At 47.4% G+C, this 71,146-nt stretch overlaps 3 protein-coding genes and 1 long non-coding RNA gene across 9 annotated transcripts in view; 2 read left to right on the forward strand and 2 right to left on the reverse strand.

The window, feature by feature from the left end:
* Positions 1-19,384: 19,384 nt before the first annotated feature.
* On the reverse strand, positions 19,385-23,349 carry LOC111857847 (serine/threonine-protein kinase pim-3-like). 2 transcript variants are annotated; one of them, XM_023839060.2, is made up of 7 exons: positions 23,210-23,349; positions 22,500-22,546; positions 22,228-22,337; positions 22,081-22,131; positions 21,610-21,973; positions 20,748-20,924; positions 19,385-20,654 (listed from the first exon to the last, which is right to left on the reverse strand). In XM_023839060.2, exons 2-7 carry the CDS (start codon positions 22,534-22,536, stop codon positions 20,470-20,472), a joined length of 924 nt encoding a protein of 307 aa, XP_023694828.2. In that variant the 5' UTR covers positions 22,537-22,546; positions 23,210-23,349; the 3' UTR covers positions 19,385-20,469. The 2 variants fall into 2 exon arrangements, with proteins under 2 accessions (XP_023694828.2, XP_072566063.1); XM_072709962.1 differs by having other exon boundaries at positions 22,500-23,275.
* A 4,072-nt stretch (positions 23,350-27,421) lies between these two features.
* On the forward strand, positions 27,422-47,718 carry kbtbd13b (kelch repeat and BTB domain containing 13b). Of its 3 annotated transcripts, none has more exons than XR_002841329.2 (2): positions 27,422-27,547; positions 35,448-35,866. XR_002841329.2 is itself a non-coding variant. In XM_023837845.2 (2 exons), the coding sequence occupies exon 2, from the start codon at positions 45,993-45,995 to the stop codon at positions 47,445-47,447; it is 1,455 nt and encodes a 484-aa protein (XP_023693613.2). In that variant the 5' UTR covers positions 32,534-32,812; positions 44,853-45,992; the 3' UTR covers positions 47,448-47,718. The 3 variants fall into 3 exon arrangements, 1 of the variants encoding a protein (XP_023693613.2); XR_002841328.2 differs by lacking the exon at positions 27,422-27,547 and adding an exon at positions 32,534-32,812; XM_023837845.2 differs by lacking the exons at positions 27,422-27,547; positions 35,448-35,866 and adding exons at positions 32,534-32,812; positions 44,853-47,718.
* A 22,611-nt stretch (positions 47,719-70,329) lies between these two features.
* The window catches only part of LOC140588233 (uncharacterized), a 7,194-nt gene continuing 6,377 nt past the window's right edge, over positions 70,330-71,146 (forward strand). The window contains exons 1-2 of the long non-coding RNA XR_011989580.1: positions 70,330-70,465; positions 70,604-70,762. This is a non-coding gene — a long non-coding RNA (uncharacterized lncRNA). The remainder of the gene's footprint in view (positions 70,466-70,603; positions 70,763-71,146) is intronic.
* il17rel (interleukin 17 receptor E-like) overlaps positions 70,756-71,146 on the reverse strand; it is an 8,507-nt gene continuing 8,116 nt past the window's right edge. For 2 of the 3 annotated variants that reach the window (XR_002841438.2, XR_002841436.2), the window contains exons 16-17: positions 71,051-71,146; positions 70,756-70,952 (exon numbers count right to left, since the gene is read on the reverse strand). The exon at positions 71,051-71,146 is cut by the window's right edge. Coding sequence is in view for 1 of the 3 variants with exons in the window: in XM_023838940.2 (XP_023694708.2) it covers positions 71,089-71,108 (20 nt within the window). In the remaining 2 variants the exon portion in view is untranslated. The remainder of the gene's footprint in view (positions 70,953-71,050) is intronic. The other variant, XM_023838940.2, reaches the window with a different exon arrangement.

The following is a 71,146-nucleotide window of genomic DNA, read 5'->3' on the forward strand; positions in this document are numbered from 1 at the left end:
TTGCACACTTCCCGCAGAGTGTCACCTCACCTGAAAATCTTACGGAGGCTCGACAAATCAGGGCTGAGGAACCGGACTGGGAACAAGCACAGAATAGCCCTCTAGCTCAAAGTTCAGTAGCATTTCAGCATGGTGAGGACTTGATCAAACTGTGGAAAACAGCTGGATAGTTTTGTTTTTGTTTTGTTTCTCGTAAGAAGTGACTCTTACACAATTCTCAAAAAAGAGATGTCTATTAATTGTGTCACGGCACTGGATAAGGAAGCGGTTTGACTGGCCTGGTCGGTGACTTCATTGTTCCCGTTTGACCAGCCACAGATGGACGCAGACAGAAGCAAGGCGCCTGCGCAGGAATGCAGGTTAAACCTGTCTGCGCATTGCTTGGGGCTTTGTGGGATACCCTTCTCACTAGGTGTAGTTGTTTCCAAGCTAACTGGCCTTCCCTTGCACATAATAACAGCATCTCACAAATGACTCATCCGCAATTAATCACCGGGAGTGTGGCTGTTTCCGTGTCAACATAAATACTGTAGCTAGCAAGCTGAAACATACTGCAGGGGCCTCCGTGGTTCAGCCTTGGGTCAGCAGAGTTTTGCCCATGTGACCCCAACCAGTAAAAGCGGTTTGAGGATGGATGGATGGATGGATGGATGGATGGATGCATGGATATGCTCGGTGAGTTTCCAAGAAAGCAGTGTGTTCCTGCTTGTCCTGTGACTGCAGGTTCCCGGCCTTTCATTTTCCAATGTGGAGAATGATTATTCTGAGACATACGCAGGCATGAAAGCATACAGTCAGAGGAGAACCCAAAACAGCACCTCCTGCTGCTCTAAGTTAGGAAACGCACTCCTCTCCTGGCGTTTACTCATTTCTCACAGGGCATTGTAATTAGATTTGGAAATTACTAGGCTTACAACACACATATACGAAAAGGAGAATTATTGTACAGGCTTTGAAAAAAATACATTTGCTGTTCATGAACTTACTGAAAGTGTGACTAATTACGGGATTTCCATTTTAGATATGCGGTAGATCTAGTACTGACTGGTATCTGGTTGGTGAATTAAGGTGACTGTAGTACTTTCAGTTTCCTTCTGTCACCTGATACTTGTAGCATATATACACTGGCTTCTTTACGCCTCCTCCTGCAAACATCCCACAGCCCCCAGCCCGACGCGACTCAGAAGCCGTTGCAGCTGTCTGATGCCAAAAATTTTTTTTATTTCATTTCTCACCGCTAGTCTTGTTGAACCCGTTTCCACCATGGAAAGATCTGCAGGAAGATATAGAATGCATTCACTTTATCCAGATGACACCCATCTCAGATATGCAAAGAACATGCAATGGAATGGCACATTTCTCCCTTGGGGATGATGGCTTGGGAAATCCCTTAAACTGATGGCAAACTTAAAGTTTTCTTTATTATTGGGGTTCCTCCTGGATCCCCTCAGACCCACATTTCAAAATTTTATCAAAGACAAAAGGCTAGATGCATGTATAAGAATATGAAGCAAATCAGGGAAATCAAGGTATTCCCCAACTTTCTTGTTGTTTACAGACATGGCCATAAGGTGGTGCTCTACTCACATTAAATCAGAAGTGCCTTTGACTTAGTGAAGTCTGAGATTTCGAGTAAATGTGACGAGAGGGTGGCACTGGGAAATGCCTTCTTTCTGAGTCCTGCAAACTGGGGTTATGGGCTCACCGAGGCCAAAGCCCCTGCTTATGCAATCTCATGTTTTCATGCCTTAATCATGCACTGACCCTAGGAGTGGCCTGGTTTGACAGCTTGAAACAATGTAAAGAGCAAAGCTCATGTCCTGCTGTCACATGTCAGTCACATGGACCTCGTGTGCACATTACGGATGTTTTCATGAGTCCTGTCGGTTGTCCCCGCCCCCCGGCTTCTGCCCCCAAATCCAGACGGAAGACTCTAAAGGCCTGAGAGATACAGTACTGGTAGGCTGAGCCCTGAGTTTTCCTGTCTATCCGGGACTCATGAGTAAAAGTGGCGTCTTCCAATCCACCATGCAACAGGGGCCCCCAAAACAGACGCAATTATTAAGCCAGCTCCTGTCTTATTACTTATTGAGGAATAAGGGCCTTGCTCAAGGGCCCAACGGTCAAGCCACTCTGTTGACTGGGATATGAACCGGCAACCTTCTGATTACAGTCACAGTGTCCTAAACCTCCAAGCCACATATGGGCCATTTCTGAAACAGCACATGCTACATTACAGTATAACAGACACTTTTATTCAAAGTGAGATACATATTTGAGAAGGCAGGGTCTGACGGTTTCAGACAATAGGGGTCTAAGGGCCTTGCGCAGGGGCCAGTTGGCGAAATCACTCCACACGTCCAGGAATTTGAACTGGTGACCCGCCAATCACAGGTCCACAGACTCATCCTGCTGAGCCACACACTGAGGCCCCCAAATGCTTGTGAGACTGGGACCAGGGGGACTACTAGGAGAACGATCCGCTGGGTGTTTGTGAGAATAGCAACAGGGCCGCAAAAAAAATGCACCCTCAGCTAACGAATTTTGTACGAACGACTTTTTTCAAGCAGCATGATAAAAGAGGAATGTTAATCACAGAGGAAGCAGATGTGGTTTCATTTGCTAGGGACTATGGAGATTTCTAAGCAAACCTGTTATCAAATTATAGATTGATTAGACATTGATTGCAGTGGTTTTAAGAATCAGTAAAGGCATTACTTTGTGTGTCGACGTATTAGCAAAATCAATTAGAAATGACAGAGCCGGTTTTGGTGTGATATTCTGTGCGTTGTGTAATCACAGAGCTGGTCCTGGGTGTTTAGTCAGCAGGCATGTTTTAGGTGGGGGGTGGGTGGGTAACAGGGAGAGCTTGGACCTGATCTGAGTGAAATCTAGGCAATACTAACCTCCACGTTTCCCACCTCTGAGGTCACTCTGCTGCCTTCCAGCTCACACGTGTCAGGCTGAGTGGCGCCCCCTTGTGTTTCACCCTGGTGGCCTGTGATGTGGTGATGTGGTCTCCCTCCTCCACCACCTCCAATGCGACTGCCCCCGTTCTCACTTCCAGAAGAGCATCCCTGGTTCCCAGTCTGAGTGGAAAATCCAGGCCTGACGGGTCACCCAAGAGAGACCAGATGGTTTTTTTATCTGTTTTCACCTGGAGTCTAGAAGCGTTTCTGGCAGTGCATGGGAATTCTGCACATGGGGAAGATTCCAAACAGGGTCCTGCCCCGGCCGTCCTGAACCTGTCTGGAAAAAATACCAGTATTACTGTGAGGGTTAGAGAACGGCACTGTATCCCTGCTAAGGTGCATGCTAAGCTCATCATTAAGTCTAATGAAGTCCACACTTTCCGAACTCTGTCCTTAGCTGTTGTTTTATTTCAGAATTCATATAAATCAAGTTTGGCTCCGAAAAGCTTTACAGATGGGGGGCCACATGAACCGTCAGGTGGGGACAGAAATGCGTTGTGGTTAAAAATTGCAGTACAGTTGACTGAAACTCATTTCAGTTACTCAGGTCAGAGACCACTGTTGGCTTTTAACTGTATTAATTTGACCAACTTTTAGCCCTGTGTAGCCTGTAGTCAGTCAGTAAGTTAGGGACAGTGCATGACAAGTCGTGCATTTTAGGTTTGCAGAGACACAAACCCGCACTGCATTTAAAAGCATATAGCGCATTAGCTCCCTTAAACCGTGGTCAGCACACATTTATACCTAAAGACATTATTTTCATGCTTAAAAGCTGAAAACACATTTATTAGTAGAACTACTCTCTTCTGCCTATGTTTAAACATTTTCTGTTAATTTTAAATAGTAGTCTACATCTTAAATTTTAAGTAGCATTAGTTAGAATTAAAAATTATAATCGTGCATTGATTTACTGCTGTGATTCACCTGGGTGTCACTGCGTATGCAGATATAGAACATTAATCAACACACTGATCAATCAGATTTGAGAAATCAACAGTGCCGTGGCATAGTCATGTATTAATCATATAGTTCCTTCACTGTATAAATTACAGTATGGCAGTTCTAGCCATCCAATGCCTTTGTAGTTCTATGAAAACAATAGGGCAATTAGCTGGAAGCACCTGTATATTATATGTGTGTATACAGATGTGTGATATTACAGATGTTTATGCTGGAGTTGGGCCCGTCTGCCTGTGCTTCCGGTACAGAGTGTTCTCCAGAAGAACAGTGGACCAGGCAGTGGAGGCCTAAGGAGACATCTCTCACAGATCAGCTGGTGTCCAGTTCCCCGATGAACGTCACAATAACGTCCTGGGGCTGCCACCAGCATCTCACACGTCACACGGAAATGAGAAGAACACAGGTTTGTGTTTGCTCTGTGGTTTCACAACACAGGTTTCACAACACCTAAGTGGCATCATTAACCTCTCGTCTGCCTGTGATCTGCTAGCTTCTCCAGATGCTACCTGAGGGTTCAGCCCTGGCCTTAGGTGGATCGGTTCTGAATCTATGGTCCGCAGCTGCGGCCCTCTCTGCTACTTCGGGATTTTCTACTGGGTCTGAAGGGGCTCAGCAACTGGAGAGACGAGAAACACTACTGCCCCTGAGAATTAACATTTTTTTTCTTCTAGAAAAATCTGTTTACAATAAATATCCTTAGGGCAGGAAAGCGATTTAGAAGAAGATTGGAAGCTGGTAAACTTTTATTTAAGAAAAGCAAATGTGAAGCAGAATTGCAATCTGGGCAGTTTAATTTCCTGGCTAATATTTATCCATATGGTTTTGTTTTATACGGCAGAAAAACCTGAGTAGGAGCTACACAATATTGCTCCAAGGTTTGTATTTGTCGTTTTAAAGCAGTTCTGGGAAATAAAACTCGCGTCCACATTAAACCGGCCATCTGGTAAACGCTGACATCGAGGAAGAGGGCGGTGGGTTTTCTCGGTCCATAAAAACACCCTCTACCCCGACCGACGGGGTCTTCCAGCACATCTGGCTGAGTCTCAGACATGCGCTGTGCGAGTCACCTGCGCTGACTGCGCGCTCCCGGCTTTCCTGGTCTGACCGGGCGCGTTCACGAGTTCACGATTCTGGCGTCTGTGAGTTCAGACGCGCTCCCCATTAAACCGTGCTGGGTCAGCGGGCTTCCAGCGGAGTCAGCAGTTCCGTCCAGGCTGGACTGGACTCCAGAGTGTTTGCTGGGTCCTGTTACTAACCCCCGATTTCAACGGGACCAGCAGTGAGGGGGGAGGGGGGAGGGGGGGCTCCAATAAAATAACTGGGACAGATTCTGTTCAGATATCCCTACACCTGCATGAAAGCAAAACATTTTAAAAACGTTTCATGTTTAAATTCGCATTCATGTTCAGTTACGCCACTCACAAAGCACACCGCTGTCATCGGCTCGTATAAAACTCAGCGCATGTAAACCGGCAAACTCGATTTATGCGATTAAAGAGACTTGGATTCTTGTTTGCATTTCCAGATCATCCGTGCCTGAACCTACATCACATTTATATGCATTTATTACAGATTAACACTGAAAAACTGGACTGTCCCTCCATGTAAGTATTTTTATTGCTCTCTTCTCCAGTTTGTTTAAACGATCCGCCTCGGGTCGAGCGGTGCTTTGCTCCGACTGACACCAGCAGAGCTGTAGGTACGAATGAAGCCTCCGCGGTGGATTTCTGCGGCCTTTTTCTCTGGTGGTGAAAAAAAACTGATATCATAGGCGAGGGTGAAATTTCGGAAAGTGTCTGAAGGCTGATGAGACCCGATGTTAATAATTTGCCTCTCTGGACGTGTCAGACATTTATTGGGACTGACCTATAATTCCTTTCCGTGTCCCTGCAGTCAATCGTCCGAAACCGACCCATCGCGTTTTCCTGCGGCTCCGCTAGGGGGCGCAGACGCCGCCATTGCTGGAAAACACGTTAAGTGACCTGAACATCTGGATCGCTGAAGAATTCAGGACTGCAGCTGCAGACGACCACTAGCGTGTGTCAGACTTAAATCGCCGCATTTTGTCACTGGAAAAACATTTTAATTCACGATGAGCTGAAGCTGACCACATAAAGTGCAGGGCCTCACGCGGGCCTCAGCATGACCGGACGCGACGAGCGACGGTGACTAAAACCACTCACTCTGTCATCGCAGATTCGGGACGAATGCCCAGAAAATGGGATTAAACTCATCTTTGTCCAGTATAAACAGTCTTTGCTAAAACACAACATAGTGACCCAATTCGCTGCGACAATATTAGTAAAAAAAAAAAAAGAGAACAGAAATGAAAAGAAATTCGATTCAATTTAAACGACAAAATCACACGCAAAGCAGGTTACCTTTGTGGCGAGAGGGACTCGGGGAGAATGTCATGCTGATTGGTCATTCTGGTTGTTTAGCGTAGTCTTCTTTGTGCACGGCTGTCATTGTTCAAAACGTGCTTTACGACTCTAAGATCTCTGGAGAGGCGGCCATGCCCGTTACGCCGGGCGCACCTCCAGAAAACACGTCAAAAACAGTGCATTATGGGTGTTTGATATAAATTGCCACCTGCCTATATATTTGATGTGTGATTAATTATATCACGGGACCTCTTCGAACACTGAGGCCTGTAAGCAACACCAGGATTATCGAATAAAATTAGACAATTTGAATATTGGATATCAGATATTTTCGTCATGAATATATCAGCCTCTAGTCTGTTTGTCCCCTTTTTCTGATGAAATTGACAGCTGTGTCCTGTTCCCATACAGGAAATCAATGTCCAAACCATCAGTGGACCTCCTCACAGCGAGAGCAGTGCCCGCCCACGGACCCACGCTGCAAGCACTCTCTGCCCACACACGAGCCCAAAGTGGCGCTGGCAGAGAGGAGGCCGCATATTGGCTGCCATCAAAGCGGATGTTACGTAAAGGACCATGCCATTCACCCCAGGCCGGCTCAGCGGGAGCTAAAACTGGTGATAGAAAAGTGACAAATATTTTATTCAAGTCGGTCCTGATTGCCTTTGCCATAATTTTTGCTAGCATCTCCATAGATGCCGGTCTTCGTTCCCACGGTAATCCGAACACACTGAGGCTTGTTTCCCAGAATTCATTGCAACGTTGACCGCATTCCCCAAGCAAGTCTGCTGTGAGACAAACCTCCACTTTGCAGAGGGAAGTTTATGAGGAGCAGGAGTATGAAAGCTTCGGCTTGCCCCCTCAGCCCCCACTGCCCTGACCGCCTGCACCACCTCCCCCAGCAGATTCACGGACACAGGTCACATGGGTCTCCACGGCCAGTGTCATTAAAACATCTGAGCTAACCAATCATTGGGGCTCATCTGGGGCTTCAGCACTCAATGCCCTGTACAGGGCCAGTGCTGACCGAGGGCTTGGACACATCTGCCCAAGCCTGCCTATGATCCCTGACCTGCTCCCATGTGGGTTGGATCTCAGCTGAAGCGTGGGAGCATATTTTGGGTGGATGCGTTTTCTGTGTCATATTCCATCTGTACACCCAATGACGACCATATTAGCATTAAAAGATAGAAAAAAAGATATCCGTGAGAGTAAGGCCCAGGAGAAATGACTCGTACCAGAATTCCTACGTTCTGGGCTGATAGACATCTTCTCCATGACTCTGAGACACAGTGATGCTCTCACGATTCCATGGCAACCAGAGTAACGAAATAGACCCTAAAGATGCCTGTCACATGATGTGTGGGGCCCCTTAAAATCAGCCCAAGCCGTTCCCAGCTCTTTGTGCCACATAAGCTGTGTTTCATTGTGAACTCAGAACCAGCTGCGTGGTTCCTCACTATTCCAGCTCGCCCTGCCAAATCCAGCCCATAATTCTCCACCACCAGCCGAAAATGTCAAACGGGGCATGTGAAAGACTGCGAGGGATCGGCCCTCCAGACATCTGATGGTGCACAGTCAGGATAAACCCACTGGGAGACAGCTGTGTCAGCTGGAATTTTACACAGCACCCGGGGGAGGGGGGGGAGGCAGGAAGGGGTCATGTGACCAGCCAACGAGCCAGGCCACGGATGAGGCAGAGTGATGCGTAAACCAGGACATGGGAAGTAAATGTGGGGGAGGAGGGCAGGGAACAGCAAAGAGGAAGAGCAGTCGGGCACAAAACGAGGGAAATCCAGGACGATGGATTAAAAAAAGGGTGGAAAAGTCTGGAATGGGTGGCCAGTCAGCCGCAAACCCAAGCAAAGGCACCACAAGAGATGGAAAGTACAAATAGAGCAGGGAAATATGTACTGAGGGACCCAAGAGGAACAAAGTTGGGTACACAGGTGACAGATGAACACTGCAAGATATGTGACATTGTCATTTATCCCAGGGAGTGCGTTTGGAGAAATTTCCAGGTCAGCTGGCATAGAGAAAGTCAAGCTGCAGAATGGCAGGTCAGCATGTGTAAGTCAGGCGCTGTCCTTCGGGGACCCAGGAATCTCCGCACCCAGCCAGAAAAGAGGAGCTCTCCCCGCACCCCCAGCCGCTGGAACCGCGGGAGCGGTCTTGGCGGCACGGTCGTTCCAGCGCTTCAGCCTGCCGTCACCTGGGTGGCCTGGCACTGTGGCCGGATCATGGGGACGCCGGCGGGGGGCTCGCATGACCCGCATGGCCGCAGAACTGTGCCTGTAAATGGGCCAGTCTGGCGGAGGGGCTCCTGCACTATGGGGGGGCGGGGGGCACGAAGGGATTTGACTTCATCCTGGTGTTCATGAAACCAATCTTGGCAGCAGTGACATGCACAGTGTTTTTGAGGGGCAGGCGTTTGGGGGTGGGGGAGTGGCCAAACAGTGATATTTTCCAGCTGGGGTTAGTAGGTGGGGGGATGATCAAAAAAAGCCACTTGGAACATCGACGGGGGATACTTTCATTTGTTCAGGTGAAAGGGACAGGTGCTCAGGCACTCGGCTCCCCCTGAGGACCGGGCTACGAAACACTGATGTACTGCAGTGCTGTATCTGCAGTGTGTGTGGCTCAGTGGGTTAGGTCTTTATGCCTGGGATCAGAAGGTGGCTGGTTCAAATCCTATCCTAGGCAGAGTAGTCACCTGTCCATCAGGCTCTTGAGCAAAGTCCTTTACCCGCCAAAATGCTCCAGGAGTGTTGAATAAATGGCTGACCTTCCGCCTTCATAGGTGTTTATGTGTCCGTGGAGGTTATATGGGATACGTATAAGCAAAAGAATTACAGTGTCTCTGTACTTGCATAAGTAAGGGATCATTTCTTTTTGAAAAGCCATTCTGCATGTACATACAGCCATAACACTAAAACCCCCTGCCTAATGTTGTGTAGGCCTTCCTCGTGCCGCCACATTACTCTGACGCGTGGACTCCATGAGACCTCAGAATGTACGTGTCCTGTGGTATCTGGCACCGAGACGTTACCAGCAGATCCTGTAGGCTGTGAGGTGAACCTCCACAGCTTGTTTGTCCAGCACATCCCACAGATGTTCAGTCTGATTGAGATCTGGGGAATTTGGAGGCCAAGTCAACACCTTGAACTCTTTTTGATGTTCCTCAGACCATCCCTGAACAATTTCTGCAGTGTGGCAGGGTGCATTATCAGGCTGAAAGAGGCCACTGACATTTGAGAATGCCGATGCCATGAAGGGGTGTACTTGGTCTGCAACTATGTTTGGGTAGGTGGTAAGTGTCAAAGTAACTTCTCCATAAATGGCAGGACCCAAGGTCTCCCAGCAGAACATGGCCCAGAGCATCACACTGCCTCTGCAGGCTTGACATCTTCTTATAGTGCATCCTGGTGCCATCACTTCCCCATTTAAATGACGCACACACACCAGCCAGCCACATGGTGTAAGGAGAACGTGACTCATCAGACCAGGCCACCTTCTTCCATTGCTCCATGGCCCAGTTCTGATGCTCTCGTGCCGATGGTAGGCGCTTTGGGCTGAGGACGGGGATCAGCAAGCAGCAGCAGGGTGACCATGACCCGGTCCGCAGAGTCCTCCTACAGGAAGCACCACATAGAAACAGGAAGCTGGGCAGTGGCCCAGGCAAGGTCACCCCCTCCCCCGAACCCCCACCCCGGGTTACGCAGCCGCTGTTACAGGAAGTGAAACATTAGGAAATGCCCCTACCAGAAATTGGACCAGAAAATGAACGTTCTGTTCAGCAAACAAAACGTCACTTTCTTGGTATTCCTAGCTGCCCCCCGTCCCATCTGCAGCTGATCTGCCCTGCCCCCCCTGCCCTCCCCTCCATGTTCATTGGCTCTGAGAGATGTCAATCATAGAACAGGGATTCCCAAACACAAATATAATATTAGTACTTCCTCGACAGCATGAATATGCATGAATCATGGCCATCATTATAATAATCATAATCATATAATATAAGAAAATATGGTGTTTTTTATTTTGTGCTCTTAGTAGAAAGAAGTCAGTAATATTTTGTCTCCTTGGACAGCCCCCCCCCCCCCCCCCCATTTTACTGTTGCCCCCACCTCCCCTATGCCCCCCCCCCCCAAAAAAATGATCTGGAACCACAGCTGATCTGCTGTGATACTCGAGCTCAGTTTGAATCTGTGACTTGCCATTTTAAAGGTATATTGTTTGTAACCGTATGGGGAGCAACGCTTCCCGTGTATCTCTGTGAGGTCAGTCGCCTCCCGGGATGCTGCAGTGCGGTTCAGTGACTTAAGTCTCCCTGCCTGCAACCAAAAGGTTGCTGGTTTGAATCCTTTCCTTGGCAAATTAGTCACATTTTTGTTGGGCCCTTGAACGAGGCTCCCAACCCCCTGCAAAGCGCTCCAGGTCTCAAGTCACATGACCAAGCCTGAGCTCAGACCGCATGCATCCCTCGCATATGTGTATGTGTTTCAGTGAGAGTATACGGGATATGTGGGAATGAAAGAATACCAATGAACATATAAAACATGATGTCATTTTGAAGAGTCACACCGCAGTCAACGATCAGCAAAATTTGGTCAGTACGGCCGCAGTACCAGGCTCGAGGAGCAGCACGAGGTCAGAATTACAGCAGCCAGCCTTGGTGTGTCAGATACTGCTTCCATTTATCATGATACGGTAATAAAGACTCTTTTAAAAACAGGAAAGACATGCTGAGAAGCAAAGGATCCCAGCCAGGCTAATCTAATCCCACTAGTCAGAGCGACCTGACCGCTCGCACGGGAATGGAGAACACAAAGTCATCTCGTAGCTCTCGTTTCCGTGGTAGCACACTGCAAATGTAACAACCTCTCTGTCACAGCACAATTTCTCACAGCAGGTGCAGTGCGGCACACGTGCAGGGAAAAATTAATCAAGGATCTCTCCTAGGGTGTCCAAGATGTTTGCTTTACTGCATGTGCATTTTTTTAGGTTTACTGTACAAATACATACATTCACACGCTCATTTTTGTGGTGCCGTGGACAAGTATGTTGATGATTTCATTAGTACACACTGCAGTGACACCTCCACCATTTTGAGCAGGATGTTGTGAAATGTCGACATGCAGAGATGCTGAAGTATGTCTCAAGAACGTGAGAAAGATGACAGAAAGACTCTGACGTGCCCGATTATGCCCCCAGCCCCTCTCCCACAGGTATCCTCACTTACTCGCCTCAGCAAATCATAATAGTCCCCATATCGCACTTTGTCACTTAACGTCTATCCAAAATAATTTGTAAACTTTACAAATGAATCAAATCGCCGGATATTTTATTTATGTATTTAGAATGTGTAGCAGTTGTCAGGGGTGAATCAGAATGGCAGCCCCTGGGCTTCGGTCAGGCCACCAAGGTCATATAAGGGAATTTTCTCTCTTTTTTAATAAATAGGGAGAGTATTACACTAGGATTGCATGAATTGAGAAGGAAACGAAACTGATGGCGCTTTGAGAACATGGTGTGTGGATATAAGACAATAACACTGCTCATGTTCGAGGGGCGGCCTGTCCTTGTTGAAACCCAACCCCAGAACACGGACAGGGCCTGACGACACATTTCGTCATTTTGAGGACAAGCTCACCATCTAGATGGGTGGAGAGGGTTGTCTGGTTAGGGCCTTGCAAACAGTATTTGTTTGTATTGTGAACACACCCACACTGCCTGCCAAGAGGGGCACTACAACATAATAACAGTTTACCTGTTTCAGCCTGTAATACAAGAAGGGGGAACTAGAACTTTCGAAAACAATGTCCTTGCCAGTTCATTACACAAGTAGCGGGGGGGCCCAGCGGCCCGGCCCTGAGGAACACGCGTGACACGTGAGGAACACAAACACGCAAGCGGGTGCCGACACACAGGAAAGCCCAGGCCCCTTTTCTCAGAACCTCTCGTGTGCGGCAACCTGCTTTGCCCAATATGCTTCTTCCTGACTTCAGCCCCCCCCCCCCCCCCCCACTCCATGAACCGGGCGACAGGAAGCCGCCGAGGCAGCAATCAAAAGGCGGCGAGGTCACGTGATCGCTGTCCGTCTGCGGATCTGCCTGGCCCCACTCCACACAGCAACTCCTCAGTCACCCGGGCTCAAATTTAAGAGCCTCACTGATTTGAAAGTGTGAATGAGATCACTCAGGTTGTATCATCAGAAAGGTGAAATGGGTTCTGACTGAATTAGCACAACAGTGGATGAGTCAGTTGGACGTGGATGAATGGGTTTTTCAAACAGTTGGCTGGGCCAGCAGCTTCAAAGAGCCTTTCTCCCAGCGCTGGAAGACACTCGGCCTGGATTTGCTGGCTTTCCTGGCCCCTCAGAGAGACTCCCAGCAGCCCACAGTGCGTTGCAGGGAGACTGCTGTTACGCGGCCTCCAGGAGCTCAAAGGAAGCATGTGACCAGCATTCTGCAAATAGCACACAGGTGTCTATGTGATGTGATGAAGCCTGACGTCTGTGGTGTAGGTGTCACAATATTCCACTTTGTGCTGGATTCCAATGAGCGGTGAAGGTCGCAGAGAGAGGAAGACGGGGACCTGCTGTCTGGGGTGCAAATGTCAGCTGACCTACTTTCTCCAATGATCTTCTGCTTCTGTCTATTGAAATAAACAACTTCAATTCCTTTCATTCCATTCCAATGCAGTCCATCGAATGCATCAAAAACTATAAGTAAAAAAACTGAACAAAATGCAGATCTTGCAAACTACCCAAAAATAAAATATGATAAACAGGCTGCCAAACTTCCTAACTTCCATTTACCCCATAAATACTGGCAAATGCTCATTAGCACAAACTTGTTTGTTTCTATTATTTGCTCATTCTGTTTACTTGCACTCTTTGCATTGTGTTGTTGTCATTGTGTATTGTTGTGTACATTTTTTTAATTCTATTTCCATTTTAATTCTTTAATTTGTTTGTTTTATTCTTTATTCTTTACTTATTCTCATTATTTATTGTTCTGTGTTTGTTCTCAGCTGTTCTTTGCTCTGGCTGTATGCTGTTCCATAGAAACGCAATTTTTTTCACGTGTGAAAAGACAATAAAGTAACTTGAATTGAACCGTCTCTCAACTAGCAGGTCGCAACATAAGAGGGGCGTCTTAGTCCCACTCTCTGCTCTCAGCTCTGTGCTCTGTTGGGGCTGTACGCAAACCCAAACCCTGACCTGCCGTTTAGCTGCGTGTCTAACACAGCATTCTGGAAGATACCTGTGTTTTCCGCTAAAAGCTTACTCAGTGCTCCGCCTTATGTCAAGCCCGTACCTGCACTGGTTGTTGACTCACTAAGAACAGCACAAGGTAAACAGCATGGGCTAACAGACAAACACACCAGAACATACTGCTCAGAATGGTTATAATGTTATTCAGCATGAATTATGAGTCAGCACAATGCTTCTTGTATTCTGCTTGCTGTTTCCTGAATCGTCTGACAGTTTCGTTAGTTCCCCGTCACTGTCTGGAGACCCGGAGCTGACGTTCTGGGTCAGGGTCACCTGGACAGCTCGATCCGGTCTCCATGACCTTCAGCATGTCAGCTGTAGCCAGGGTCCATGCCAGCTTCTGCATTCTGATTACTAGCAGCTAATGTTAGCATATCTTTAGCCATTCCGTTTCTCACGTTTTGTTTATGCTGAGGGGTTCCAAAGAAAATTACTACGTTAACCGCCTTTGAGAGGTCATAAATTGCATATACACATCTGTTCCTCAGCTGTTTCTCATAAAAAGACACCTCAGGCCTCAGGAATGTTAGTAATGGAGGAATGTAAGTAACAGAGGATGGGTGTTTTCTGAGTACAAATGAAAACCTATGCGGGGAGCGATACAATGGCAGGATAAGAGTAGAAACTGGCTCGAGGTGTGCGGCGGGAAGCACAATGGACTGAGGAACAAATGCTGCAGCCTAGGGACAAGAGTCCACCAAAACTCATCACCACCGCAGAGTCCTAGGGACAGGAGCGTCCACCAAAACTCATCACCACCGCGGAGTCCTAGGGACAGGAGAGTCCACCAAAACTCATCATCACCTCGGAGTCCTAGGGACAGGAGAGTCCACCAAAACTCATCACCACCGCGGAGTCCTAGGGACAGGAGTCCACCAAAACTCATCACCACCTCGGAGTCCTAGGGACAGGAGAGTCCACCAAAACTCATCACCACCGCGGAGTCCTAGGGACAGGAGAGTCCACCAAAACTCATCACCACCGCGGAGTCCTAGGGACAGGAGAGTCCACCAAAACTCATCACCACCGCGGAGTCCTAGGGACAGGAGAGTCCACCAAAACTCATCACCACCGCGGAGTCCTAGGGACAGGAGAGTCCACCAAAACTCATCACCACCGCAGAGTCCTAGGGACAGGAGAGTCCACCAAAACTCATCACCACCGCGGAGTCCTAGGGACAGGAGTGTCCGCCAAAACTCATCACCACCGCGGAGTACTAGGGACAGGAGAGTCCACCAAAACCCATCACCACCGCGGAGTACTAGGGACAGGAGAGTCCACCAAAACTCATAACCACCGTGGAGTCCTAGGGACAGGAGAGTCCACCAAAACTCATCACCACCGCGGAGTACTAGGGACAGGAGAGTCCACCAAAACTCATCACCACCGCGGAGTCCTAGGGACAGGAGAGTCCACCAAAACTCATCACCACCGCGGAGTCCTATAGGGACAGGAGAGTCCACCAAAACTCATCACCACCTCGGAGTCCTAGGGACAGGAGAGTCCACCAAAACTCATCACCTCTGTGTAGTCTCACTTTCACTGGGTTTCAAGTGTGTTTTTGAAGAGCTGTTCACAAACTGTTAAAGTGAACTGGTTTTGGGTGGAACTTCCACTGAGGGTGATGAGATGTCTAAGATTCACAGAGGACCATGGTACCTTGTGGCCAACACTGCTCTGCTCATCTCTCCTTTATGTAGGGCCCTCTCTCATCGCTATTCCTTCTCCCACGAGTCAGAACAAAGGATCCCTTCATGGTTTTCCTGGAAAGCAGGTGGCCCTGTCCTGCCCCACCCAGGAGGAGGGGCTCACAACACACAGGTGTGCCACTGATGGAACAAACTGTGAAAACATGTGCCATTCTTTTAATGCAACGCAATTTTACCTGACACTAATAAATTATGCCACGCTCTGGAATTTGTTTAGTGATTTGCCATAGGCTGGGACATGTAATATCCTGAAGATTACATTTTGGCGTTCAGCCTAAAATAATAATTGATATTCATTTGAAACTGGGCGAGACTTTAAAGAGAATGCATTGATTGAAGATGTAGCCACAAAAAGTGGTACCTGGCAAAAAAGTACCATTTACCAATGGTACAGAAAGAGTCTTCATTAGATGCAGCAACAATTGGTGATGACATCAAATTAACAGTTTCTACACCCATAAGATGTAAGTTATCCATGCTTTTTGATGATGGTGCATTTCCACACTGCGTCTGGTCATGGTCCAGCACCCGCTCTTTGCACAATGTCTGCTCACAACACACTACCTGGTCTCAGTACAGAGTCAGCACCCCGCCTGCTGACTGCACACTACCTGGTCGCAGTACAGAGACAGCACCCCGCCTGCTGACTGCACACTGCCTGGTCTCAGTACAGAGACAGCACCCCGCCTGCTGACTGCACACTGCCTGGTCTCAGTACAGAGACAGCACCCCGCCTGCTGACTGCACACTGCCTGGTCTCAGTACAGAGACAGCACCCCGCCTGCTGACTGCACACTGCCTGGTCTCAGTACAGAGACAGCACCCCGCCTGCTGACTGCACACTGCCTGGTCTCAGTACAGAGACAGCACCCCGCCTGCTGACTGCACACTACCTGGTCGCAGTACAGAGACAGCACCCCGCCTGCTGACTGCACACTGCCTGGTCTCAGTACAGAGACAGCACCCCGCCTGCTGACTGCACACTGCCTGGTCTCAGTACAGAGACAGCACCCCGCCTGCTGACTGCACACTGCCTGTTTGCTGCGCAGCGTCTGCGCACAGTACCTGCAGTATTGCACCATCACACTCCTGGTTCTGTGCCTTCTCACAGCCCCAAATGACATTTTTGTCTTCAAGCCTCCAAGGTCATATCGATCCTCTTTGTGAATATTTTCCCGCTTTGTTTTTTAAGTATTATTTATTATTTATATACAAATTGCTCCCAGGTGAGCCAGGGGATTCTGTAGAGCGCTGACAACATAGGCCTATCATAATACACTTAAACTGGATATACCGGAGGATTATGTAATATTATAAAATATGTCGCATTTCCTATGTTTTGATGAAGATGTCGCACCTACCAACTGCGGTGTGCCCCATGTATCAGCCGTGCATGCTTTAACCCGTAAATGTGTGGTTTTATGTGTTTTTATCGAAAGCAGATTGTAAATGGCTTTGAAAGTTAATTTACATAGATAAGCAGGGCGACATATGCTTATTCACTTTTATGGTCACTTTGCAGTGACAGCTCGGCAGTAATCAGAATAAGCCTGGGCAGATTAAGGCGGGCTGCTCATTTACACGCTATAAGCCCCAGGGCGCCATAAAAGAAACACGGCACCGCGGTCGCAATTCGTTAAAAAATAATGTCAATAAAATAAAATATATACGTACATCACAGCAATTCAGTGTGTAGAAAACTACGTAATATCACGTGCACATATTTTAATGATCGAGCGTTGATTAATTAATTTATTTATTACTGGTTATGATAACACCGTCTCAATATATTTCTCTGCATAATCGTCTGTAGCAAGCATCCCAATGCCGTGGCTGTCTTAAGGAGCTCCATTTGAGTTTACAGGCATCGCAGCATTATATGCGTATTAAATAAAAGCAGGAGACCTATTAAAATCCAAAAAATTTGAGGTAAAAAGTGGAAACACCAAAGTTTAAATCACGTTTAATATAATGCACTTCTCCCTGACTAAATGCAGTAATTAAAATTGCCACGTTCAGCCACCGCTTATTTCTGCAGCCTTCCTTCGTCACCATGCAATGAAACCCATAAAACAGTCTCTTTGACAACGACATCCGTTAACTGCTGTGGTTTATTAAATAGACCCCCGGCTGCCAAGATCAATAACTGAATAATTCACATCAGGCAAGGCATCATCGGGCCGCCTTCACCGAAATATCTCACCACTACAACGCATCATTTAAAATATTTTTCGACCTTATTTGCACATGAATACAGATTTTAACTGCTGAATCTATTCCGCAATAGCCCTTCAGTTATATATATATGCAGCCGTCATACATACATGATTGGCATGCGGAAATGTCACCAGTGATCTTGTCGTCCGTGTATAAGTAGGCTTTATCGTAAGCCTCACAAGATATGGGACGGCAGGTAGTATGGTGATAACAGTTAAACGGAAGGTTGTTACTTTAAACTGGTTATTAGTTAAAATCCCATTTGTGTATCCTTCCGCAAAGAACTTATCCTGAATTTGACCAGTAAAATAGACTCACAATATTCTCTTAATAAAAGTGTCAGGCAAAGACTAACGAGACTGCGGGCGGCGTTAGGATGGAGATCACTGAAAGTGTCTTTGCAGGCACCCAAAAAAAGTAAAATAACCTTTATCAAAGAACAAGCGTAAAAATTTAGTGGATAAATATGACCTCTGTAGTACAGTGAAGGCACATTAAACGAATGCAAAACTAGGGAACCCTGTGAATGTAAAGCAGCAAGAAAGAATCCTTAGAACGTCAGACTTGGGACCTCATAGTAAAACCTCAAGCGTTCATTGCACCTGGTTATGTCCACATTACTGCTCCAGACTTAACCCCCCAGCACCACTGAAGCATCTTGTTCCATGAAACGGCAGTCAATGTGGTGTGGCATGTGACTTTCCCTCCACCTTCCCATAATGCAACACGCCTAACATAAATGGCACACGCAGGCACCTATCTGTTTATGAGGCTCTCCAATGACGCGCTACGTGTTTGAAGTGGAAGATTTCAGCAGAACAATCCCAGACGCTCGCCACCTGCAGTCGCTGCCACACTGGGAACTCGAGACGACACAAGCGACCTGTCGATTCCCATCAGCTCGTCCGCTATAAGAGATAAAACTGGGGACACTTTCAAAGAGAAGCTTAACAAAGCTTTATCAAGAAGAACATCACCGGTTGCCACGAAATTGTTGGAAGTTCAAGTGAACACATCCATTTTATCCAGTGCCAGGTCGTGCCGACTCTGGATCCTATAAAGAACAAGGCAGAGGATGCCAGCCAGTTGCAAGAGAAGTTAAAATGAGCGCGATAATAAAAAGTCAGAAAAACCACTTGCAGACTGGTTTCCCCCCACAGTCCAAAGACATGCTGAGGCTAATTGGAGTTACTAAATTGCCCATAGGTGTGCATGTGTGAGTGAATGTTGTGTGTGTGTGAGTGACTGGTATGTGAGTGTGCCCTGCGATGGGCTGGCCCCCCATCCTGGGTTGTGCTACGCCTCGTGCCCGTAGCTTCTGGGATAGGTAAGGCAGAAAATGGATGGATGGATGGAAACCACTTGCAGTGTTATTTATGGAAAATTTAAGAAAAGCTGAGCTATCATAGGCTCAAATATATGCAACAGGCATTTGCTTTGGTTTGACATTCCGGAGGCCTGTAGCTTACTTAGCTGTCAGGCCGTCCGTAACAGACAGAAGGCGGAAACAGACAGAGCAGAGCTGGCAGAGAAGTGCAGCTTTAGGGCATCTGCACATGAATGAAAATTAAATAAAAACATATTGCCTTTCTCGCACCGGAAGCCATGTTGCGTAATACTGGACCGGGCAGGGATGCCACTAGTGTTATTAAAAGAAATATGATATGTTGATATAATGAGAACACTGCAAAACCTAATCTGAGGTAGCATGATCCCTGAACCCAGCTGTGAAGTGTATTGACAAAGGCTACGGGAATGTTTTGCTCACAATTCTGAACAATTACAGCACTGGTTTTTATAATTCAGCTGCGAAGCAACGACACCACTGAACCAGGAAATCAGAACTCACACAAGTGACAACTGTAACATGAAAAAAGTTTTAATTGAAACCTTTGTATAAAAATAAGTTCTCCTCCATTGTCGCATTTCACTCCTACACTGGGAGGGGGTGGGGGCCAGGTTGCGCCGAACGTGACGGTTTCCTCCATGCAAACAAACCTTGCTGTGTAATAGTCCATGAATGGAGGTCATACAAGTTCAAATTTAGACCAAAACATCACATTTGGAAAAACATCACAGGGAAGGGACGGGAACACATTCATCTCTCTCGCTTTTTTTTTTTTTTTAAGACATCTCCTGTCAGTGCATCAGCAATGTTATTGTTATGAAATAAAGGTCTTTATATACAAACACAATCACACACACACACACAGTATTATATGAGGAATGAACAGACATGATAAAGACATGCCAAGGGATTTTAAGATGAAACTAAATAAATAAATAAATACCATGTGTGGAATATCTAATACATATAAATATAGGGGAAAAAAAACATCTTTAAATACAGACATTGCATTGATTGTGCATTTCAAACGAAAGTCCCAGTAGGACCCAGGCAAGGGACACATAGAATTTGCAGTGAAATGGGGGAGGGGTGTGTTTTAAAAGGGGAATGTCACCACCACCACCACCAGAGGGCAGCATGGAGCCCTCAGCAAAGAAACCAGGAAAGAAGCACAACTAACACAGGAAGCGAATTCCAAACACCTGTGCAGGATGAAGGGGCGATGAAGGGGGGGGGGGGCACAGCGAGAGCAAGTGAGTATTCAAGTATCCAGCATGGCGTCACGCCTGGCATTAGACACACACGGCAATAAAAAGAGGCGATAAATAGAGAAACCTCCACAAAAGTAGTCTATAAAAAAGGCACTCAAAATGAAGACATTAAAATCAATCCAGGCTCTATGAGAGCAGCCAGCGTGTCTGAATGAGGGTCAATAAACTGTACATTTAGAAATTAAAATAAAATAACAGTAATAATAATAAACCCTTAAGTTTCAAACGTAAATGCTGGTCAGAGCACCTAATCAATAGGTGTTCCCAATGAGGAACAGTAAGATACAAAAATAAAAATGTCCATAAAGGTAGAGGATGTCCCAGAGCCCTCAAAGGCTCTCCTTGCTGGAGCTGGTGCTGGAGGCGTCGGTCTCGATGCTGTGCAGCGTGATGGTGCACTGGGGGATCCCGGGGGCCTGCGAGGCGTGCATCCACGGGTGGTCCAGGATCTGCTCCAACGTGGGCCGCTCCGACGGCCGCTGCGAGAGGCACCACTCGATCAGCTGCCGGCACTCTGGGAAGGGGAGGGGGGGCAGATGTAAGCCACACAACAACACTCGCGTGACATGGGGGAGGGAGGGATTCGGGCACAGGGAGGCGCACACACCGGCAGAGATGCGTCTCCTGAAAAACAGCTGTCCCCGCAGGATCTCCTCGTCGTGCTCGAATGGGATGTCTCCGCACACCATGTCGTACAGGAGCACGCCTAGGGACCACACCGTCGCCGAGCGTCCATGGTATCTATGGTAGCGGATCCATTCTGGCGGACTGTATACCCTCGTACCTAAGAATGACAGCCAAACGCCAGGGTTATCCCAAAAATCCTTCCACGGACTTATTATGCAAAAGACCAAGGTAAACTAAAAATACAGACAAGTGGAGACGAATGTTGGAGCGTGACACGCCAACATGTTTCCTTAAACAGCCATTACAGTCTTGCTTGCTCCCCATAGAGCTTTAACACGTCGCCATAACACCCCCCCCCCCCCCAGTATCCTGGATACCAAACAAAAACAAGAATGCGTAACGCGCCATGTCACGTGGGCAGCGGTGTCGCGTTTCACAACAAACAGATGCTATGTGGCGGCCGCCAGCGCCCCTCCATCACAGCATTTAAATGAGGGCTTTTCAATCCTGATATTTGCATGTCTGGAAGATCCAAAAAAAAAATGTGGGCTACTTTTAAATCGCGTATTTAGATGTGTCCTAAAAACAGAATACCTATGATATACCCTGCGCGAATATAAAAGCGAAATATTCTGTATGAATACAAATACTGCGCGATCCTCCTCGTGCGTCACGTACTCCGGGGTGGTCTCTCCATCACTGCTGACGTGTTTTAAAGTCCCCGATCTTACTTTCATAACACTGCCCCTTCAACTCCACCAATAAAAAAAAAAAAACTCATAACAATCCCACTATGCGCCACCAAACGGCATATTTGGTTATAAAGATCAGCCTGCGCGTACCGTCGTAGTCCGTGTACACGGTGTCCTTGAGCATCGCCCCCGAGCCGAAGTCGATCAGCTTAATGTCCCCGCTGCGCAGGTCCACCAGCAGGTTCTCGTCCTTGATGTCGCGGTGCACCACCCCGCAGCTGTAGCAGTGGCGGACCGCCTCCAGCACCTGGCCAAAGAATCGGCGGGCCGTTTCCTCATCCAAAGCGCCCTTCTCGGTGATGAAGTCGAACAGGTCCTTCACGGGTTCCGGCCGCTCCATGACGATGAGCCAGCCGTCCGGCCGCTCGTACCAGTCCAGCAGCTTAATGACTCCTCTAAACGGGGAGCTGACCTTCTTCAGCAGCAGGATCTCCAGAGGCACCATAACGCCGTTCTGCAGAGCAATGCAATGTAAAAAATAATCATGCACTATCCTGCAATTTTACAATAAAAAAAAAATGTACTAGCCGAGAAAAATGGTTAAAAGGTGCCTGAACTCACAATGGAGCCCCATTCCGTTACTCTCCCCCTGGCCACATGCTTAACGGCGACCTGAAATTAAATAGTTAAAAGGTTATTCGGCGATGCCGGAGATGCTTAAGAATTGCGGTGATTAGTAGTAATTTGGGAGCTGAGGAGCGCCCTTACCGACAAGCCGTCGGCGATCCGGCTCCCGGCGTACACCGTCCCAAAACCCCCGCTCCCCAGCAGGGACCCAACCTGGTAAACCTTCTCGAAAGGCTCCTTCTCCGCTTTCACTGTAAAAAGTGACAGCAACATTTTACACGATCTCATCCATGCAATATTAAGAGGACTTTAATATTAAGTCACGGACCCCAAATATACTATAGTTGCTTGCGATGTAACTAAATGAATACCGAAAATACCAGATTAATTGAGCAATATGAAGCGTCCCATACCTGGCTGGAGCTGTATTTTCACCGGCATGTGGTCCATGCCGGTCGCACTGCAAATATGAGAGAAGGAACCAAACTTGGATCTCAACATATTAATCAGCACAAGGTTTCAAAAAAGCAGATTTCCCCGGCGTGTTCCCCAAAGTCCAGTATCCAGTTCCGTGAATATCTCTATTATCCAGCCAATATACTACAGTAAAAGCGTGGTGAATGAATCCGGTACGTCCAGTTCCACACAAGACTAGTAATGAATGTTCACCACTGGGGGGGAAAATGAGATCCAAGAAAATTCCGCAAAAAGCAAAGGAAATACGCTGAGGCGAAAGTCCTTCTTGGATCCAGCAGGAGTAGGCGAGCTGTCAGCCGGTACCACGACCGGACGCCGGGTCCCCTAAGCACCGTATGCACGAGCTGCGAATCCCCGTCCCAACTGCTGCCGCGCGCTCTCCGCTGTGAGCCTCCGCGCCGCCGTGACCTGCCTCTTAGCACGCACGGTTGCGGATGTATCCTTCCGCGTCAAGATGCGTTTGAACTCTGCCGGCCGTTTACAGCCGCCCCCGGTCTACAAATCTCTGCCACGGACTGGATCCCGAACTCCAGAGACAAAAAATAAATAAAGATAAACGCGTGTCTCACAGACGCTGAGGGTTAGAACGATATCAGTGCAGTCATATGACTGAAAAATCACAATGCACTACTTGCATGGAACTCACACGCCGAAGGATTCCTCGTCTGGAGGGCTTTCCGTTGCGTTTGATTAGTGAAATAGAACTCCTATTGACATTCGTAGTGCTTTCCTGGCCAATGGCATCGCGTCTATAAATGCCGCGATCCTTTTCTGGACCAATCGACGGAGATATATTAGCATAAAGAGGCGGTTTTGAGCGCACGTGGCGGGAATTCCGAGACACGTCTTTTTCCTCTATGTAACCCCCCCATCCATCTCCACCCCTGCACTCCCTTCCTCCGCCCATTCCTCCCCCCTTCCCTCCCTCCATGCGCTCCGCCCCTCCCGCCCCGTCCCTGTCTCTCTCCCGCTATCCCCTTCCAAATCCCTTTTACACCCGCAGATCTCCAGCCGTGGGAGAATAGGAAATTCGGGATTACCATATAAAAATAGAAATACCGCAAAAGCGCAATCCTTAAGGTCATTTCTGTTTTCACCAATAGCCACCTTCTGTAGTTAAGTCTAGTGCCTAATGTGAAGTGGAGTTTGGCCGTGCCCCAAGGTTAAATGTATTCTAGGTAGACAAACAATGCCACGATCTGAGATTACATATGAGATAAAATAAAAGAATAACAATTAAATTGTCACATGGAAGAAATGTTAACCATTTATAATATTCATTAATTTACATGTGCTTGGGATTAAAATAGACAATGTATAAAACGTAACCGATTCAACACAGGAACTTATTTATATTTCATTTTTTAAAATGTTGTAATCCTGTATCTGGTATTCATACAGTAACATAATTACCTTGTATTGATAAGCAATTGTGGAAGACAGGTTGATGTTTGTATGATGTATTCAACGTTAACATCTCTTGAATCTGTATACAATGTATGCAAATATTACTGAATGTGTGCATTACTCAAAAAGGTACGTTTTTGGGACTGATGATGTAGACGCTGTAGATATATTTGATTTGAAAACACAAGATATTTATTGGTGTATGGTGTTTTGATATTTGATATTTTACACATGTGGAAAGCCAAACACCTAGTGTACATACCCTGACCTTCAGCTCTGTTTGGAATGTATACTTTTGGGCTGGTGGGGAATTGGAGGCGGGATGCCAATCCAAAAACTGGAAAATATTTCCACACTTTGTTTCACTGGTGTCTAAATATGTAGCAAATAAAAAGCAGAGATCCCACAAGTCGTCCCCCCCCGGAATGGTACACCTACTGGAGGGTACAGTAAATATGGTCCAGGGAGTTAAAAACGTAAATACTCACACTTTAAACACTGTTAATGAACAGTTATGGAACAATTAGCAAGGTAAGAATTGCATTGAATTAGATTTCTCACTACAAAGTTTTACTGAATCTAATGGCAGTTCATCTTTCTCCATGAGGCTTCCTGTGCTGGGTGTGTAAGCAGGTACGCAGGAACGCTGTGACGCAAGGCCTAGTCCCACTCTCCATCTCTTCAGCATCATTGCTCTGCAGATGGGTATTGGGTGTTTGTGTTACTCTTCTTTGATTTCTGTGAAAAATGTCCTGTCTGGAAATACTCTCTGTACAGATAATGTGTTCTGGGACTCCGAGTGTCTGGGACTTTTGTGTACCTGATCTGAATGTCAGATTAGCTCTGCTAGTTTGCTGCTTTGACATTGTTATTTCCTCTGATAACTCCCTGACAGTGCGGATTTCTTTTTTCTGCTACGTGAATCTCAGTAGCACAGAACCCTAGCTTTATATTAAATTAGATTTTTTAATGCACCCATTGTGCATTTTGGGATATTTGGCAGATGTTTCACAAGTTTCATAGTTGATTCTTTAGACTGAGTAACAATCCTGTGACATTTGCATTGCTACCTGTATGCACGGATTCTGTGGAATATGTCATGTTGGCTTGAGGCCATGTTCCCAGCTGGCTGTTCCTTGTTATTGACTCTTTCACATCATTTTGGAAGTTGTCAATTGTTGATATAGCCAGAGAGTTCTATTCAATAATTCTGTAGGTCAAGCTGTCCAGTTTCAATGGTTTAACACAAATAATAATTATGGAACACAGCGAGAGGTACGTATGTTGATACATGCCCGTTCCTCTTCCGGCATTCATAAGAACAGGCTGATTTCTATACAGACACCTTTGGTCACACGCATGCACACAGCAGCCTCATCCTTTATGTACCCTGGATGCACTAAACTGTTCCTTTAACATCGAACATCAGTGGATATGTGCTGATCTGGTCCACCAATTATATATGCCATTGCCTACACTCATTTCGCTTTTATCTGTAAAACCCTTGATCTGTGGTCAGGAATAACCTACAGTCAGAGATGAACCGTCCAGCATCTTCTGGACGCCTGGAGTGTTTGATATTTTGCTCCACTTTAATTGCTACTTTATAAAACTATATCATTGAACTCAGATGGTCTGTTAAAGTGCACAGATGGTTTAAGCTGAATTACATCTATAATTTTACAGACTTTTTTGGGACACCAGAAAAGAAGAGAACCTTTTGACAGGGGCTGCTTTGCGGCAGAGTGACCACAACAGAAGCAGACCAGCTGTAATTCCAGGCCTGGCCACATTATTTGGTTCCTACCTGGATTCCATCCAGCTCTCTCTTTTGTTTCATGCCACCAGCAGGCCGGGCAGAAATCCTTCTCAGTAGTGGAACCAGGTGTAAGGAGAGGCTGCGTTCTGACACACGGCACCATGGCTTGGCTGTGCATTTCAGCCGCGCACACGTGGGAGAAACTTACAAATAAGAACAAAGGGCCGTAAGTCTCATTTCTCCTTAAAAAAAAAGAAAAAACAAGCTAAATTCATGTTGTTAATTTTTAACTTTTGTCTTAGAACTGCAATGGAAATACTGACTGGCACTTTTATTTTTTTGTACAGAAATTGAAATAAAGGACCATAATCGTTTTCCGTCATCAGGTTACCGCGCTCTGTTGCAGTTTGTACTGGCAGACGGAATGATTTATGATGATTTATGTTACTCTTCAGATCACTACTGTTCATCTGATTGCAACATCGTCTCTCAATTGTGTTGGAACTTTCTCAAAAAACACTTCTGTGTTATTACATTAACATCAAAAGAGAGGATTCCTCCATTACCCTGCCCCTTTAATAGATCAACAGATCCAAATCACTTTACTACAATTCCTTGACCTTATGAAAATTGTAAGATGTATTGCAGATGACAGCCAAATATGTCCTGGGGATGTTTTTCATCAATATTCATTTCTCTTCAGTTTGGATTCCAGCTAATGTGCATGTTCAGGGAACACCTCTATGCCAGGCCTGTGGGTATTAACGAGCCAGTCACGTGTGAATGTCCCACCCAGTGTTTAACTTTAAGGTGCATAACGGCGATCCCGTGATGTGTGATAAACCAGGGTTCCGTCTTCAGGCGGCCCTTGGAAAAGCCGTCACGTTGCTGGTAATCTAGCTGTGTAACCATCGTCTGTCTTGACTGTTCCTTCCTGCCGGAAGTCATAAGCCAGGGAAGCCGTATGATTCCACAGGAAGTGAATTTGCCATGCCCATATTTCTGGCACCGTGGGGAGCACGCTTTTCCCAGCGCGCTTTTCCCAGCGCGCTTTTCGACACGGTCCGACTTAAGCTGCAGATACATTATGTGACTTACTAATCCCCATCGCTTCCCTGTGGCTCACAGAAGGACATTATGTGCAAAGCAAGCAAACCAACACAATGATGGACATACAAATGTCTGTCATCACACTTGCCCATTTTTTTATTTAAATGCAGATTGGCACGTTTTTGCCTTCAGTCCGGTTTCCAAATAGCGGCGCACAGTGATCTCACAGCGACGGCCAATGACGATGCACCATGCCTGGGGAAGAGGGTGCGAGGGAGGACACAGATGGAGACAGAGCAGAGAGGCTTTGCAGCCTTACTGTCACTCTGCCCCATAAGAACCTCTTCCCTTGTGCCCAGAGCCCCAACTTGCATAAACACCACAGCAGGAAGTCCCCCCCCCCACTTACCCCACACCACAAGGCCTGTTTCATCTCCCGAATGCCCTGAGGTTCGCGTGTACATACACTGTAGCGCTGAATGCTAACATCAGCACTACCACGGGGATGTTTATTCGTAACAGATTTCCTTGAACGCTTGCATTTTATGTCAAAGCGGAAGGACAGAACACGCCCAAGGGCTCAGATAACAGCCATAATAACACGGGTTTCTTGATGATTTTTCTGAAAATGAGCTCCTGCCCCTTGCAGCAGGAGCACTGCGCAGTGCTTTGAGTGTTTTGGTGCTTGGTAAAGTGAGGAGCCCCTTCCCGCCTTAAAGATCAACCATTCAAAACCTCGTTCGGAAAACTGTGGCTTGTGAGATCATAGTAAGTATACGTTAATAGAACAAAATTTCTTTTTTTAAAAATCTGCTATCGTGCCTTACTATTCTGGCAAGTATTATATATCTGCGATATGAATACCGGGCTGGATTAATGGTGTGGGTGCAAGGCCTTCTGGAGAACTGAGGCAATGGAGATATGGGAGGGAAATTATTTCAGCCAATTTAGTCCGAAAGGACTGAGGACAGCACTTCTGTAGTGGAGAAAGATGATGCCCTTTGACCTCTCCATGTGAGGGATCCTATTGGCTGGCTGCACTGATGGGCTTTGTGCCATTTGTGCCCAGTGTGTGTGTGTGTGTGTGTGTGGGGGGGGGGTGGGGGGGGGAGGGTATTCTACCAGGCTTGCTCTGTCATCGTTGCACGCTACTGGGGGTGGGGGCTTAGCATTTCCGTTTTCAGAGATTTAGTTCCTAAATATTCACATGGGGGTCATTTTTTATTCATTGCAAGAGGCGACAGGCTGAACTCATGTTGGGGCCTGGCTGTGTTGTCCTGGGTGATGAAGCACAGTCATGTTACACCCAGAGGTCATCCAGCTCCACTCCTTCACAGATGACCGGCTTCGGTGAATCGGACAATACCGGCACTGTCCACACCGCAGGCGCTCTCAATCCTCCCTGTGTCGGTCCTCATTTAGGCCCTGATGCCATCTGGGGGAGGAAATAATTATGCCCCATGTCACATCAAGAAAATTGAAAGCTCCTTAGCCACGTGGAGCGGGGTGGGGGGGGGTGGGGGCCGATGTGTTTCAGGGGCTCGTATGGATTTGCGACCCCTGGCTTGGTCGTAAAAAACCCGGCTGCTAAATCTCTGCGCGATGACACACTGACGATGCAGATAGGACGGACTGCTGGCATATAAAATCGAGAACGATGCCATGCAGCAATGAGAGTTAATTACAGAACGGTAGCGTCAGCGACAAGAGCCTACAAACAGCGTTAGCTAATTACATACCATTAGGCATTGCATAATCAGCAGTTAGACAAATGGGACGCCTTCTTCAAGAAGTGTCCAAGCCCTGTGCCGTAATCAAAACACAACTAAACAAGCCTGTCAGTCTTATTCAATAACAGCTTATGCAATCAGTCACCTGGCTTTCGACTACGCAGCTGCTTTTGACAGTATAAACATTAATGGCTTTCTTTATAGCACACGGCTAATCGCTATATTATACATGAAGGACCTGAATGATACGCTTTTTTAAAAGGTATTTGAAATTAATTAATAATGAGTTAATTAAAATAGGGCTTCAGTTCAGCGTAGCGCCTTTATGTCTGAGAGCTTCGGGCGTACCCCCTAACTCTCAAAAAGGAATTCTCCGGAAAAAATTCCTACAAAATCCCATATGTCATACAAATACCTGCTAACTCACCGCTCAAATTTGTATCAGGGTTCTTTTGAGGGAGAAACATGCGGCCTAAAAATGTATTACAATGAATTTTTTATTACGACAAAAAACTATATATTTTTTTGCTTTTCCGTAGTGCTGTGTCAGTGAGCAACGCTGATGTCCTGCTGTTTCTCCATCACACCCCTGCAGTAAGGGGGGGTATTTCTGGTATTATGACAGCTCAATGGGGAAATTTCTTCTTAGCATTGGGCAAGCAAAAATCACCTAATGGTTTCCATGGCAACGTGCTCCTTGGAAAATCTTCTGTCAGGTGACATGATCCTTCATGTGAGAGTCTTTCATGTGAAGGTCAAACGCAGCCCAGAGGCCCTTCCTGGACCTGTCTTTACTGGCTACTGGGTGAACTTCTGCTAAAACCAGTGGGACACATGGTACCCAAGCACAGGTTCTCAAACCGGGTGCATCTACAACCGAAGACATAAGCATAAGGAAAAAGGAAGAGTGAACAGGGTGTGATTTAATACATGGCAAAAGACAATTTTACGCCAAATCAGACGACTGCTCTGGAGTCTACACTAGAGTGGAGAGTATTTCTAAAGGAAGGTAACAGTGGCATCTCTGTTTTTGGACTCTTGTATTGTGTGGAATATTTGAGCAGTACTTAAATATGCGTGCCATTACCCAGAAACCATTGCCCCAAACACATGAAAAGTATGTCTACTTGAATTTGTTTACTACACTGTTTAAAGGTTGATATCTCTCAACCACATCAAGGTGGATGCTGTCACATTATATATGATTTTATTTTATTTTATTTTATTGTTTTATTTTTCCCTTCATGCAGTTAATGTCTCATTTCACTCCAGAGGATGCAGACATTAGCAGTGAGAAAAGCTGAAATGTATTTTTAGAGTAATTTCCAGTGAGGTAATTACCCGGGCTTTGAGGGAGCCGTACAGGTTGGCATGGAAACCATGGAGTCCCCCTCCCCAGCTGTTAGAACATCTGTGGGAGCCCCTCCACCCATTTTCCCACAAACACACACACGTGCGTGTGTGTGCGTGCACGTGTGCACATTAAAATGTGTCCGTCCGTCCCTTTTCAACAGCTCATATTAAACTCAGGAAATATAAGTTGTAAAACATGATATCCTAACGAACACACCATTCCTTCCATATATCTGGTTGAACCTATCCCTTGTTATTTATAGTTTTGCTTATAGAGTGTGATGGGTTAAATCAGAATGTTGAGATTGCGGAGTTGACTTAAATGTGGATTATATGGATACAGGCTTTTCGGAACGTTTGATGTGGCATCCAGCAGCATTCGTCCCATTAAAGGTCATTCAAGGAGAAATTAAAAATGTATCTATTGTACAGAAAAGGCTAATTTTGGGATCATTGAACTCCACTAATCTTGGGGATGTGGTAGTCTATAAATAAGATGTAACACGTAGTGGCTGTAACACGTATATCAATGGAAAGTCAAAACTGATGGAGTACATGAAGGACATAAACAACCAGCCTGACGTTTATCATACAGATTGTAACTGCAGCAGACTTTCCCTGTCCCTTCAGTGTTCCTTGTTGTGATTGGTCCCTCGTGATACGTCCGCTCCGCTGATTGGCCACTCTGTTTCACTTTCCTTGCTTCTGGAGGCTGATTAGGATAACGCATTCGCCGTTATCAAAAGTTTCCGTTAATGGGAACAGGGACAGCTTGACACGAAGGTTAATTTATCAGTCACTTCTGCTTGTGTATATTTTCCACTGTTTTTCAGCTGGGCTGTTTGAAGCTTGAGTTTTCCACATTTTGCTGTTTTCTGTGGCATTCCATTGTCCTCAGAAAGCAATGAAACAGAGAGGGAACTTCAAGGGATTAGTGTAAAACATGTCCTTAGCCTTTTTAAGGAGATGGAAGAGGGAAGCGTGGTGTGTCTTTCAAATAACACCGGATGCTGGACAAATTTTGCCTATCGATCGAGGCTATAAAAAGCACTTTCTCACGAGAGGCTCGCAGAATCGCCCACGACATGATAACTTCGCGTACAGCTGACAGTTATCGGTGTGACCTTTAGCTTAGCGCTAACCGAATACGACTCCCTCTCCCCAGTGTGTGTTTTTCCCAGGCTCCTTGGGTAATTTGCCTCTCGCCTTTGGCAACGTATACCTCAAGTGCTTTGGGGGGGGGGGGGGGGCTTGCTATAAGAGTGGGAAGGTGCTCTCACCGGCTAGGTCACTGAACAGGGCGCTGTATCAAAGACAGCTTTGCAAACATGATTTGTTTAGTCTTGCCACATTACAGATTTTTTTTTTCCAAATCTTTTGATCCCAATGTACAATAGCTACAGAGCAACCTTTCATTTCTTTAAGAGTGGTACACAAGTTGTGATAACCATCAGGTTCATATTCTGACCCCGCTCTCGTGATAGAGCATGTTGCAGTTTTGTTGTGCAGGAGCTCTGATATTGTTTTGTCTCACTGGTGCAGAGCATTTGTTAGAGAGTGGAATTTTTCCTGCCCTTAGGATGAAGATCATCATCACCATCATCATCAGCCCCGATTCCGTCAGCATGACGCAGTTCCTCAGTGGGTGGTTAGGACGACCCCCCTCCATGAATCTGAGACTCCTTCAGCAATTCTCCATTAATGAACTTTGATGGCATCTGCAGCATAAACATAGTTGGCTGTGTGACTCCCCCGGTGATTGTATGACTGCCTGCGCACTTTTCCACTGGCGATGCTCAGAAAGAAAAAAAAACATTCAAAATGTACCGAATCCCCTCACACTAATAATTACGTGGCAGTCATGATGTGTAAACAGAGAATGATGATTAACCTTGAACCTTGAAACCCCTCCCCCCTGGGTGCAAAGTCAGGGCTACCAGACACCGGCATGAAGGATGGGGTAGAGAGGGCTTGGTACCGGGCATGTCCTCGTCCGAGAGGATGAGGCTGCACTGACTGAATAGACACATGATCCCACCGTGAAGTGCACACTGTTAGAAACTCGCCAGCATGGTCAATCTGCTCTGCAAAGGATCGCGTTCCCTAGCACTCTGATGCTGTAAGGAGATGCATGAGGCTACTGTGAGGCACAAACACAGACACAAAGCTTAGCTTTTGGTTCAGTGAGTACAAGTGGCAGTTTGCACATTTAGCCATTTTCATCCAATGCTGAATTAGCTAAGTGTTTTCATCACAACGGCGGTATCTCTTCTGTCACTTTAGTGCACTGTTTCGGGGGAGGGGCACACCCAGATTGCATGTAAATCTCCCCTCCCCATTAAACAAAACCATGACATACTTCAATGTCAGCTCTGTGCTCTTGTTTGACAGATCTCGCTCAGACCTGTGCTTCTCGGTCATTCTGCCGCTGATTCATTACTTTAGTGTCACTGGGGCCAACCCGCTCTGAGGCACGCTCCGGGCCAGGAGGGGCAAAACTCTACTTGTCAGATTTTGCAGTTCGAACCTAAGAATTACCGAGTCATACGTTTTCCCCACATGTGAAAAGCAACATGCCTGTTCAGACCAGCCGTTAACAAAGTGGCATATTCCCATTTACGTAATCATTCATTTGCATCCGACCCGGAAACACTGGCTCCGTTACCCACACGAGTTCCTGTTCTGCAGGGGAACTTCAGTCCGCTGAAGTTAAAACTGATTCCTGCAAAGGAGCAGTTTTTGTGACACAGAAAAAAGTGTGAACTCAAATAACCTATAAATGTAAATAAGCGTCTACGCTGTGATAATTTGCTAGCTGTTTTAAGCTGAGTTTACAGTTTTCCAGCTACGCCTGGCTTCTCTGGGGCTTATCTTCGCCGATATTGCGTTACATACTCCGGTGCTGGTGCACCACTCTGCGTGACCTACATAGTGAAGGAGCTCAGCTCAGGTAATCTGCATTGATTTAATTAACTTCACATTAAACTGCCTTTCGGGGTCAGAATGAAAATTGGGCCAAGTACAGATTATGCCTCTGAGATCAGGGAAGATGGCCGAACGCTTTAAATTGTTTAACCTGGGCTGTTCTCCGTAATGGTGCATTTCCCGGAACATCCTTTGTCAGATTCCCATTAAGGAGAGCGAAAAGCAGGACTGCATTCATAACATGAAACTTTGTCTGAGTAAACCCAATTATCTGCATGTTAGTCCAAATTAAAAAAAGGAAGAATATGTTAAATGTCATCAGTGGAATGACTGTATGAAAACATGGGTACATCCTTTGGTCATCCTGTACATTCTGGCCGCTCTCTGCTATATAGTGTAGTGCTGTTTGTCTATTCTGCTCCGTGCATGAATGTAGGTGTTGTTGAAGTTGTATGTTGGCTCACTGTTGAGAGATTTTACTGCAGAAAACGCATCAAAGTGAGTTGTGCTGCTGGTAGACACTTCAATTCTAAATCATGAGTTGGACCATAGCCATCACATTCAGACATTCAGAAGGAGGTGATTAACGTATGGTGATGACTGACTGGTGTGTGGGCTCCCAGTGATGCTACTATGCCACACTTTTTAGAGGAGTCTTGCAGGCTTGGGTGCTGTTTTCACCACTGGCCTGTGTGTGTGTGTGTGTGTGTGTGTGTGTGTGAGACGGCACTTTTTTTCCACACACTACAGGCCTCATTTTTTCGTTTTTACCGGCTAATCTCTGCGGCGATACCTCGCACGGCCTGTGCTCGCGTGTTAAGGTCGCCGTTTTAACGAGGTCTGACATTTACACACGTCGCTAGGAGTGTTTAAAGAAAACAGTGGTGCAACCAAAATAAATACAGGAACAGATGAGGGGGAGGGCCGGCGAACGTCATAGCGCCACACGTGTGTAAAGGCGTGGGGTGGGGTGGGGTGGGGGGCATCAGGGCCAAGTTCCAGAACGGTCACGGGTGGGGGAACGGCGGCGTTTTATAGACCACACATTCTGTCGCTGGAGCATTTCTGGGAACGGGGGGAGTGAGCCATTGGCGTGAAAAGTCTCCCCATGGCCTCGGCTGACCTTGACTTTCCCTTGTGACCGTTAAAAGAGCAGGTGACCAAGCTGACCACAATATTCCTGTGACAATGAAAGCAGCAGGTGACCAGGCCGACCTTGGCATTCCCGTGCCCCCGTTAAAGGGGCAGGTCGCCATGGCGATCCTGTGTCCCCATACAGGAACTCGTATCCACACACCTCCGTCTCCAGGGCCAATGGACTGAAAAGCGTCAGTCGGTTTTCGCAGGTTCTGAAGTGTCCACATTACTGAAAGAGGGCAAACAGGATCCCTGAAAACGTACATTCCGGTGTGAAACACAGAGCAAAAAAAAAACACTATTAATAATTACTGTCGCAATGAGAAGCGAACAATCTGTTACCTCGGGTACTCCTCTACACATCTAATACCACAGGTTACTTTGTAACATTTATCTCCTTTTATGATTGACGTGGTCTTTGAAAACTTGAACTTTGTGTCAGTCATCAGAAGAAAATGAGGAACACATTAGCGTGCAGACTGAGCAGCACTCTGTGTTCCAAGGCTGGCACTGTGTCTACCACCGTCCAAACCCTAATAGCCTGGATGGTCCCGCGGCTTGGGGGGCTATTTCGGGAAAGACTTTATTCTGATTTCCCTTTGAAAAGAGAGAAAAAAGTGCTTCTAAATATATTGTGCCTTTGTGCAGCACAGTGAGAATTTTTTCCACCGAAGGGCTCTGAGAGTTTGACCTGACACTGGGCCAACGCCGAATCCTTTTCTGTGATTATGATGTTTTTCTAAGAGTGCAAACGCTGTTTGCTGAGTGTGTGTATTTTTAGGGGTGCGTGTGGGTGTGTTGCTGCATCTTGTGTATTTGCTGTGAGCTTTTTCGCCGTTAGTGCGTCAGTGAAGGCGCCTTAGACTCTGACATCCATGTCTGAATCCTGTTCATTTTACTGCCTCTGGGTAGAGAGGAACGTGGTAGATTAAACTATGAGGGATATTTTGGGTAAAAGACTTTCCGGAGAACTGTTTGTCTCCCTGAAGCTCCTCATTTGGCTCTAGAGGAAGTTGGATGACCAGCAAGACCCAGCTTTGTCCCTCAGGACTTTGGAACATTTGGGATACTTTCTCCAGTCCTGGCATCTTTTCATCTCATCCACAATGTGTGCCTGCTAACCTTCCACCACGCCTGTCCCTCCACTCCAGCTCGTCCTTCTCGTCCCCTTCCAGCTTCATCTCGCAGCCGCTTGTCCTCACACCTCTGTCTCGTGTTTGGGTCTCATTCCTGGGCTTCTGGGGAAGCGTCGTCCCGTCGGCTTCATCTTGGCGGTAATAGTAGCGTGCTCTAGGAACGGCTGAAGGTGTCTCCTTATTCTGGCGGAGCAGCAGTGTGACCCCCAGGCTGCGGGAGCTTTCAGGCAGGGTCTGCTGGCTGTGAACGATACCAGCTTTTGTTTTTTTTTGCCAGATTGTGCTTCGGGTTGAGTAATCCTAACCGATGAAATTTCGGGTAATGAAACAATGAATATTAATAGTCATGAATAGACATTTTTCACTAGTCTCCATTGTTTCATGCAGAGACATGCAATTCAAGGTGCACCTGATGCAGCTGCAATACCTCCAGGGACCCCAGGTACCGTGGAGACACAACCCTGGCTAAACAACAGCAAATCCCAGCCAACCGCTGTCCGAATGACGACCCTCAGCCTGCAGCCCTGCGACACGCCTGGAGAGAAGTAGTCCAGACAGCAAGTCGGACACGGCGTCACCTTCCCGTGCAGGACAGCAGCGTCACAGCGCGTCTGCATGACATCACCGCTGGAAGCTGTCCAGGAGGCTGCAGGGCCGACTCCCACGGGAGGGAGCTGCAGGAACAGGGCCAGCTCTTAGTATAATGTAAAATGTCAGAGCTGCACTGCTTACAAAGAAGAACTTACTATAACCTTTGCGGAATTATTAATGAGTGAATGAGTGTGTGTGTGTATTTATATGTAGTCAGGTAGTGATAGTATTACTATGCAGTTTATATATTTATATATATATATATAATGCATATTTGTGTATATATATTTGTACATATATGAATATACTTACAATACAAATCATACACATTTCATGTATCTGTTCCATACACATATTCGGGCAGATGTCTCTCCAGAGTCTTTTTCATCTGGTTGGTCGTACTTCTCCTCTCCACCTGTTGAGGGATTGGCTGACAGGTCACTGGAACCCTGGAGGATTGTGGGGCAGCTCTGTGAGCGGGGGCACATTCGAGACCAGAGCCGGCGAGAGGGCGGGGGGCCAATCCCAGGCCTATAATAAAGATTCCTGCCGGGACCGTAGAGGCGACCACATATGGCAAGGCATGCTGGGAGAAAAACCGTGTGTCACCGAGCCACAGAGGCAGCCTGTAGTTACAGGCCGCTCATTTGCCTTGAAAAATATTTCGGAGCGATCAATTATCTGAAATGTCAGCTTCAGCACTGTGTTTACTGAATGTGCTCTTTTCCACTGTGTGGTAGATGCAGTGTGATTCTCTGTGATCGTCTCACAGCCTTGTGTCACTTAGAACCCGAACACAGTGTGGGGATCATTCCCAAATCCCTTTCAAGCTAGATCATACTTTAATTAAAGAACCTGTTCAGTTTCTCTCATTGACATTTATTTCAGATAATTATTCTGAATAGCCATAATGTTGTGAGAATATGAGACTCACATTATCAAATGCATCTGGAATGTGTTTAAATTTTAGTTTGTTTTAGTCGTTTATCAATACTAATCTTTGAGGCATTTCATTAGATTTTTTAATAAATATGTATATATATGGTTTTTAGATATAGATTCCCAGAGGAGGATCGACTCAGAGGTGTAACATGAGGGGCGCCGTATTATCCCTCCTGGTGATAAAAGGAACAGCCCCCGCTCAACTCCTGGCGGACTCATCACTTCATAATTTATTCAGACAGAAACAGGCTCCAAATGACTTTTGGTGTCAGTACAGGGGCGTTGTCGTCCGTGAGAAACTTGTAGGGCAGCATATTTTAAGATTTAGAGGTCAAACTTTATTCGTTCCCATGGAGAAACTGGCTAGTTTTCACACATCCCAGCTCTCCATGACAGACACACATGTACATACAGGCCAGAGAAAGTTATTTGGGGTCAGAGAGCACGGGTCTGCCAGCAGCCCTGGGGCAACTGCGGTTAAGCTTAAGGTTCTTGCCTAACCAGGTGCTTTCTGGAGGTAGGCACTGATATCATGTTGACCCAACCTCCACCTCCACCCCAAACGGAGTAGACCGGCCTTGAAGCAGGATGAACACCTGATCGTAACAGCGAGCGCATGTTCTAACCTTCATGCCCGGGAGCTCGAGGGCTCGTGGAGGATTGCTCTGACCTCAGCTCTTCAGGAGCTTGCTTACCATTATGGACAATGATGCTGCTTGAAATGAGTTCTCAGCTTGATTATGTATTTATCAGGGGCTGTGTTGAGTTGAACTGTCCACAAACATCATCTAGGTATTCCCTAGGTATTCAGATTCCCTGCTTTCCCCTCATAAGGCCTAGTTGCTAAGCATGTGGACGCTTCTTAGCATTCACGCAAAGTTCTTCAGGTAGATGTATGTGTGTGGTGTTTTTTTTTTTGTCTTTTAGCATTTAGCGTATGTCTTGGCTGGATGCTGTTAGTTCCCCAGCTGGCTTGGCAGCTGGCTACTTATTTTCCGGTCTTTCCTGTCTCCGTTTGACGCAGGTGTGGCTGCGTGTTTGTCCATGCGCTGGAGGAACGTTTCATAACGGCACTTTGCCCCTGAGGCAGGTGTTTGGGTGTCAACACTCACGAGAAGCTGTCATCGCTAACCCCTGGTTCCAACCTTTATGCTTCACTGTCAGGAAAGCAGAAAATTGAAACGCTTTTTCAGTCCCACGCCTGTGGAGATAAATATAAATAGCCAACGATCACCCAGGTCTGCCTCGGATGAAACATTATTGTGGATCCTAGCCTCATAGCTAGGGTCTGGCCAAACTGTAAATTCAGTACTCATCACCGGCATTCCGCTAAGATGAAGTATCTTTCAGTGACAAAAGCGTGCGTCTTGCTCCTAAACCCACTCTTGCCGCAGCAAAATGGATTTTTATCACAGAAAGGCTTCTTTCCAAAAATGAAACTCAAACTCAGGGCTTTGGGGGTTCTGAGAAGGGTTTGTAATGGGAATACAAAGAACCCAGCTCATTAGATAATTAATGTGCAGAGGATTGACTGCGGTTGTGGTACACCCCGTCTAATCCCTTTTGGTTCCCACCAGAAGGGCTGGTGAAATTTTGGTTCCCAGCAGAAGAACTTATCTCCTATTTCAGGACACAGTTTTCACGTTTGACCTCAGAGTGTTCCTCACTCTGGACCAGCAGGGCCTGAGAACAGTAGGTCGTCTTTGGTTTGTTTAACAAGGAGCAAAGCTTTGTCTAGGAATGAAGCCAGAATGTAAAGGTCAGCATCCCACAATCTCAGGTCTTTCATTTTTCAGTGGTGAGGTACACAACAACAGACAGGCTAAGATCCAAGATTTGGCTTTTTAAAATCTGTTCAGGCAAGTAGCACGACACAAAAAAACAAACAACAAAAAGAAACCTGGCCTCTGAAAATGGTGGCTGATTTTCTCGACCTGTACAAGACCGATTTCCTTTATGAACTCAAGAATTCCTGTGGTAGGCCTCACCACTAAAGCAATATCAGAAACACTTGTGTTTCTGAGGTCTCAACTCTGAGCGGCTGTTTCTTCTGGAATGATCCACAGCGTTCCACCTGTGAGGAGTTAGGAGATCAAAGGGGGCCAGATGCCGGGGAGGGAGGGGCTTTGGCCCAGCTGTGAGCTCCGCTACTCTTTGTTATTGTTTTGACTGAGAAACCTGCTCATGTGACCAGGAGTATTATGTCTGGGCGCTGAGGAATTTAGGTCAGCAAGGCTTCACGTAGCTGGTGAAAACTGTCCTCCTTAATTCCCACACGTGTATGACACGTATATCCTTCCCTCTACTGAGGGTTAAGACACTGCTGTAGAACTCCTAGCATGTGTCTTTCAGATTATGAAGTCATAACGCTCTGCTTTTCTTCTCCAGGAGAGACAGGAGACCCGAAACAGGCGCCGTGCCCGGCACTTCACGCCACACGGATAGACCAAATGTGGTTCCCCTCCGTTTAGGAACAGTGTAGGCGATGTGTGTGGGCGGTCTCTGCTAGAGGTCCGCGTGACGATTGTGTGAGCTTTGCCGGAAATTTTGTGAATGAATTCTCATTAGAATTCCACAAGGCATCAGTGACCTTCCTCCGTTTCACAGTAGTACATTAAGGGCACCCAGCGAGCCTCGCTTTAAATCCTCCAGCAGATTCAGCTTAAGTAATCAGTGCTCTCTTCACACCACAGTAAACCAGTGGGACTCGGCAAGTCCGCACTGTGAACCCTGAAACAGTGCCAGCTCTTCAGAGTCGGAATGCTGTGATGCTGGCCTGTGGGATTCACGCTCATGATTATTCTGCCACTGGGGCACGTTCCCCGAACGAAAGCAACGAGGGGACTATTTGAGGGACACTGTCTGCGTCGTGAAAGTGTCCCATAGGAAAATTAAATTCGCTGTGGTAGCTCCAGCTTACCTATTCAGCTCACAATCGACGGCCAATCTGCCGGCGTTCACCCATCCCCAGCATCTGGGACTTCCTGTTCAAACCCCCCCCCCCCCATCCCTGCCTCCCCAGGCTTCTCCTCATGCTCAGGAGTCTCATTTCATCTGTCAGATAGAGATTCACTAAATTCACTAAAATTCAATTCAGCTTAGTTTTCTATAGCATCTTTCTCAGCATAGTCACCCCAAGGTGCATCGTAAGTCTTTGTCAGACTGTTCCGTAAGATAGGGACTCGATTACTGGAGAATTTTATCATCAACAGCTCTTTAATTTAAATGAGGGGCTACAAAAAGACACGCTTTCTACAATCAGCAAGAGGAATTGTACCTATTAATCAGCTCCGTTTTATAAGCAATTGACCTCTCAATGCCATGTAAGTGAGCAGAAGCACTATAATGGGAAAACGGGGGGGTAGTCTCTGCTGGTCTGTGCACCTGGCCGGTGACAATGGTGACGTGATACAGTCATTAGCCTTCTGACGCTGTTGAGAATGATTATCCAAGGTGAAAACCTGGTAAGGTGACAGGTACAGACAGGTCAGTGCAGGACTCCAACACAATGGGGTGGTTAATGCCATCAAAAGTAACGCTAAGATCTAAGGGTTTTGTTGTGTTTCCTACATCAGAGGATGACAATAAGTCATTCACAGCTCGGGTTCGAGCTGTTTCTATGCTGCGGTCAGAAGTGAAGCCAGACTGAATTTTTTTCAAGGGTCAGTTCAAAACATGATGATTTTTTTTCTTACAATAGTTTTAAAATGCCTGCACAGTTAGATATTGTGTATCAATTTTGATCTTTTAAAAGCAAGCAAAAGAATCACAGTGTTATCCTTCAATTAAGTCCATTCTATTTTATTTTAATTTGAATGGCTGATGCCTTTTGAAAAGCGCAGTGGAGTTTCAGCTGGTGGGGGCCCTGGACCTCGGCTTAAAAGCTTAGGGCTTTGAGCTGCATGGGGGCAGGCTGGCCTTGCACGTCAGTCACACTGCCCGCATGCCCGTGAGCAGTAAATACCTCACATGAATTAGCCGTGGAGTCACATCGGTCAGTCTATGAATAGCCAGAATTCCCAAAAGCAATTCAATTCACTACGGTTACAGTCTTCATTTTTTGTACATAGGAGTGATTAAAACAAAGGCAAAAATTAGCGTTTTGATGTTGACATAATCATTTAGTGGATCTGCACCCCCAGCTGTGTATGTTAGAAATTTAAGTCATCCTGAAATTAAAGACACAACTTTAATTACACAGAACCTTTCTGAAGGTCCCCTGAAATGCATGCACTATACAAAGTCCCCATTGCTCTTCAGAGACATCTGATCTCACCCTGTTTTCCAACTGGTGGGTGAGGACATGGCCACTTTCCCTCACGGTCAGTCAGATCAAATTACCTGTTCTCCTGGTATTAGGATAGATCAAATACTACTGAGTAAGGATACACCCTCATAAACCCTGTAACTCCACTGGCATACAGGTATATGAAGTCACATTCTCCCTATTGGTGGGTCAGAACACACCCTCATAAGCCCTGTTTCCCTGTTGGTGGGTCAGGACACACCCAAATGCACCCTGTGACCCTGACGGTGAGTCTGCTAGAACATAGTCCGTCTCTCTTTGGTAGGTCAGCTCTTCCACCTTCCATTATTTCCGACCTTAATACCTCTTCTTCTTGATGGGTCATAATATACGTCCAGATCTCAGCCCCCTCCCATGTTGCACCCCATTGTTTATTACATCTCGGGTTCACTCAAATTCCAGGAAAGTTAATCATCAACCAGTACCCACCTCAGTGACAGCCTGAGCCATACAGAATTCCCACAACCACCATGTCTGAGGCTGCACCTCAATTGCAAGGCCTGTGGGACTCCAGAGGCAGCTGACAGCTACCGGCAGGCCAAGCGGGGTGCGGCTTCGGCGGTCGCTGAGGCAAAAACTCGGGTGTGGGAGGAGTTTGGTGAGGCCATGGAAAACGACTTCCGGACGGCTTCAAGGAGATTCTGGTCCACCATCCGGTGGCTCCGGGTGGGAAAGAGGTGCGACATCAACACTGTTTATGGTGGGGATGGGGTGCTGCTGACCTCTACTTGGGACATTTTGGGTCGGTGGAGGGAGTACTTCAAAGACCTCCTCAACCCCTCCGACACGCATTTCGACGTGGAGCAGAGTTTGGGGACTTGGGGGTGGACTCCCCTATCTCTGGGACGGAAGTCACTGAGGTGGTTAAAAGCTCCTCAGTGGCCGGGCCCCGGGGGTGGATGAGATCCGCCCGGAGTTTCTTAAGGCTCTGGATGCTGTGGGGCTGTCCTGGTTGACACGAATCTGCAGCATCGCGTGGACATCGGGGGCAGTGCCTCTGGACTGGCAGACCGGGGTGGTGATCCCCCTCTTTAAGAAGGGGGACCGGAGGGTGTGCTCCAACTATAGGGGGATCACACTCCTCAGCCTCCCTGGTAAGGTCTATTTGGGGGTTCTGGAGAGGAGGGTCTGTCGGATAGTCAAACCTCGGATTCAGGAGGAGAAGTGTGGTTTTTGCCCTGGCCGTGGAACAGTGGACCAGCTCTATACTCTCAGCAGGGTTTTGGAGGGTTCATGGGAGTTTGCCCAACCAGTCTACATGTGCTTTGTGGACTTGGAGAAGACATTCGACCACGTCCCTCGGGGAGTCCTGTGGGGGGTTCTCCGGGAGTATGGGGTGCCGGGCTTCCTTATAAGGGCTGTTCGGTCCCTATATGACCGGTGCCAGAGCCTGGTCCGCATGGGCGGCAATAATTTGGACTCGTTTCCGGTGAGGGTTGGACTCCGTCAGGGCTGCCCTTTGTCACCGATTCTGTTCATAGTTTTTATGGACAGAATATCTAGGCGCAGCCAGGGCGTTGAGGGTGTCCGGTTTGGTGACCTCAGGATTAGGTCTCTGTTTTTTGCAGATGATGTGGTTCTATTGACTTCATCGGACCGTGACCTTCGGTTCCCACTGGAGCAGTTCGCAGCCGAGTGTGAAGTGGCTGGGATGAGAATCAGCACCTCCAAATCCGAGACCATGGTCCTAAGCCCTGCCTCTCTGTCCCTGTTGTCTCTCTGTCCCTGTTGTCTCTCTGTCCCTGTTGTCTCTCTGTCCCTGTTGTTTCTGTCTCTCTGTCCCTGTTGTTTCCCTGTCCATTGTTTCTCTCTCTCTCTCTGGTTTTTCCATATGCTGTCTGAGTCTAATGAGAGTTTGTCAGCATATTATTTTCCACGCTCCACAATGCTGCAGAAAAAATTCCTACAAGGAAAAAAACAATCGAAAATAGTGAGCCCTTAAACAAATAGCTTCTCTTTTGTTAAATGTTCCTGTAGGGTTTGTGACATATGTCATGATTCACAGACCGTGAGCCATGCTGCACAGTGAAGCGTCGTGTTCTTTTGTGTCCCCATGTGGTGCCCATGGAGATCATGGAACAAGCGTGAGGCGGGGAGGGACGGGGCCCCTCCCTCTCCGGTGGACATAACCCCTCCCCCCCGCCCCGGTCAGCAGGCAGTGCAGATAATCTGGCTCACGGTCTGCCTGCAATCTGACTCAGCTTTTGTAACATATCACGAAGCAGCTAATTTCAGCCGGCTCCCTTGCTATCTCCTTTTTCTGCTCTCCCTCTCTCGTTCCATCTTCCTTCCCGCCACTCACTCACTCTCTCGCTTGCTCTCTCCTCTACCTTGCTCTTACACATCAGTGAAATCACACATAAACCAGGGAGCTGTCCAGCCGGCAGGAGAAGCATGGTGGTAAAATTAGAGGCTCCTGAGAGGAAGGCGATGGTGGTTGGGGCTCCGCCCCCTGACCTGTAGCTCTGCCCCCTGGCGTTCTGCTCCGCCCCCTGACCTGTAGCCCCGCCCCCTGACTTGCAGTTCCGCTGTCTGCACATTTATCAGTCCCTGATATATAGCTAAACTCAAGGTCCATGTCACATGTCACCAACTGTTGTCCCGCTCTCTGCCTGGAGTTCTCAATCCAGCCCCCTCCCCCTACACCTGTGTCTCCCCCGAGTGAGGCATTCTTTCCAATATACAAATGCCTGGTGGTTCCGTGGGGGGTTTCACCAGCTGACCTATTGGCTTTTTTATATATAGACCCTGCAGAGACCACAGGTCTGGCTGGCAATCCTCCCTCCTCTCTGTTCTTGCAAAACTCCCCCCACCCCACAAACACTGCCCCCGTTTAGAGCCTGAATGATGCCTCTGCAGAGAATGTGACATTATCCCTGCCTCTCTAGCTAAGATGTCTTTCAGTCAGTACATTCCCTTCCTAAGAACAGGCACAGCAGAAGGTGACTGATATGCAATAATTTTATTTTTTTTTAGTGTGTGTGTGGTCAATATTCTGGAATATTCAAGGTCAATATTCTATCAGTGTTCCAAAGACTTAAATGTCCACATGACCAGAGGGTCAAGTTACACTCCTTTCATGTGAATGATTGAACTTTTAATCGTCATATTGGCCTAAAGGATAATAGGCAATCAAATTAATATGTTACTGATCCATCAAAATATTATGTTCGTTAAGGTTAGGGGTTATGTAGCCTGTCCCTCGGATTTATTCGGGGCCGGGGGGGGTGCGTTAAAAACTTTATTTATGGAAGGCAGAATGTTTGAACAGACTTGTGAAATATGACGGCGATGAGTAAGCATTTGTCATGTTTACAGTCCCTAAGGCATGCCTCAGTAGATGAATTTCTTACACAACATTGCCATTTCATAACGTGTTGTCATCCAGCTTAAAGCATGCAGGCCGCACAAGCTCCCTAGGAGTCAAGCAGACCAGTGAGGATTTTCGTTTGCAGCCTGACCCCAAATCCTGTCCGAAACCCCCTGGTCGGCAGCCAAAACCCCCCAACCCCCACCCCCCCCACCCCCCCTCCATGTGATGACGGCAGAGATTACATGCCGCTTAAGCGAGCCGGAGGAGCAGAGTTCAGCATGACTCTGCAGAGTTCAGGATGACTCTGTAGAGTTCAGGATGACTCTGCCCCAGTAGGGAATCTCCTGAAGGCTTGTTTACATACAGCTGAAAATGTCATCTGACAGGCTGGAGTCCTGGTCTTGCTTCTGCTTTACCTTCCTGATCTCTCCCTGCATCTAGGGGGCCCCAGAGTTCCAATCCCCCCCCCCCCCCAGCCCTAGACTACATACGTGGCAAGTGTGAAAAATGAGGCGGACGTGGTTTTCTTTGATCTGAATAAGCACCATGGGGGTAGGCATTATCTCAGCGAGAAAGATCTTCAAAGATCATCCATGATTCAGCAGTGATTCAGACAGATATTTTCTCCCCTTGTCTCCAGGCCATTTCCGATGCTCCGGGTTGTCGGCTGTTCCCGTCCTGGGAGAAATCCTCAGCTGTGTCGCTATGGAAACCTCCGTCTGCACCGACGGGGGCCGCCACGCCGTCTGGGTGACTCAAGCTATTTGCCTTCTGTAATTACGGCTCTGTTACGGGCTAACGAGGTGCATTTCACACCGTGCAGGATTTCCACATGGAGATGTGTGGAAGGGGACTTAGCCCTGTTGTGCTCGCGCCGTGTTGCAAAATGGTAAATTACTTGTGACTGACTCCTGAGTGACTCTCGCCCAGACCTCTGTCCAGGAGACCACCGCGAGCAAATGCTCCTTGTGAAGAGCGGCTGGGAGAATGTCTGTGTGTTTCATTGGGGGTCATGGCAGTGGAGTCAGCACTGCGCCCCCTGCAGGTGTAACCATGCAGCTGCGAGCAGTCGGAGCGGCAGCACAGTCAGTGGCTCGGTCTTCCTTACGAACGTGCTCCGTAACGACCACAGCGAGAAGGCGCGGTATAAGCTAGTCGGCTAAAGTGAACCATCAGAAAAATTTGAGGGACTGAAACTGAAACCGCAAATACCTAGGAAAAAATTCAAAAATATCTGTTTTTCATATTTGCATTTCCACATCAATAATTCTATAATCAATAGTCTGCTAAATCACTGCAGTGCATATATGTGATTATTTTTTTATGTTTGTGATGTCATTGAAAAATGTTACGATGAACGGAATATAAAGAACACATCCGGACACATTCCATGTGTCCGAAATGGAATCCCATTGGATTAATGGCAACTTTAAAATTTCCACAAAACGCAAGGAACATAAATGGAAAACATCAGTTATTGTTTCCTGACTTGCAGCTTAGATGGGATGTGTTTGTCCTGCAGGTATGTTTTTATTTTATTGTAGCACTCGTGTCCCCTGTGCTGCTGCTATATATAGCCAGGTCTATTTTTACACCGCGGCTGTGAAAAGAAGCTGCTGGTGTTACTGCCAGCCTGGCTACTTCGTGGCAGCACGGTTTGTGTCTGGAACAGCGTTGGCCTCATTGCGAGGAAAGAGCGGGAGACATTCCAAGAAGGCACTAGGAACCAGTGCCAGATTACCGGCCCCATTTCCGCAGGTTCCACACCAGCAGCGACACGATGGAGCCAGGCAGCTGTCATGACCCAGAGCCGGAAACGGACGAGGCTAACGGCCGTTCACCACAGGACGCCCGGGAGGCCGAGCTGAAGGTACGGGTGAACGGGAGTGTTTTCGTCGTGGCGAAAGCGATCCTGACCGAGCGTTGCGAGTACTTCCGAGCGCTATTCCAGTCAGGAATGAGGGAATGTCTGCAAGAGGAGATTCACGTCCGGGGGCTCAGCCCCGGGGGCTTCTCCGTCATGCTGGACGTCCTGGGAGGAGATCGGCCCATCTTGGGTGCCGACAGGTTGGTCCAAGCCATCGAATGCGCTGCATTCCTGCAGGTGGAGATGCTCACCAGACACCTCATCAACATCCTGAATTCGGACAACTGTCTGCTGGTGTACCACGCCGCCGCGGAGTACGGCTTGCTAGAGCTCTTCCATAGCGCTGCGCTGTTCATCCGAGACATGTACCAGGACCTGGAGGAGGACACTAGGTGTCTTCCAGCGGAGCTCCTCGAGTATGTAGAGTCTCTCTCTCCCCAGGTGTTTGTCGCCGTGGGAACGCACTCCAGCTCCAACTTCCAGGAGTTGCCGCACGCTGCCACCAGGACCATCTGCTATTTGGACGAGGACGAGAAGGACTGGAAAGTCCTCACGCGGCTACCCAACGAGGCCAGCACCTCCATGGCAGGAGTGGCAGTGCTTAATAACAAGCTATACATCGTCGGCGGTGTCCACAGCGTCCACAAGCAGGTCGTGGACTCCTGCTTCTGCTACGACCCCATGGCAGATGCGTGGAGCGCGCTAGCTGGGCCTCGGCAGCCGAGATACAACTTCACGCTGGTGGGACAAGAGGATCGCCTCTACGCCATCGGTGGAGAGTATGAGAGGATGGTGATGTCATCGGTGGAGAAGTTCAACGTCTCCACTGGCTCATGGTCTTTCATTACGCACCTGCCCCGACCCGCGGCCGGCATGGCCTGCACCAAGACCATGAACAGGATATTTGTGTGCCTGTGGAAGCCCATGGAGACGACAGAGATCTATGAGTACCTCCCCAGCAGGGATGTGTGGAATCTGACCACGACACTCATTCGAAACCAGAGCTATGGGCACTGCATGGTAGCACACAGGGACAACCTCTATGTCATGCGCAACGGGCCCTCAGACGACTTCCTGCGGTGCGTGATGGACTGCTATAACCTCACCTCGGGCCAGTGGACAGCCCTGCCCGGCCTCTACGCCAACAGCAAGGGTGCTCTGTTCACGGCTGTGGTGCGAGGGGACTCGGTCTTCACAGTGAACCGAGCTCTCACGTTGGAGTACTCCATCGAGGGCAGCAAGTGGAAGCCAAAACGGGAAATAAAGGGTTTTCCGCGCAGCGGCTCCATGTGGACCTTCCTACTAAGACTTCCAAAGACTTCGCAGAACGTCTCCACCCTGGACGACCTCGATGAAAGGACGTCGTGACTGGGCAGGACTCCCTGGGCTCATCGGTGCCATGACGATGAGCAGGGGGAAGGTGATTGGCTATCAGACATGCATGAGCACATGTCACTGAATATTCACATGGAATTGGTCACACCATAGAAACTCAGTGAGTCCCCCAAGAGCTCTCAGGTTTCACTGCCACATTGAAAAAGTCATGACATCTTATCAGGTCTTAGTTCTCCAAAAATCAATGGCTTCTCGATGACAGGCCCAATACGTCATAAAATAAAGGAATTAACATTCTAACAAATTTCTAAAGGTTTTAGTCTTTTGTTTATAACTCTGTACCCCGTTGTACCTTCAGCTTTCATTTTTGAAAGTGGAATTGATTTCTTCCGGTTTTCTCCAGCCAAGCATGGAAACAGGAGTGCATTTCAGAGACAGACGATCACAGGAATATCAGTCTCTCCTAACCACAGCATGAGTAATGTTCATGTTTTGTTCTGCTGTAGTGTCGTAGCAAACAGGATGTTTTTGTTTTCCAGCCTTGCGTACATTGTGCAGATAATTACTTACATGTCTAATCAACTACTTGGAAGGCAGGGCGTTCTTTTTACTGTAAAGAACTAAAATTTACTTGCCAAATATATCTGCTTTCATCGAGACAGCGATGTAAACATCTTTAATGAGTTACGGTATAAGAAGTCTGCAACACCTGTAAACCTTGACACGCCCTAAAAATTAGATGATGTAATCCTTCAGACACGCGGTGCCGGAATAGAAAAACATTCTGTGCCGTTTGCCCTTGCACTCCTCTTTGCCAGCTTTACTTCGTCGTCATCAGCACCAGCGGATCTCACCGACGGAGAGCAGGCATGAGCGCTGGTTAATCCGCAATCCCAGAATCCCCCACTGCTCGGCAGCAAGCCCTGGGACGGCGGCTGCGCTCCTGCAGGAGACAATGTGTATCTTCACCGTCCTCAGCTGCGGTTGGCCACCACTTCCTCTTGGCAGGGCACGAGCTAGCGATAGGTCGCTACGGCGATGCCAGGAAGAGTGTGATGCAGCGGGTTGCCTGTGCACATGCCAGCCACACGGCAAACTATATTCTTTCTGGACAAAAATAAAAACTCAATGAATGGAGTCATCAGGGGACACGCGACCCCCCCACATGACACCATCAAATTAAATTGGGTCACATGGTCAGCTGGGTCATGATGCACCAATGAGAGAGCAGAGGCTTCCAAGCACCGTGGTGGGTGGGATTGGGAGCGTACCATCAGTCACATGGTGGGTCCCTGGTAAAAAAAACGACTTAAACTAGCTACTGAAACCTGCTGTGTCTTTCCATGACCCCCTGGTCAGTATCAGCAGCAGGCTGTGGATGCCAAGAAGTGCCACTCTTATCTAGTAAAATATGTAGCAATTATTATAACAACGTTGTTCTAATGCTATTTCACATTACAGATGTTATAGTGTAAAGTATTTCAGGTTTCGGCGGGTATCAGTTCACTGATGTCTGAGCGTTTGACTACGTGTGGGAAATGTGTCACGTGACTGGTGGGGAGCGTGTCATATGACAAGTGGGGAACGTGTCACATGACAGACGGAGAACGTGTCACATGACAGACATGTGCTCACAAAAATAAATAAAAAAAAGATGAAAGTCGTAAGGATGTTTTGCCACTTTCACCGTCATCACAGCAGGTGCGGTTGGGTTCATTCTTGGCTGTTCTTGGTTCGCAGGAGTCTAGGGCACAGTTCTGAGGCACGGATTTCAGCGAGGAAGTGCTTTATGGACCGGCATGTTCCGTGCAATGGGATGAAAATATGACAGTCTGGGGGGGGGGGTATGCTTTGCTCTCCCAGCACGTGTCTCTCTCCAGGCCCCAGAACCCAGTATTTGCTGCTCAACTCAGTGAATCAGAGCAGGGAGCCATGACAGTGTTTCTGCTACGAGACACACTCAGCTTCGCCGAACCAGTCTAATTATACCAAATGTGAGCCATAATTATCCTCTACGGTCAGGCCTCTACACTGAGTCCGACAGGAAGAGCTATTTTTTACCCGGTGAGAACAAAAACAGCAGGATGCAAGATTCCCTGTCGGAACGTCCCACTGTGAGGAAGGAGCGAGCTGATGTAGTGGCTCCTCAGAAAAACAACCGGATGAGGGGCAAACAGACCAGAGGAGAGGTTCTCTGACCAGGGCCCACGGGTCACCCCACTCAAAACAACAGCACAGGTATCATGAACGGGACAGCGGCCTTGCCAAAGGTTAGCATATAGCCATTACCACATCGCCCTGCTTGGGTTACGTACAAGACGACACTGTGACGTTTGGCAGCTTCTCTCCCAGTCAGAATGGCGAACACGCATGAACATTGACCCTTGTCATCCCCTTTGACCCAGTAGGTTCCCCCTCTGGTTTCTCTTTGGTCCTTTCTAAGAGAAATCAGAACCCATGATGCACACCCCCCACATCTTATTTCCACAGGGCTTTATCTTTCAGATAATACTCACAGATAATATTCATAAATACTCACAGATGAGGCATGTAGATTAACTGTAAAATTTTCATTTTCATAATTTACCTTTTCCTAGTACATGTGTGATATGGATAAAAACAATGGATTGTGCTTTGCTTTAATAGTAAATGTTTGTATGAATAACGAGCATTCCAGACTCTGCTAGCTAACATGTCCATGGCTGTCTCCCTTGTTATTGTGTAAGTAGTCACATGTTTATGGAGAGAAGCTTTTAATGTCCTTTGGGGCTGCGGAGGTTACGGAAAAGGCCTGGACGAGATGTGGAGACCGTCCAGCCGTCATCTATACCCGCTTGTCATGTGGGTCTGGAGCATATCCCAGCAGCTACGGGCACACGGCAGGGAATTACCCAGGACGGGGCGCCAACCCATCACAGGGCACACTCACCATTCACACACACAGGCAATTTGGCAACTGCAATTTACCTCGGCATGTTTCTGGATAGTGGACAAACCCCGCAACGACGATACAGGATGGAGCCAGGGTGGAGATTCGAACCCTAGTCTCCAAGTATGAGACTGTGGCACCCTCAGCTGGGGGTCTGGATAAAGGTAACGGTCACTCTAGTTAACAGTGCCGGTGTTTGAAGGTAACACACAGATTCTTATGCTTAGTGAGTGAATAGGTCCCCTGCCTTTTGTCCTGTGCTTCCTGGGAGGCTGAGTGGGCTCTGCAGCGCCTCATAGTGGATAAACACTTATAGATGGACGGGTGCATAGTAGCAGCTGCTCTGTAGGTTCAGGACAGCGACAGTTAACTGACAGTAAGGAACCAGCACATTTTATCTCATTCTATTTGATTTATTTCACCTGGATGAGGTATCATCACAGCGGAAGGTCCGGGACAGCATGGCCGTCTTTCATTAGTGTGACTAATCTCTCCTGATATTTAAACAGCTGCCAGCTTTGTACTCAAAACAAATGCACTGAATTCATTTCCTGAGAGGAAAAAACATCCCCCCCCCTCCCACTTGGAAAGAAAATGATGTCGTGTCATTTAGGAGGAGAGAGCGGCGATGCAGTGAGTAATCCGTGCTGTTAGTCACCTCCCGCGAACGCAGCCGGGCGGAAACATCTCCAAGGCGAGGCTGCCGTCTGCGGGGAACACTGGGAGTGCCGTGGAATGAGAGCCCCCCCCCCCCCCCCCCCCCCCCCACACACACACATATACACACACGCACAATTACCCAAATATGGGCTTCCTACTCATGGAGGGGGGTTTCTCAGTGCCGGAAAATCCACATGACCAGAGTACAGCTGTAGAAGACGACAAAAATAAACAGCAGGGGAGGAGGTCAAAAAGAGGAAGGGGGGGGGTTTGCTTTGGATGAGGGGGAGGGGGTGTACACGCAGGGCTGTGGAGGGAATTAGGGGGCAGTCACATGACAGGAAGCCCTGGAGAAGTGCTCTTTGTTGTGAGACCTGATTGTTTTTTGGGTTCACTGGGTGCAGAGCAGCCTGTGTTTTTAAGAACAATGGGTGCCGATTACTATTACACAAGAGGGGAAAACAGCAGCCACACTGCCACGCCACCAAAAACATGTTTGCCTCCTGTTATGTCAGATATCGGCGAGCTCTGAATCCGGTGAACGCCGGTGTTGGCGGTGACAAGGCTTGGCGGGAATGAATGCCGCAAGTTTCCAGCCAATGGGCACCCAGCAAATCGGATAAGCAGTGATGTCATCCCAAAAAAACAACAGCAGCCTGGGGGAGGATGGTAAAAACAATGACCCCCAGATGACCTCCGCCTGACCAACCTAACAGTCAAACGCACAAAACATGAGTGATATGTAGGCGATCAGGGGCAAATGGCAGTATTGATCAGATGAAGGGGGCAGGTGTTGCTAGTTAGGGTTAGAATACTAGTTTAGGGTATCGGTTGCCGGTTTAATTAGCTGTCAGGCTGATAAACTTTTGCATGGAACAGTGCAGCAATAAATGTTAAAAGCAGCAGTTGAACAGTAAAATTATCTGTAAAATTCAGCATTTTGACTGTTCAAAATTCCTTTCTGCATCTCACTAAAATGTCTGCACTGTATATCGCTGCGGGCCGGACAGGAAGCACAACCCACTGACGGCCCCCCGTGTTACGATATGCCCAAAACTGCACCACCAAGCTCTCGTTAGACTTAACGTCTTCCCTGGATATCTGTGACGACACGTCGAGTCGGCGAAATTATGCCGATTAAACGATCCTCTCATAATTACTCACATCCTGGGGTTGAAGACTCTCTGGTGCCAAAATAAATGCACTGACCCCAAGGCACTGGCGTCTTGTAATCTGAGTCAGAACCAGGTTACCTGCTGAACATCACAACAGGATTATGAAATTCTGTGGCTGCAGGAATGTGCAGTAATTTAGCGCTGAAAAATGACAGGGTGTTTCCTTGCGCTGGATGTTTTGTATGATTTGTACGTCCTCGCGGTGACCCCTCGGTCACACACTTTGTAAGATGAGCAGGACAAACAGGTTCCCCCCTCTGAGCTTCCATTGGCACTGCTCTGTGGAGGCGCCAACACCTGTGCTTAAATTGAAAGAACTGAGTAAATGATATACTACCCTGGAAACGAAACCAAACCAATGTTCCACCGTTTTGGATGATCATGAATCATCCATCGCTTCTGCAGCGGGACGAGCTTGTGACCTCGCACCCGGGTTCACAAGTAAGTGTGGAGATGTATGGATTTTACATTATCGCAGTGCTTCCCCTCCACGGCCAATGAATGCGGAGCTCAAATGAAGGCCTGAATGTGACCTTAGGGCCTGCCCTTACCCGCCAAGGCTGCTCTGCCCCTCCATGCATCAAAGCACCGAATGAATGATTCACAATGACTTGCAATCATATGTAAGGGCATCAGCTTCATTGATCATTCATGCAGATGGTATAAACCAAAGATATGACTCAACGAGTGTCTGACTCATACTAGTTGGCCTTTTCTCGGCTTCTTCTGTAGCGTAAGAACACTAGCTGACACGATCCAGAGTTAGGAAGGAGAATATTTAAGTCATTAGCTGCCTTTGATCCCCTGAGGTGCAAATCAGGGCAGCCTTTGGGGTCAAATGGATGGAGGAGTCGATGTTAATTAGCATATAAATGGTGGCCTATTTGCACACGGTCGCACGTAAAATACTGAATGGGTCGATTACCGTGACAAGCTCCGTTCCTGTCATATCCACTCGGGATAACCCGTTTTAAGTTAAGCAGTTGATTATAAAATTCCTGCTGTGTTCGTGGCCTCCCACAGCACAGAGGGAACGCCGTGCGGAGCAGAATGCGAACATTCAGCCGGATGCTCCCACATGGACGCCCCGTGATCTTCCGGGACATTCCAAATGGCATTCCCCTCATTATAATGTCATTTGATATTCTCTGCCTGTTCTGTGCAGTTTCAATTGCATTATAATTGGTATTATAATTACAGGATACTCCAGTAGTGTGTGTGTGTGTGTGTGTGTGTGTGTGTGTGTGTGTGTGTGGGGGGGGGGGGGGGCAGTATCGGTAGCCCTGTGAAGATTAAAGGTAGGATGACTCGAGCCGGTATTAGTGGCATTAACATGTTGGAATGAAGAAGCCGTTGGTTTTACTTGCCGACGTCCCCTGATAGGCCCTCGATAAGCCACGCCTCTACCCTCTGGGCCCGCGTTAATGCCCACACCCCCACTGGTAAGCCACATCACTCATGCTATTAGTATTATCATAATAGTCAGAGCGATACAGGCCTTAACATTAAAGGAGTTGGGTTTCAGCAGGACAGTGGAGATAACCAGACATCCATGGGCAAACGGCAGCTGCTCGTATATCTGTCTATCAGCAGGTACCTTTGGACCTTCCTGTGGCCTAGATCTGTCACACAGTGGAAGAAGCCCCCATTTCACTGCATGGAGGTGATATCACCTGTTTACCCTTGGGGTGTCACAGCAAGACCAGCAGCAGCTGGACCACATATAAGGCGCAAAAGCTCCCTCAAAAGGCGTGAACGTGCTTAGGAATGAGGGGTTTATTAGGCAAGCGTTCTCTTGTGCATGGTGGTGCAGTGGTTAGCACTGTTGCCTCACACCGCTAGAGACCAGGGTTCGAGTCTCCGCCATGGTTCCATGTGTGTGGAGTTGGCATGTTCTCTCCGTGTCGTTATGGGGTTTCCTCTGGGTACTCCCATTCCCCCAACCCCCCAGTCCTGTCTCTACAGCATATTCAGCGATCAAACAATAAATACCATCCATTTTCTATACCCACTTGTCCTATGCAGGGTTGTGGGGGGTCCAGACCATAGCAGCAAAGATCACCTATGGGGGAGCAAGGGGGTACCAGGGACACCAGGCTGTACCACCCTCCTGACCCCCCGAAACAGCTCCGTCGGGCTGACCTCACCGTCTACTCCTCCCACCTCCTCCAGCACAAAGGCCTCACACCAGGACAGGCGAAGAGGAGGCCCATTGTTTGCAGGACGGAGAGAAGCCCGTCTCCTCCGGAGAGCTTATTAACTTAGCTACAGAGAGAGAGGGAGAGAGGATGATGGGAAAGAAGGGAGGGGGGGCACAGCATTCCAGAGAGTTCCAGGATACGGGGTTCCCTCAGGTCATGGTCGCTCGTTTGTGAAAGCCGAGCGATTAAAGACGCGCTCTTGGCAGAGTGGTCTTCACCGCGCGGCCCATGCGAGCCGCTCCAGATGGGCGGCCGCCATGTCACAGCCCAGATGTCCAGCTAGTCCCACAAAGGAAACAAGGGCCAGTCCTTGTAGCCGCGGGAAGCCAGGATTCTCCCTGCCAGCCAAATGCCTCCTCTTTCCCGCCCATGGGCTGTCTGGGGGCGCGGGGGTCTGTTTGCAGCGAAAGCCGCATTCAAGCCCTGCACGTCTCAGATGGCTCTGTTTACAGGCTCTCCCTGGGATAGCCACACATACAGCACAGCAGTCCAACAGAGCACCATCATATTCGGACGCCGTGACATTTACGTGTGTCTCCCACGGCGACCGGGCTTTTTTCACAACTCCTGGTCCACGCTCCTGTTCCCCAGCTGCTGGCTTGTTCCGACACGTCTATCGTGCATCATCTCCCGGGTCACAGACACCGCCGACAGTGACGCTCTGACTCATGGTTAGAAACCGTTTCCCGCCAAAAACACGGCTGCAAATTCAGCCTTTGGCTTCCAGTGTCTCAGCCCTGCAAAAGGAGCTCCAGATGTAACCTCAGTGAGTAACCCAAAGCACCGTGGGTATGAGGACAGCAGGTTCTGCTTCACCTGATCTTACATCTCCTAATCAGAGCTGACGCCCCACATCCGACGTTAATCGTTCCTGATTGGCTGTCTGTCTGTTACCAGTTGGTTCTCCTTTAAAAGGCATATGTGTTCAACATAGGTATGTGACTGTTATCTAAGACGACGCAGTTCAGTCCGTCAGCATGGATCACTTTCCAACTTTCCGTTAACTGGCCCAGATAATGAGGAGGGCGGCCATCTTGAGTTATAGCATGCCTCCCTCACGTTCTGCTCCCATATCTGCTCATCTTCTATTCCTGTTTCATGCTGGATTCACCTCTGCCAGGAATCTCCTTAGCCACACTTCAGTCGTCAGTCAGCGGTTTTAACGAAAATACGGAATCATACTTTAAGTGGTGTCCATGACTGGAATAGGATATTTAAAGACTTAAGAGAACAGATGGACATTCTCCCTTGTGTTCCATATACTCACACACTTGGAATTTGACGTCCTTTAGTTGAAGCACCCCCACGCGCATGTTTCTTCACACAACCGTAGCTTTTGTGACCCCCCCCCCCCATATGTGGAAGGTTCCAAGCAGCACGCCTCCTCATGGAGACCTGGACCCACCAGCTGGAAGCCATTTATCCATGAAACAGCTGGGCAGAGCCTTTCATGTCAGGGAAAAGAGGAATTCTGAAGACCCCATCGCCTCTAACCAAAAGTAGTGTAATTACAGACACGGGACTGCACTATAATCCAGGAAAAAATGTTAGCGGCTTCCTTTGACCTTCCTTGGCCATATTACATGACAGCTCTTCCCTCCTCCTCTCCTTCCCAAAACCTTACGGGGGAGAAAACTTGTCATTAGACTGTCACCAAGAGATACAGAGAAGGTCATGTTCTCTCATCTCAGCAGCCAGCTGGGGAGAGGGCTTTTGGGACCAGACAGCTGGAGAGCAAGCAAGACAGACAGAGGTGCTAAGGTGGACAGTGAGTCCAAAGTCAAGATGTGGTGCTCTCATATATTAGTGACATGTAAGAGATGGCCCTCTCTGTTTGGCTTTTTATTACGCTGGTGGACTGTGAAGGTGCACAGCACTGTGAGCTAGGCCATCCTCACATGACCTCATATACTGTACACTGGAAATATCTATCCATCCATACATACATTCCACAACCTCTTTGGAAACATACCTTGACGGGATGCCAGTTCACCGCAAGTCTGGTTTCATACATAAACATAATCCAAACTGTGCATTGAAGAGTAATGACAATTTTCCACTGCCATGAAAAACCAAGCTGTGCCCGAGCCGTACCCGCGCTGTATCTGCGCTATTACCCATGCTGATGTGGCCCTGCTTACTAGCAGCGCCTACAGTGTGACTAAATCATGCTGGGTGAGTCAACACCTTCTGATTGGTTTACACGCATGGAGATACCGGTGACCTATGTTGATATTTGTGTATCTGAAGGAAAAAAGGCACTCCCAATGATCTCGGAACTTGAAAATTTCCAACCCCTTGCTTAAAACGTGCTATAGAACAGCTGAATGGAATGGATTCATAATGCAAACTTACGCAAGCTAATGCTAATTTAGTTAGCATTTGATGCTAACATAAGACGGCGATTCTCACAGATGTGCTAGCGGAAATTAGCACATAGGTAAATCATGATGTACACCATGTAAACAGTAAATAAGCGTCTCTTTGATGTTACGTCGCTGTCACTCTCCAAACCCGGCAACGCCTTTACTGAGCCGACCCTTCTGCAGTGGAAAATTGAAGTGAGCTGGAACCGCATTGTAACTAGTCTCTGTTTGCGGTACAGGTCGTGTACAGCCTGGTTCCTGTATGTCAGTGGAAAAGCACCATTAGATTATTAACAGGGCTGAATTTGGGGGTGAGGGGCACCTACAGCATAAAATGTTGCTGTAACAACAATAATTTGAGGCCCCTACAACTCAGGGCTCTGTGCTACAGCCCAGGTTAGCCCAAGCTTAAGTCCAGCCTTGATTAGGAATGTTTATCGGTAACTTTGATATGAAAATTACAATTATTTACGGAATGTTTCCCTCATGCACACATGGCTAATCCCTGTTAATTTCCCTAGTTACTTGTATATAGCTATTTCAGAAGCTGAAAACGAAGGAAACAGTAGGAAATAATAATGGAATTATCATTAATCAGCTTAGCCTGCATAACTGTCGAACAAGTCTTTTTAAGTCCTCTGCTTTTCAACGGATTATTAAACCGACAAAACATCTCAACATTTTCTTAATAAATTAAAGAATGAAAGTAATTTATTTAGACGGCAAGCAGGCAAAACGCCGGCCAAACACAATGCATGCCACGTGAAAATTTAGCGGTTTATGCAATAAGGGTAAAAGACAATGTGATGTTACTTGGAGATTCTAAGTCAAAAACCTGCTTGGTATAGTGATTGCGAGCGCCTAATGATAGGCTTAACGTGTAGTATTTTTGTTTCAAAAGTACCACTTAGCTCAACCGCGTTATCTGAAAAATATTTGCATGAAGTGTGCTACGATTCTGCTCATGGCGGCTGGGGTAGCGACATGATCCGAAGGTCAGTGTATCATTATGTTAATAGAAAAAGTCAGGCTGACAGATGCGATTTTGCTTTGATGGATCAGTGCTGCGCAGAGACGGGGGCTGAGCTCTCCCGTCGCCACTGCTGAGCTCATCAGCTTTGCAGGAGGGAAACGAGCAAGCAACGATCGCGGCGTCTGTCCGCTGGAGCTGCCTTTTGCAGTATCTTTCCGTCTGAAACTGCATTTTTGCCGTCTCTGCGCTAGGAGCTGGAACGCCCCCTACACACGCTGGATGCAGTACCCCGCGCAAGGCGGCTGCATGCTGCGCCGGCGCGCGCTGAACCCGTGCCAGCACGACCCGGTTTCACCCGGCGCGCTCCGCAGGAACCCGGCGCATTGCCACGCTTTATCCGCGTAACACAATCCGGCTGCTTTCGCTATCAAAACTGCAGCGCAGGGGAACAGCACAGCTGCGGGAATCCGAGCCCGCAGGGCGCAACCTTGCCCGTCGTCGTGCATCTGGCATCACAGCCGCCTTTAATCAAAAAATGAGTCACCCTCACCGTTCGCGTCACACGCAAATAATGTGCAATTATCCCGACAGCACAGTATCACTCCATCAGCGGTCTGAGGGAACACTGTGTGAGACTGAAAAAGGGGGTGAATTGTCCATAAAGAACGTAAGAACCGTACCAGGTCGTACCCACCCCAACATGCAATAGTTTTGTCGACTTGATCAAAAACAGGCAAATTAGCGAAGCCAGTTGATGTTTATAATGAGTGTATTGAGTATAAAAACAGATCCCCTCTGCGGTTCTGGAAAGAGTCGTTCTGTTCATCATGACAAGGAACTCATTGACCTGAATAAGGCAGCCGCGCCCTCCGCAGCCGCTGTCGCAGAGGCGTTAGAGGCCCCTGCTGGTCGGTACTAGAATTACACCCGACCTGGTGTTTGGGACGGCGGCCGGGAATTGGTTAAAACCGGATTTTGTTCACCGCCCATGTGGATTTTTTTTTTTTTTTTTACCAGAAATCCAAAATCCCCCCCCAAATAAATAGTAAACTATATATTACAAAGTAGATGGTACATGTGAGGTAAAGACGACAAGCTTATAAAGATGCAATTTAGTGGTGGGTCTTCAACTCCGGTCCTGGAGAACTACTGACAAGTAAGTTTTCTATCCTACCTGGCGTCTGATGAGCCACACCTGTTCTCAGGTAAATACCAGGTTGGCGACCCCTGCTCTAATCCCTTGAAGTTTATTTTGAGTCGTTTGAGTCATCATATTCACAACATAGAAGTTTAACTAGATGGTGTGGAGTATGTGATTGATAATTAGGCATCCAGGGGTAGTATGCAAGGATGTTGCATTAATGTGTATTTTTAGTGAGGTAAAGCACAGCTTTGAGGGTCGTCAGCTTCTAAAAACTGTCTGTATTACAGCAATGTCCTGCAGGCCAAGAGGATGCTGTAGAAGGGAGGAAAGATTTTATTTCAATACATTCCCCTCCTGGCACAGATAGGGCACTGCAATACAGCCAGCTTGAAGCCAGACAGGCCCCAAACGACCCTTGTGTGTCGGCCACACCCACACCGGCCTTTGCGTGCAGATCAATCAGCAATGGGTCAAATGCCGGAGGGTCCGATGAAAGGTCTGGGCTGGGAATTTGCATACTGGAGAGGTAGTGAATCAGGACATTTGAATTTCATTGAAGGGAAGGGAATGGATGTTCTCCCTGGGGTGGTGTGCCACCCCTCGCCTGGCGGTGGCTGCAGTAATAGGAAACTGGGCCAGAGATTAACCCGTGTTAATTACAGATAAAACCAGTCAGCGTCTCTGCTGCTGTGCCGGCGAAACAGAGTCACGTTCTGAACATGAACCTGGTTAATGCGGAATCTGGATGCGACTAAGTGGGGGAATGTTATCCAGGTATATACATGCTCTTCATGCCATCGCGGCAGATCCCAGTCTGATGTAGTTTGATTTTGGAATGGACTGTTTGTGGGGAAAATGCCGGTTCACCATACTTAAGCATACTCTCATTAATCTCATCTACAGCGAGTGAAAATGTCAGCCCTGGATCCACATCATTGTTCTAGTAGAACCAAAAACAGAGCTTCATTTTCCACACAGCTTTGAGAAAGGTTGTGCTTTGTTGATGTTTAATGCAAGGGAGTGCTAGTCGCCGCAGCTGCAGTGTTCCTGAGTGTTATCTGCATGTCCAGCGTTGGGTTGGTTTGACGTTAATTTTAGGTACGCTGCTGTGCAATGATACTGAACAATATCTGTACTCCCAGAGGGGAGTCAAAGTCAAAGGTCAGCCAGACTGCACTGGCAGATCACATGCTACACAAGCCATGCTATTTCTCCTGCTATTTTTATAGTGTATGGGGAAACCATCCCGTAAATAATGCAGAGGATTAGTGGGAGTCCAGAGTGTTTTTGCTTACCATACACATACAGCATGAATTTCTGAGTCTTAGGGGTTGTTGGGGAGATGCCATCGCATATTAATTTGTTAACTGGAATGCGTTAGTGACTCAGTCTTCCATCTTGTCACATGGACTTCACAGTAACACTGATGCCGCCCATCTGCCAATCCATCGTCTCCTCTACTCTGTAGACATCTGGATGTCAAGCAGGTACTTCACATGTAGCTGGGCACTCACCTCAGCAAGGGCTGTTATAAGTGCTATATAAATAAAGTTAAGTTGTTTTGACTTGATGTCACGTCATGACTCTGCCTTGAGTTGACCATTAGGATCACAGAGGAAACCTTGGCAGAGTGAAGTGGAAGACCGAGTGAAGGGTGGGACTGAGCAGTGTAAGCAATGAGAATGTGCCTGGGAGAGAGGAGCATGCGGTGGGGCCAAGCTTGTTGAGGGAGCTTCTAGGGAGTATCTGTGTGCCCCAAGCAGGGGGGGGGTCCCCCCTACATGTCAAGAGAGGACATGCAGATACAAGGACCACAAACATATCTACATAGAGGGAAATGTGAATTTAGGATAAACTTATTTGCATTATTTTCCATAACAAAATGAACAATTTGCAGCACTTAATATTCGAAATGAAGAGAGAGTCTGCAATGAATTATTCTGAGCATTAAAACCTAAAACCTGAGCATTCAGTCCAGATCAATGATGATAATAGTTAATTTGAATTGTCCTTTTTAAGAACCTGAAGATGCTGACAACGGACAAGGGAAAGACAGAGAACACAGAGAGCCCAGCTAGGCAGTGATAAGTTCATTCAGTTTATAGGCAAGTTCAGTTTAGCTGTTATGCTTAGCATTTTGTCTGAGACTGGGAGTGTTGGCACTGTGGTGTTGAGGCAGAAAGGGGGCCTCGGATTTCTTCATGTTCGTTTCATGCCCGGTTTGTGCCCTGTCCATACCCGTCACCTCACACAGGCCCAGTGACCAAACAACCATCCCAGGACGCCATGGAAACCACAAATTTGAGACTCAACCAAGGTAGCAAACCAATGTTTTTATAACGTAAGATCCTTTGAATAACCACAGCACACATGTACGGCAGCTTTGCAGTTAGCAAAAGGAATGTTTAAACAGTCAGTGGTCCCCTGTAAAACAATCCTAAACATGGAAATGATTGACTTGTTCCTGTTATTTATAAAATAAAACGGCATGATATCTGTCAGACTTCATGGTGCTCTAGCCAATAAAATGATCAGTTTTATTGTGTATAACTCAAACTATGAGTCTGGATATCAAGATCCAAAATGCTGACAGGAGTTCCCTGTGTTCTTAGGAAAGTGATCTGTGTTCCCTGACTTTCGGACCTTCTCTTCTTAATCATGACCAGGGTTGACGCTCATAAGGCCACCAGCTGAGACCGGGTGACTCTGTACGTACTGGTTGACATGAGTTGGCACATGTTTCTGTTCATCCAACACACCCAGTGGAGTTTCAGCATTTGGCCCTGCTGCAGAGCAAATCCAGGCTTGACCAGTGTAACCCTCTACTTGCATCAGCCAAACCTTTCAAAACCAACGACTGAAACCTGAAGTCTGAGATGCATCATGTAAAAGATGATCTGGGTCCAGCGTCCATTTTACTTCCTGATCTTTCTGAAGCTGGCCCAGAAAGCAAAATGCCAAGCCCAAGGTAAAATCAAAAGTCATGCCCGGCTTGGGCAGATACTGCCGTAGCGCTTATCTTGGCAGTATTAAACTGAGAAATAGAACTGGATGGTTAAATATATGCCAATTCAAACAAAAAATGCATCACGTCTGCAGTTGAAGCTGGCTGCGGAGTTATTACTCTGGACAGCGGCGTTTGTTCTTCAGTGTATGACATTGTTCATGCTACAGTGAAGCTGGGGTAAGAGGTAAAAAATGCCCCCCCACCCCCCAACGTTCCTCAAACCTCTTTCCAGCCAGGTCAGTGAGTCTTAGGTCTCCTGAAGGACCACCGCTACTCGCCAACCACTTTTGTATCCCATTTTTTGCGGTTCCCTACTCGGAAAGGACAGACTCCCTTCCCACAGCCTCCCGGGTCCAGCTGACCAAATAGGGTGCCGTGGTGGTAGCGAGGTGGCCACCCATCATCGAAAACAACAGATGGTACTTATCTTGGCGCCTTTTGAGACTTCTTCTGTCTTGGCCTTAAACAGCAAGGCATGCACACCGTGATTCATTAAAGGGTGGTCATGACATCTTTATAATGTGGAAAATATCCCACAGGGACATGGGAAAATCTCACTAGGGGAAACATCTGTCAGCTGTGGGGGGGGGGCTTCTCTGAGTTCCCTGAGAGAACCTGAAGAAGATGTGTTTCTCAGGGGGAAAGGGGGGCAGCTTTGGTGGCTTGTCACTTATCACATTAGAGAGCGGGGAATTTTGGATCCCAGATCTCTGCTTGTCATTAGGAAATGCAGTGGAAGGGGACACTAAACCGATGTGGTGTACTTCAGCTGTAGACCATGATGCTTCAAGATGAAGATGAAAGTAAATGAGGAAGAGGATAACCAGCAACAAGTTGGAGGGACTCAATCATCACAACAATTAACACCCAGAAAGAAGACGGATCATTCTGAAGAAATTCCCTGTATATGGTTGCCAGGAATCAGCACCAAATAATAATAATAACTTCATCTGTGGAGCCCCGAGCACTGTTTCATGGTGTTGATGGAAAACGTTGACTTAATGATGTCATGTTTTGCACGTGCGCGCTGTGCCCTGCCCTGAAGTCCTTGATTAGTGCTGTTCTGCAGAGTGCTCTGGGGCCAGCTGGGAGCTTGTAAACACAGCAGAGACTATCTGCAGCTGACCCACACAATGAACTCCAGACCAGCCATTGAAAACCAGAGGTACCCTCAGGCCAAGATCGGTTGCTCAGGATACAGGTAACTCATATTCCTGCTATTACAAGGCATGCACACATCCTGATCAGGTAACCCACATGCTAGGGTTAAGGTAGTCAACTAATGTCATAATTTTATGGATGAGTAGGGTTGTGTTTGGTATATTATATAAAATGTATCACAAACCCCTACATTGGGTCTGCTAAGGTGATGTAAAAGAGCTCTGAAGCCTTGAGGCTGCGAGAGGATCTCCTCACATCTGTAACCCTCCTTGCCGCCTGGGAAGCCGTCCCAACAACTGCAGCTGCAGCCTTTTTCTCGAGAGAGGACCCAGCCTCTCATCGGTGGCCCCCATCTGAAGTCCGTCCAGAAGCAGCCTCGCACAAAAGCAGCAAGATGTTTGTTTGTGTGGCTTCCAGGTTCTGTTGCTCTGACAACAAGGCTTTGACCTGCTTTCCGATGTAAACATATGGAGGACCAGCGGATCGTAGCCTTCGACTCACAGGAGGGATAATTCAGCCGACTTGTGCATCGCACCAAAACAGGATCAGCCTGAGCTGGCTTCACTGCCTGCTCTGTCTGTGGTTAATGTTTCTCCTGGGCCGACCGATTACAGTAGCTTGAGCTGGGTGACAACTCATTACATTCGATCTTTTCTTATTTAGTCCGTTTCGATCTCATGAGCTGCCATAAGCTCTGTGCTGACATCAGGGGCGGGTTTGTTGTTTCTGGAGCCCAACTGAAAAATTTGCCCTCCCCCTAGATGTTCCAAACACTAAACAAATAGCTAGTGCGTAGAGTCAGAAGATTGTCGCTAGCTAGCTGGTTAGCAGACCACGCTGCTCCAGCATCTCCTAAGTAAAGGAAGCTCGTATTTAATATTTAGTGTTGCGACTGTTTGTGGCCAACGGGGGTGGGGGTGAGTGGTGGTAAACGTCGCCACTGGGTAAGGGTCCACATTCAGTGCTGTACCTCCTGTCATTTAGTAGTACCCCTCCCAGCTCTGTGCTTATGCCATGTACTACTCCTGGGGAAACACCATCGCAAGACAACACAAGACAACTGGATGATGGGATCCTGGTTGAATGGTACAGCACTGGCATATTTACTGTGTTTATGTTCTTCCACACATGGGGTTGATGTGTTTAGGCCTGCAGGACCCGCCCCTTTAGTCACACACCAGGGAAAGCAGTGATTTGTAGCTACTCTGTCAGCCGCCTGAGAGATGTCTTCCCTCTTCTTTGTACAGGCACATGGAAAGTCCTCCTCACCTGACTAATGGGGACAGCGGGTCCCATCCAGATAAAACAAACGCACCATGAGGTCATCAGTAATCGTCCCAAATATGGGACACAGTTACTCTCAGCTTTCTCGCTCGGTGCAGGAATGCCAAAGAGCAGGCAGACTCACTTCAGCTGGACCGCGGCAGGCAGCGGCGTCATCAACCCAAAGACGCTGACTCTCGCTGGCCTGACATCAAGGTGCTTTCTTTACAGTACCACTCCTGAGGAACTTATTAACAATATCACTCCTCACACTAACCAGACTTGCAGATAATCCTCTGTGTCTTTATGCTAACTTGTGGGATCGACTGGATTTAAAATGGCATCTCTGAGGGAAACCTTTATCTCATCCAAAATAAGGGGGGGGGGGGGCAGTTAGTTCTCCTACCGATGAGTGCTGAGAACACCTCATCCTCAAGGGTAAGCCCTCCTGTTCATCTGATGTTCATGGACCGGATCACCTCATCATCCAGGGTAAGCCATCCTGTCCATCTGATGTCCACGGACTGGTTTACATCAGACAAAACCTCAAAGTGCCCACCCCTTTATAAATATTCCTCAGACACATATGAAAATGAATAACAGGCAATTATTTATTTTTAGTTTATATTTTTTCTTTAAATCTAAAATAGAATGAAATGGATTTTTTTTTTCCTGTGGGGAAATGGGAGTTGGACGCAGATGTGAAAGCACACTGTGGAAAATGTTTCGAGTACGATGCGAGGTCTTATAAGAGCAAGTGTGTCATGGATGCAACTGGTCTGGTTTGTGGTGCACAGCTTAAGGGAAGCAGCCCAACTAATTTAAAGACACACCTAAGTTGTCACTACTGTTAAAACACATTATGATCACAGTTGCATTAGTTGCACCGGTGCTCGTGTTCTCCATATGGGCGCTTCTGATTGCAGGTGAGGAATTTATTTCTACTTTGATTTGCTGTGTTCCATACTGGTCAGCTGGCCCTATAATGGGCCAAAGCGTGGGAGCAATTGAACTCCGTTACCAATGCTGCGTTCCATTCACCTCGCAGGTCGGAACTCGGAACTAGGAATGACGTCACACACGAGTTAAACGCGTTCCAGTACAAGTCGGAAAGCCATTTAGCAAAACCAAGACCTGTTTCAAAAAGCAAGATTTCTTGCTTAGCCAGACATCTTGTCGGATTTAAGGTACTTAATTATAAATGGGCTTTATCTCTGTTTACTTACATTTGGCCCAGACTACCTTAAATCCAACAATTGTCCAACTATGCAAGACCAATTAATCCAAGGCTTAGACCAATTAATTGTTAGGCATTGTTGGTAATATCAGTTGATAACAGCATATTACGCTGTGTTGTGCACATAAAACTCCGTAGCAACATGTCCACGGATAGCAGTTGGACAGTATGGTTTGTACGACCGATTTAATGAGCCACTAATAAAACATATGTGTTAATAAACAGTATAAAACTACAGCTTTAACTCTTGTTGATCAAGGGTGCAGCCATCTTGGATTCTGAGCTTGGAGTTGTGTCGAATCCTCCGAGTTCACAAGTCGGAATTCCATTATAAGCATTTTACAATGAGAAGCGACCTGCCGGTGGGCCCACCATTAGGGGGCGGGATTGAGAAAGGGATTTAAGAAGACTGGGACAGTGGGTAACATCTGAGCTCCATTTTATGACTGATGTAACTTGGTTTCCGTTTCTGTTTGCTATTTGAATAGTTCGTTGTCGTTACTGTTGCCAAGGTTCCGGGTTTAGAATGCCGTCTTGTCTATTGTTGAGAGAGTCACTTCATTTTCTTTTCATCCACTCATACAAGCACATCATCAACCAGTATACTGTCCATTTAGCATTTTGTACTTGTTAACTTCTTTTTAAACGCATATCTCCACGATCCATTTAATGTATGAACATTGTTGTCATATGAGGTCACTCTTTTGTGTTATAGCCAGACACCACAAACATGTTTAGAAAGGGTTTGAGGACACCATGAAGAGAAACAGGACTGAAATAGCAGTTAATGTTAAAACAACAGCCCCCAGAGCACATGCTAACAGTGTGTATGCATAAAGACGCTTTCCATCCAATTCAGTCACTCTAATGGTGCTTTTTCACTGCCATCAAGAACCAAGTCGTACCAGACCCATACCGCAAACTGGCAATTTCCATCGCAAAGAATGTGAGCCGTACCCAGTATGTTACTATGTACCCATACACATGCCTAAACCGAACTGGGTACGTCACCATCATCTGATTAGTCGATACCAGTGCCTGGCACATGGATTATCTGAAAGAAAAAAATGGCATATTCAATCCATTATTAATTGTTGTTGTTATTATTATTATTATTATTATTAATAGTATTGCACATCACAATGTATTAATAACTTGAAACTTGAACATTTCCAACCTCCAACTTAAAAAAGTACTATAGAACAGCTTAATGGAATTGATTTCCGTATACCCACACACACACACACACACACACATATACACTACCCTTCCTATTCTACACACCGATCTCTAATGTCACCACAGAAGTTCCTGCTCTTTTCAACTGAATTAGCCACAACTAACACACACTGGCTGACCTCATCAAAGGAGAGATGATGGAGCATGAGGAATGTGAATATCAATCTGAACCTGGCAGTGAGTCTGGGTGGTATTAGAGAGTCACTGCATGTTCCTCTGTCATTATGCTATTCAAAAGTCAGAACCATTAGCAACGTATTAGTGAATCGGTTCATTCCATAGACGGTTGTGAGCTTCAGAGGAGACAAAGCTGCCTGCTGAGGCTCTAGAGTAGTATGTGAAAATCCCTGGAAAACGCTGGAACCACCATGTATGGCACCAATGATCACACCCATTTAAAATGATGTAAATCAGATGAACAGTAACCAAACCTGATGACCCTGTCTGTGTGCTGTATGTATTCGGTTGCAGCCGTACGATGTGGCTGGTTGCGTTTATGTACCTAATAAACTGGCTAGTGAGTCTATCGGCTCACATTCTCTTACAGTATATGCATTTATGGAAAAAAAATCAGTTCATTTCAGATTCTGTTGTTTCAGTGACTCAGAGGTCATACTTATAGAGACGAAAAAGCTGGGTGAAATGTTTTACTCCAACAGAAACAAAGCCAGAGACAACTAACAGGAAAGTTCACATCAGGATAGCGGATGAGGTCATTCCTGCTCTGATTCCTGCCTGCACTTGTGTGGATGTGGTTAGCAGTGAAATCTCACATCATCTTCAAAGCACATCTGACAGCCAGTTACCCTGAGTGGCGAGCTCATGTAGTCGTAGAGGTGTTCGGGAGCGAGAGGTGCGCTCGATTGGCATGCAACGGCTTGGAGTTCCCGCCGCTGAGGTCATCAAGGACAAGGGGATATGCATGTGCATCCCTTATCCTTACTGGGGCTAATCCCAGCCAAGTCAGCAAGGTTCCAGTGTCCAGATGGATGCGGTTTGAGAAAAAAAGGCCGGCCAGTCCCTGGAGCAATTGGGTGTTAAGAGCCTTGCTCAAGGGGCCCAACGGTGACATCACTCTGAAGACCATGGGATTTGAACCAGTGACCTTCTGATCACAGGCATTATACCATTCCCTCATACCCCCTACCTCCCATATCTGGCCTTTGCGTCCTATTGGCCCATGCCTCTGATGACTAAACCCCCACCCCACTGTATTCTAGTATAGGACAATGCCAAGAAAGGGTTCCTGAGACATGCCCACTATTAAGTAAAGAAACCATTTCAGCTTAGTTTTTGAGAGCACCCTCTACTGGACAACTGACATCAATGCACAGGGAACACGTGACACTCGGGCCCCTTTGTGATGGTGACACTCTCCCTGCACTGCTGCACCACCCTGCCCCATCATATTGCTCAAATCTAACCACTGTGTCACATCACCTGGCACGTGGCAAGAGCACGAGTGGCTGAAAAACCAGTGTGCAAAATCTGCCAGCAGCGGGAACACTCTTCTGCTGATAAAAATAAAACAAGATGAGACAGCAGTGCAATTGTACGCAAATGGGACGTGGTAACATGCAATATTGTATTAATAAATACAAGCTGCAAGTGTGCAGGTCGGAATAATAAATATAATAGACGGCGTGTTGTCGTGAACAGAAACAGGGAGACTGGTCGGCGGGGCTGATTTTTACATACCCCACTGATATCACACAGTTCCTATCAGTGGTCAGCAGCACAAAAAAAATAGCATGGATATGAAATCATCATCGAAAAGCAGGCTGATCCCTGGAACTTAGTGTTTTTTACACACTGTTTCTGCATGTTCACTCACAAATGCACACATTCTTTCAGACACACGCGCAGAAAAAGTACGAAACGAAAAGCACCGAGATTAGCTACCACAAAGTATGTCATGCTCTCGCAAGTGATTCCCTGCACCTCTTTGCTTGACGAGAGTCTGCTTGGAAAGGCATCCTTCGCCGGTGCAGCACTGCCCTCTACTGGCTAAGAAATGTCACGATGAAATGCGGCTTTTAGACGCTAGAGGGCGGTATAGAACACCAAATAGCAAGCGAGTTTAGCGGCGATAAATTTAGTACGCGGCGCTCATTGAATCATTTTAACGACGACATTAAGATTAATGACTTAATCTTTACATAATTCAAAAACGGTAATACAATTAATGAGCACTGTTATGTATTGTAGTAATGTCGCAGACTTTATTCAAGGTAGCCTAGTTAGTAGTTAGGCTTTGGACTGCTTTATATTAATAGTAACATTTTAAGTTATTGTTCTTCCAATCCCCCAACGCTTATAGCGGCTGTGCTGTCTCAAAGATCCCCGTGAATCTAAGAGAAGTTGTAGGATGGCGGTAGCGTGATAATGGCCGGGTTTCTCGCACACTTCGTGAACCGGTGCTTCTCAGAAATGCCCAGGGAGGTGAGGTACCGTGCGGTTTTCCGGAGAACACGGCTACTTTAAAGCCATTTACACCGCGTTAGTAAGTACTCAACTCACCCAGTTCATGCCAAACCCTTCTTTGTACCTTTGGAGATGATAATGTGAAATAATAAATAAGCACACTACTTCATAATACAGCTGCCGGACAAACTAATCAATGTGAACATCACTCAGAATGACCATAAACATTTATTGGGTTATGTTCCATTACGCAGCGTAATAATTTACTTTGCATAATTACGCCGTCGTGCCGTTACAGTTACTGGGACCGTGGATAAGGAAGTAAGGGAGCCGGTGAAGACCGGCGAAGGTTGTATCCCGCTTTCCGATCGCTTCGTTCGTGACAATGGCGTTCAGTTTGTCATTCTCTATTCTAGGAAACAGAGTACAAGGAAACAAAACCTTGGCTGGCATAGGGGAAATCCACTGAAAGCACTTCCCCATGTAAATGACAGTAAACGCAGCCGCGTGATTGTACCCAGGTACTCTGTAAGCTGGGCTTTAGAGGAAAAAAAAGTTTTAAAGGGATAGTAAAAGATAGGGGCAGCGAGTTATGGGCTGGCGGTGGTGTGGGAAAGGAGAGCAGGTGGATTGCGAGGGCAGGGGAAGACACAAACTGCGTAGCTGCAGAAAGCCCCATGCTTTCTGCGGTCAAAACCGATGGCGAAATGGCTCCTGTGCCGGATGGTGTGCCAGATTCAGCCGTCACGGTCACACACTCGCCGGTTAGCAGGAGCCGCACTGAGACCGTCCCGGCCTAACGGGAGGCATGCTAAGTGGGCAGGGAACTGCATCGTCAGCCTGTCCGTGCACACACAAACGATTCCGTAGTCTCTGTCCATGGCAAAATGTTTTGATTGAGAAAAAATCTGAGTTTTAAATATAGCATCGGTGGTAAAAAATGCATTGTGATCAAAATGTTCATCAGAATTCCCCATGGGGTTGGACACCTGTCCAAAATATGTGTGTGTGTTTGTGGGGGGGTGGTTCTGGGGGACGCCATGAGCAAAGCCATTTGTGCATCACCAGGGGGCAGAATAGTCGCACTTGCACTGGATCCTACCATAAACCCCTAAACCCCGAAATACTCTGGGACAGCTGACCCTGTGGTCACACATCAAGCATCACTATCACCAGTGTGCCACCACTCACCAGTGCCACCAGTTCTTTAAAAAAAGGGAGAAGGAATTATTGAAAGAGAAACAAAAGAATTCCAATGAAAGTGTGCAAATGGCAAGTAAAACATCATATCATTCATTTGCAGGGTGTTGGAAACGGGGATTCCCTGCAATAAATTCACTTTTGTATGTAAATTATTAAGTTGTGTCCCCCGGATATCAACCTTTCTCCAATTCCATTGTTCCTGCGCAGGTTCACTAAGCTGTGTGGGGCCTGGAATTGGGATATTCTTGATCCCACTTGACTGTCGAGGTAGAGGAAGGCTCCCCTCCATGGGTGAGGAGGAACCCGGCTGTGAATGAGGTCCTCAGGGCCAAGCCGTCAGCTTCGGAGAAGCCAGGTCATAGAGATGTGAGACAACGCCCACGTCCAGTCCTGCTTCATCACTATGATCAATGACAGCCTTGATGGGGGGGCCACCACAATCCACCCAAGCTCCGACTGCTCCATACAGAACTTGGAACTGATGTGTTCAACTGGGTGAAAGACTCCACACGGTCCTCGGCTGGTTGGGTCATCCATGGATGTAGGATGGACAGGACTGGGGAAAAAATCAAGACCTTCAATTGTTCAATCTAAATCACCATTCTCAGTGGCTCCACCCCTCTCAGAAATAAGCACTGTAATTGGCTTACCTACCTGCCACTCACATAGACAAGCACTGCCAGGGCCCCTCCTTAATTTAGCTTTTTGAATACTGGAATCAAGCAGACAGAGATTAGCTTATGCCAGTAA

The sequence above is a fragment of the Paramormyrops kingsleyae genome, chromosome 3 (assembly GCF_048594095.1).
Source record: "Paramormyrops kingsleyae isolate MSU_618 chromosome 3, PKINGS_0.4, whole genome shotgun sequence".
Classification (NCBI taxonomy): domain Eukaryota; kingdom Metazoa; phylum Chordata; class Actinopteri; order Osteoglossiformes; family Mormyridae; genus Paramormyrops; species Paramormyrops kingsleyae.

What these genes read in the sequence shown, in the direction of transcription:
- kbtbd13b (XM_023837845.2), top strand. Translation starts at nt 45,993, where the DNA reads ATGGAGCCAGGCAGCTGTCATGACCCAGAGCCGGAAACGGACGAGGCT.
- LOC111857847 (XM_072709962.1), bottom strand. Translation starts at nt 22,587, where the DNA reads ATGTTGAGATCCAAGTTTGGTTCCTTCTCTCATATTTGCAGTGCGACC. An exon ending in GAAAATACAGCTCCAGCCAG is followed by an intron (nt 22,338 to 22,499) that starts GTATGGGACGCT and finishes CACTTTTTACAG; the next exon opens with TGAAAGCGGAGAAGGAGCCT. An exon ending in TAACGGAATGGGGCTCCATT is followed by an intron (nt 21,974 to 22,080) that starts GTGAGTTCAGGC and finishes ATTGCTCTGCAG; the next exon opens with AACGGCGTTATGGTGCCTCT.